This window comes from Glycine soja, chromosome 1, assembly GCF_004193775.1.
Source record: "Glycine soja cultivar W05 chromosome 1, ASM419377v2, whole genome shotgun sequence".
Taxonomy (NCBI): Eukaryota; Viridiplantae; Streptophyta; class Magnoliopsida; order Fabales; family Fabaceae; genus Glycine; species Glycine soja.
In genome coordinates this window covers 45681733-45751359 of record NC_041002.1, presented here as the reverse complement: position 1 = coordinate 45751359, position 69627 = coordinate 45681733, and the positions used below count along the sequence as shown (strand labels likewise).

At 33.6% G+C, this 69627-nt stretch overlaps 6 protein-coding genes across 7 annotated transcripts; 3 read left to right on the top strand and 3 right to left on the bottom strand.

Annotated features, from left to right (window-relative positions):
* The first annotated feature begins 9935 nt into the window (after positions 1–9935).
* LOC114416916 (pentatricopeptide repeat-containing protein At3g42630-like) lies at positions 9936–12657 on the top strand. The gene is made up of 2 exons (XM_028381957.1): positions 9936–10302; positions 11088–12657. Exons 1-2 carry the CDS (start codon positions 10213–10215, stop codon positions 12243–12245), a joined length of 1248 nt encoding a protein of 415 aa, XP_028237758.1. The 5' UTR covers positions 9936–10212; the 3' UTR covers positions 12246–12657.
* Positions 12658–15189: 2532 nt separating this feature from the next.
* On the bottom strand, positions 15190–19306 carry LOC114384083. The gene is made up of 5 exons (XM_028343776.1): positions 18939–19306; positions 18749–18834; positions 17177–17388; positions 15848–16863; positions 15190–15763 (listed from the first exon to the last, which is right to left on the bottom strand). Exons 1-5 carry the CDS (start codon positions 19304–19306, stop codon positions 15190–15192), a joined length of 2256 nt encoding a protein of 751 aa, XP_028199577.1.
* Positions 19307–21244: 1938 nt separating this feature from the next.
* On the top strand, positions 21245–25502 carry LOC114416902 (protein MAIN-LIKE 1-like). Of its 2 annotated transcripts, XM_028381952.1 has the most exons (7): positions 21245–21419; positions 21509–22095; positions 23130–23244; positions 23577–23705; positions 23902–24102; positions 24205–24701; positions 24814–25502. In XM_028381952.1, exons 1-5 carry the CDS (start codon positions 21357–21359, stop codon positions 23920–23922), a joined length of 915 nt encoding a protein of 304 aa, XP_028237753.1. In that variant the 5' UTR covers positions 21245–21356; the 3' UTR covers positions 23923–24102; positions 24205–24701; positions 24814–25502. The 2 variants fall into 2 exon arrangements, with proteins under 2 accessions (XP_028237753.1, XP_028237744.1); XM_028381943.1 differs by lacking the exon at positions 23902–24102.
* A 3453-nt stretch (positions 25503–28955) lies between these two features.
* LOC114416891 (non-specific lipid-transfer protein 1-like) lies at positions 28956–30565 on the bottom strand. Its single transcript, XM_028381937.1, has 2 exons — positions 30091–30565; positions 28956–29263 (listed from the first exon to the last, which is right to left on the bottom strand). Exons 1-2 carry the CDS (start codon positions 30447–30449, stop codon positions 29254–29256), a joined length of 369 nt encoding a protein of 122 aa, XP_028237738.1. The 5' UTR covers positions 30450–30565; the 3' UTR covers positions 28956–29253.
* A 3842-nt stretch (positions 30566–34407) lies between these two features.
* Positions 34408–35862, top strand: LOC114384011. The gene is made up of 4 exons (XM_028343720.1): positions 34408–34423; positions 34576–34718; positions 34796–35152; positions 35524–35862. Exons 1-4 carry the CDS (start codon positions 34408–34410, stop codon positions 35860–35862), a joined length of 855 nt encoding a protein of 284 aa, XP_028199521.1.
* Positions 35863–57632: 21770 nt separating this feature from the next.
* Positions 57633–59121, bottom strand: LOC114416881 (non-specific lipid-transfer protein 1-like). The gene is made up of 2 exons (XM_028381925.1): positions 58667–59121; positions 57633–57865 (listed from the first exon to the last, which is right to left on the bottom strand). The coding sequence occupies exons 1-2, from the start codon at positions 59008–59010 to the stop codon at positions 57853–57855; spliced, it is 357 nt and encodes a 118-aa protein (XP_028237726.1). The 5' UTR covers positions 59011–59121; the 3' UTR covers positions 57633–57852.
* Positions 59122–69627: the final 10506 nt, after the last annotated feature.

Sequence of the window (69627 nt, the reverse complement as noted above, 5' to 3'; positions counted from 1 at the left end):
CATCGAGTTATCAATAGTTTTAAGTTAAATATTCATTTTGGTAGCCGAAAATGTAAGGTGTTGACGAATTGATTTTTGAAAAATGAAAAATTAAAATTTAGTTTATAAATATACAAAAAGTGATAGATTGGTCACTCAAATTTGTGAGATTATTATGTATTTAATAATAAATTATATTTTTTGAAGACTAATTTAACATTAAGTTGCAAAGTTTATGGACTAATTTTTCATTAAATTGTTTGTAGAATCAAATTGACACATTTTGTAACATTTAAAGATAAAATTTGATTTTCTATCTTTTAAGGATTAATCTATCATGCCTTACACTTTTAGAGACCACAAAGAGTATTTCCTCATAATTTTATAAAACTTATAGAGCCTCCAATTTGCTTACACGTGTTGATACATATTTTTTAATATATTTTACTGTTTTGTACTTTCTCTCTCTTTTCAAAGCACAAATTCAATTTTTTTTTCCTTCCATTGACTGTGAAAGAATTGCTCTAGTTATTGTTAACAATAAACTCTTATTTATTTATTTTATTATAAGATTTCATTTAATCTCTTTTGTATATTAATTATTTTTTACTAAAATACTCTTATTTATTTTAATTTATAATTAAATACAATTTTGAATTATCACTTTCTCTCTCCTATTAAGATTGGAGAAGATGAATAGTCCCCCATTAATGTTAAGGAAAAATTTAGAAAAATATTATAGTTAAAAACAAGTTTAATGTTAATACCTAAATTAACTAATTTTATTAATAAGTATAATTTAGTCAATTATGCATATGTGACTCTATATTTCAAATGTTAATACCTAAATTTAGCACAAATCGAATCTATATTTCAAATGCCATGCAAGTATGCATATGTGACTCTCTTAATGCTTATATCTGGGTATTCTTTTCTTAATTTTATGTTTTGCCTAATCATGCATGAATTGATGGTATATAGAACTTTAATCCCATGGTCTAGACTTTTAAAAGATAATATGTTAAGGACCAGAGAACTACCTAGCATTCGAGGCCTAGGTGCCTCCTAAGAAAGAGGTGAGGAAAGGATACTGTATTATTGCTTAACCATTTTGAGTACATTGTTAGTATTTATAGAACATTCCAGCTAGTATTCATCTAACAATTCCCTAATGGTCTAGTGGCATATTTCCTTGGAGGAATGAAAATTGCAAAGCTGCAAAAAGCAAGGGTAATCCTAACGGATTTGTACTCTCAGTCGACAGGGTAATTCCAGGGCGCCACCACCATCAGGAGTACTGCTGCCAGCTCACCCTCTGCTCCACTACTTGCTCACAAAGTCCCTGAGGTACTAAGGTTTGTGAATTTCCCTCTTTAGCCTTTGTCCTTCTCCTTTCTTTGCTTTCCCATGTTGCTTCCTTGCTGCTTGTTGTTCTGTGTCTGCCTCTTCTGCTTGTGTGTTTCTGCTCTTAACATCCCCTTGCGCTTCCAAAATAACCTTGTCCTCAAGGTTATAGTCTGACTTTAATTGTGCCCAAGGTTCCCATGATGTATCTTCCGACAGTAAGCCATCCCATTGCACGAGGACAAGTAGGTCCTTATCCTCCCCTGATTGAGTCCACTTGGTGTCCAGGATGAACAAAGGGGTAATGAGGGGTTGGTGCTCTTCCAATAAGGGTGGCAGACTTAGAGGTGCCTCCGGCTGAGTAGTGGATTGTCGATATGGCTTGAGTAGAGAGCAATGAAATATAGGGTGAATGCGTGAAGACTCCGACAAGTCTAGCTTATAAGCCACGGGTCCTATCCTTTGCACAATTTGAAAGGGACCGTAAAACCTTTTAGCCAATTTGGAATATTGACTTCCAGTGGCCGTTGACTGACGTCGAGGTCGTAGTTTGAACAAGACCTGAGCTGTTAGACAAATGGTCTCAGTTATCTTAAGAAGTGGGGGTTGAATTAAGATACAAAGACTATTCCCCAATTAAAATTTCACTCTTTCTTTTTGAATTAACAATGCACCCTTAATCATGAATTACTCAAAAGACAATTCAAAATAAACTTCTTTCAAGCCAAAGATAAATAGCAATAAATAAAAAAGTTTAAGGGAAGAGAGAAATGCAAACTTGATTTATACTGGTTCAGCCACTTCCCGTGCCTACGTCCAGTCCTCAAACAACCCACTTGAGATTTTCCACTCTCTTTGTAAAACTCCTTTTACAAAGTCTGAATCACATAGGGACAACCCTTCCCTTGTGTTCAGGAATCCTTTACAACAAGAGACCCTCGGTCTCTTAATCCCTTTTCAGATGTAAGAAGAAGAGAAGAAGAAATCTCTCTTGAAAGAGATAGATTGTACAATGAAGATCAATCAAAATTCCTTATTGAATATGCAAGTGTTTGACCAAGGAATCTTTTTGAGAGGATGAGACATTTCAGTTCAGAAAAAACTCTTTTAATCTTTTGAGAGGATAAAACTTTTTGGGCAATGAAAAACTCTCTTTAAATTCGTGTTTCCAAGTCACATATAAATAAACCTTTGATGGCCATTCATAAATCATTTGAATAGATGTGACTCTTGGAAGTTATTTTCTGAAAATCTTCTCTGGTAATCGATTATAGGTTTTAAAATTGAATTAAAACATTTATTAACTGTTGGTAATCGATTACCAATATTATGTAATCGATTACACAATCTAAAATTTGAATTCAAATATTTAGTAGCTGTTGTAAACCATTTTTGGCCACTGGTAATCGATTACATCCTCTGGTAATCGATTACCAGAGAGTAAATCTCTTGAAAAACACTTTTTAACTTAAATTACTTGGCCAAACCTTTTGCTATATCAATTAGGAATTCCCTTCCTAAATACTAGTGATCATCTTGATGTTGTGTCTTGTATTCTTGAATCATTGTCTTGAATTTAAACTTGAAAAGCGCATTTGCATCATTTGCATCAAATCATCATGATCATCATCAAAACATCAAAGTCATTTGCTTCTACATGAGCTCCTACTTCAAATTGGACATCGCGTCTTTGCTTATTCGCGTTCTCCTTCATTCGTTGTTGGGCCTTGATTAACTTCTTTGTCAAACTAGATAGTAAGGCATCACGCTCAGTTAGCCATTCATCAACTGCCGCCACGTTGGAGTCTCCGGCGAGGTAATGGGGAATGTTAGGGGGCTTTTTGCCAAAAGTGATTTCATACGGCGACATATCGGTAGCAGAGTGTATGGACGTGTTGTACGACCATTCGGCCCATAATAAGAAGTGCCCCCAGGTTGTCGATTTCCGGTGGACAAATGCCCTGAGATATTGCTCTATCACATGATTCATCACCTCTGTCTGGCCGTCTGTCTGAGGATGATAGGTTGTGCTCATTTTGAGCTTAGTGCCACTAAGCTTGAAAAGTTCTTGCCAAAATCGACTCATGAACAGGGGATCGCGATCGAAGACGAGGCTGCGGGGCATGCCGTGAATCTTTCCGGTGGTCTCCATGAATATCTTAGCCACTGTAGTAGCAGTGTAGTGCACCGGAAGTATCCCCATATGCACCCCTTTGGAGAAACGGTCCACCACGACCAGGACCGCCAAGGGCGGCAAGCCAACTATAAAGTTGAGGGAGAGGTCCTCCCAAGGTCTCGTCGGAATTGGTAGCGGACATAGTAATCTCGGGCTCCTACGGTGGTCATTCTTGGTCTGTTGGCACACGATGCACGTGGAGATGAACAACTGGACATCCTGCTTCATAGATGGCCAGACGAAATTTGCACTGATGCGAGCCAAGGTCTTTGTAATTCTCATGTGGCCGCCAGTGGGAGTGTTGTGGAATTCTGCGAGGATGGTGGAGATGGCCTGAAGACCTTTGGGAAGCCATATACAACCCTTTTGAAGGATGAAGTCATGACGTATGGAGCAGTCGGGGTAGAAGGATCGTCTTGAATGTGGCGGCGAAAGTCCACGAAGGAGGAATTGCTGAGAAGCTCTTGTTTAAGTTCCTGCAAAAGAAAGGAAGTTTGGAACAGTTAGCAGAAAAAATTGGAGAGGGGTGGCTTTTCGTCGCTGTGAGAGGGCATCGGCTGCTGCATTGGATCTCCTGGCACGATAGTGAATTGTGTAGTCATTGCCTAGTAATCGTGTCGGGTAGCATTGCTGTTCAGGTGTTTGGATGACCTAACCAATTAATTCTTTGAGGCTGCGGTGGTCCGTGAGAATAGTGAAGGGATTGCCTAGTAAGTATTGTCTCCATTTTTTTACGGCAGTGGTAATGGCGGCGAGCTCCCTTACGTACGTGGAGGCACAAAAGAGCTTAGAACAGAAGGGTTTGCTGAAGAAGACGATTGGGTGGTTATTTTGAGATAGAACCGCACCCATTCCTACGCTGGAGGCATCTGTTTCCACGCAGAAGGGAAGAGAAAAGTCCGGTAGGCTTAGGACTGGGGCACCACACAGAGCTTCCTTCAGACTGAGGAAGGCTGCGCTAGCATCAGCGTTCTAGTGGAAGGAGTCCTTAGCGAGGAGAGTCGTGAGGGGAGTTGTGATTGAAGAGTAGCCTCGGATGAACCTTCTGTGAAATCCTGACAAGCCCAGAAAGCCTCTCAGGGTTCGAGGGGATTGAGGAGTTGGCCAATTCTGGACAACTTCGATCTTTGTCGGCACCGGTGCCACTCCTTGGCACGACACGATATGCCCGAGATATTCCTCCTGAGAAGTTGCAAAGGAGCACTTCGAAAGCTTCAGAAAAAATTGGTGTAAGCTCAGGACTTCGAAGGCCTTGCGGAGGTGCTCCAGATGCTCTGTGAATGTTTTGTTGTAAATTAGTATATCATCAAAGAAGATGATAATGAATTTACGTAGATAGGGGCCAAAAGTCCTGTTCATTGTTGCTTGGAAGGTTGACGGGGCGTTGCAGAGCCCAAACGACATAACGAGGAATTCGTAGTGGCCGTGGTGCGTCCAAAAGGCTGTTTTGGCGATGTCGGGTTCTGCCATTAAAATCTGGTGATAGCCTTGCATGAGGTCGAGCTTTGAAAACCAGGTAGTGCCACCAAGCTCGTCGAGGAGCTCATCAATTGTTGGGATCGGGAATCGATCCTTGATCATGACGGCGTTCAGGGCCCTGTAGTCTACACCAAACCTCCAGGAGCTGTCCTTCTTCTTAACCAGGAGCACAGGTGATGAGAAGGGGCTCGTGCTTGGGCGGATGATGCCAGACTTAAGCATTTGGGATACTTGGGTCTCAATTTCGTGTTTTTGGAAGTAAGGGTAGCGGTATGGTCGGACGGTGATTGGAGATGTGTGGGGTTGAAGGAGGATGGAGTGATTAGTAGGCCGAGGAGGGGGAAGGGTGTTTGGTTGTTGGAACAAGGGTGCGAATTGGGTGAGCAGGGCGGAGATATTAGGGTGGGTGGTTGTGGGGGTAGTGGGGGAAGGAGAGACCCGTATGTGAAAGAATTCACTGGCACCATTGGTCTGGATCAGTCGTCGGAGTTGCGATGTGGAGATGGCTTCCAGGTCCTGGGTAGTATCACCCTTGAGTTGAATGATCGTGCCGCCATGGACAAATTTCATGGTCAAGGAGTTATAGTCTGTCAATACTGGACCAAGGGACTTCAGCCAATGCACACCGAGGACCACATCGGCTCCGCTAATTGGTAAAACATGCAGGTCAGTGGTGAAGGTGTGGCCTTGGATGTGAATGGTGGTGGATGGGCAGATGTTGTGGCACTCAATTTCGTTGCCATTGCCGACGAGGACACGGAGGGCCGCGTGGGAGTGGTGGTGAGGTTCAGGTGGCTGACCAGTCGGGCCTGCACAAAGTTGTGCGTGCTCCTGCCGTCGATGAGGATCATGACAGACTGGTTGGAGATGCGGCCCAACAGGCGGAGCGTTTCTGGAGCGGACTGACCCGACAACGTGCAAAAACTAATTTGGGCCTGGGGCGGGTCTTGCGTGTTGGGTTCATCGGGGCTGGGGTCAAGGCTTAATAAATTAGGGTCTAAGGCTTCTTCTTGCTACTCTTCATCTGCGATGAGGAGAAAGAAATGAGAGGCGCAGCGGTGCCCGCGGGTAAACCTCTCATTGCAGTTGAAGCAAAGGCTGCGCTCCTGCCGGTATGCCATCTTGGCGGGGGTCAGGCACTTCAAAGGTAAGGGAGGTGGGGGTTTGGGGGGGTGAGGGTAATAATGGTGGAAGGGACGGGGGTAGCGAAGTGGGTGGTGAGAGAGGCAGGGGGGAAGAGGGTGATGGGGTTGAGAGGGCGGAGCCATGGGTGTTGCGACCGTGGAATGGGCGACGTTGTTCCGCAAGTTTGTCCTCCTGAAGGCGTGCCAAACCGAAAGCTTGAATGAGGGTTAGGGGTTGGAGTGCCTGGACTTCGTGGCGGATGTCGGGGACCAAGCCCGAGATGAAGCAGCTTAAGAGGAGCGACGGGGGAAGGCCGACAATCCTATTCGCCAGAGCTTCAAACTGATGCAGGTATTTATTAATTGAACCTCATTGTGTTAGCTTGAAGAGGATTCCAATTGGGTCCTCGTAAGGTGAGTGAGTGAAGCGGGTGTCAATGGCCTGCAAAAATCCCGCCCAAGTGGGAAACTGGTGGTTGCGGGTCATCCATTGGAACTAAGCCAGGGCGGTTCCTTCCATGGTGAAGGAAGTAATGGTTAAGCATTCGAGTTCAAGAGTGGAGTGATACGCAAAAAACTGAGTGATTTTGAACACCCACCCCGAAGGGTCAGTGCCATCAAATTTAGGAACATCAAGTTTCATTTTGGGGGTATTGATAATGGTTGTTTTGGGTACAGGGTTAGGTGAGGAAGATGAAGGCGAAGCTGTGGAGTGGCTCGGGTTTTCGAGATTAGCGACTCGAAGGAGGAGATCCTCCAACTTTTCAGTAACGAAAATTTGGCTCGAGGCAAGCTGGGAGATTGCTTCCTTAATGTGTTCCAATGGAGACTTAGCTCGAGGGGAGTCCGCCATGGAAGCAAGAAATGAAAGCACCAGATTTGTTAAGGACCAGAGAACTACCTAGCATTCGAGGCCTAGGTGCCTCCTAAGAAAGAGGTGAGGAAAGGATACTGTATTATTGCTTAACCATTTTGAGTACATTGTTAGTATTTATGGAACATTCCAGCTAGTATTCATCTAACAATTCCCTAATGGTCTGTTGGCATATTGCCTTGGAGGAATGAAAATTGCAAAGCTGCAAAAAGCAAGGGTAATCCTAACGGATTTGTACTCTCAGCCAACAGGGTAATTCCAGGGCACCATCACCATCAGGAGTACTGTTGCCAGCTCACCCTCTGCTCCACTACTTGCTCACAAAGTCCCTGTGGTACTGAGGTTTGTGAGTTTCCCTCTTTAGCCTTTGTCCTTCTCCTTTCTTTGCATTCCCCTGTTGCTTCCTTGTTGCTTGTTGTTCTGTGTCTGCCTCTTATGCTTGTGTGTTTCTGCTTTTAACATAATACCATACAATTTGGGTCGTCAGATGCATTAACTCATGGTACTGGATCAATAGTATCATCATTCATATGGTGTTTTGGGATTTACCCACTTACGTACGAATTTATTGGCTTCCTAGTTTTATAATAATATTATTAATTGTGATTGGTATATGAAGGCTATGGTGTTCAGGTTTTGTGATACAATGATATTTTTAGGAGGATACTATTTTATTATATCCCTTTGTTAAAATGCATCACACATCAATGCCTTGTAGTAAATGAGATTCGCAATTGAAGAGAAAGGACTAGGTTCAATAAAAGTACAAGATATCCCTTATCGACTGAATGGTTAATGGGAGATGAGGTTACAATTTTGTAATGAAGTAGACCAGGTCAACACAAAATGATACAATGTTGCTTCAAGCAAGTACAAGGAAAAATTTCAAAAATGGTATCTTGTTGCAAACTATGTGTTTGTCACGAGTCTTTTCAAATACTAGTGGGATGACATAGTTTTGGCGAGTATTTCTTGCCTAACTTTAATTTTTTTCGTTATTATTATTATTATTATTATAAGCTTTCCGGCTTGCGTCAATTTTGTAGCAGGTAATAGGCATGGAGATATGCGTGAAGAGAGTATAGCTGAGAGAAAGTAAGCCAATAGATATATCATATGGTGTAAAAGTCTTTGGTAGGGCTTAGAGCTTGGGACATGTTCATCCTAAATTGACGAAAAAAGGTGTAAGAGTTTTCGGTAGGGCCATGAGCCTAGGTCAAGTCCATCCTAAATTGACACGAAAAGGTGTAAGAGTCTTTGACAGGGCCATGAGCCTGGGTCGGGTCCATCCTCAATCCACACGAACATATGTAAGATTCTTTGGCAGGACCATGAGTCTGGGTCGGGTCCATCCTAAATTGACACAAAAAGGTGTACAAGTCTTCGACAGGGCCATGAGCCTGGGTTGGATCCATCCTAAATCAATGTGAAAAGGTGTAAGAGTCTTTAGTAGAGCCATGAGCTTGGGTCGGGTCCATCCTAAATCGACACGACTAAAACCTTCCATGGTACCGAGATCATAGATGGTCAACATTGACATGACTAAAACTGTTCGTGATATCAAGAGTACACATGGTTGGCCTCGACACAATTAAATTCGTCGATGATACAAACATTACTTTTGAACAATGATCAGTTACCAAATTAACAATGAACTTACAACTTGAAAAATTTTAAGCAAGTCCTATTTCTTCTAATAGGAATGCATGGAAGTATATTTCGATTTGATCGGACTTAACTTATATTTTTCAAAGCTCGAAAATCAACCAAACATTTATTAACTCAATCAATTTATCATATTTGTCTAAGCTCGGAAATCAACTGAATGTTCGTTTGAGAATTTATTTGTCTAGTAAGTTTCATATTCTCGTGATGGACGATTGGATATAGAAAGATTGAACCCTATGATTCTAACTTAATCAATTTTACATTCCTTTTGACGAATAATCAGTCACAATACAAGTTAATACATGTGGTTTTAACTCAGCCAATTTTGTATTCTATTCATGTAGGATTGACTTAAGTACGAGCAAATAGTTGTTATCTTAACTTAGTCAATTTTATATTCTATTCCCGCCTACTACTTCAAGCCCCTTCATGATTACACACTTAACGCGGAGGTGCTATGTACCTCTTCGATCAAATGCTAACCGATCTTACTACTTCAAGTCTTTTTGTGCTTACGCACTCGAGGTTGAAGGACTAAGTACCTCTTTGGTTGAATGTTGACCGTCCTCACTACTTCAAGCCTCTTCACATTTACGCTCTTGAGATTGAGTGGTTGTATACGCTCCCGATTATTATTGGGTCAATCGACCTAAGGCCCATTAACTCAAATGCTAAACGACTTGCCTAAAAATGATGTTAGAAAATAATCCATATTAGACCTAGGTAGAAAGGAGGACAACTTTGACTCTTATACTTGAATGCTTTTGGGCTAAGTCTCATAGATCCTAGGTGAGACTTAGTTACAGGAATAATAACTAATGAGTCTTACTCATGTTTTTCTAGTTTCTAATAAATTTTAACTAATAATAAAAAGTGTGTTAGAAGAAAAATGTTAAAGAATGTTTTGATAACATTTATATTAATATATACTAGTATTTTAACTTGTGTAATGCATATAATAAATTTTTATTTTATATGACTAAAATTTATAAAGAATAACATTTTTGAATATATAAATTATGTTACTATTAAGATTTGTAATAATAAATATATTTTAATATATAAATTATATTTTAGATTCTATGATAAACAATTTATATCGTAATATAAGATATTTTTAACTATTATTAATTTCAGTTTAAAACAAATTTAATTTATAAATAAAGATGAAAAATAATAGCTTATAAAAGATAAGATGTTAATTTTGTAAAATCAACACAATTAAATTTAACTTAAAAAACAAATTAAGGATGAACATAAAGTTAAGTCCTTTATCTCTCCCTCTCTTCACTCCACCATAAAAACTGAAAACAATGTTAGCTACTGAGAGGAAAGGCTTAATTTAGCCTTTCATTTATCTCCAAAAAATCCAATGATAACGATGACTTTCCCCAATCTGAATTGGTATCCGAACTGCATGAACTGACCGTGAAAGGAAAGAACAGATAAGGGTCAGTTTCGTCTTTCCAGTTATTGGACGGCGCGGACAATAACAGAACCAAGGTTTCCCCGAAAAAAAGAAAAAAGAAAATCTTCGGTTTTTTCTTCCTCGAACATCCTCGGTGTCAATGGAAATCAATTCTCTATCACTCCCCTCTTGCCGTATGCCTATTCTGCTAAAGGACTCTCACAGCGGTTCCCCTCAGCAACAAAACAAGGTTTTCAATTTTTCATCATTCATCACTTCTTTGAATTACTATTATTTTTTTATATTTTTTTATTATTATTATTTTGTATATTTTTGGTTATCATATTATTGATACGAAATATCACCCGCTTTGCTTATGACTTATGACTAATTTCGATCGAGAAACCTGACATACCACCTTTGGGTTCTCCTCTCACAATTATGTTTTTTTTTTTTTTCATCAACAAGAATCAAGAACTTTCTTAAGGGAATCAAGTCCACTGCCACTCGGATCAATGATATTATTATTATTATTATTATTATTATTATTATTATTATGTGTATAACAGCGGAAACGAGATTTTAATCTAGGATGGCAGGTAAATTACCAAAATTCTAGAACATTAGGTATATCCTAATGAGTTTTATTATTTTAGTTAAACACAGTCAATGCTTTATTTTCAAAAGTAATTTGACCCAAAAATGCTATTAGTTACTCATATTTAGCACAAGCCCATTTAATTGTCTTACATTTGATCATAATTTTCCTTTTTCTCTGATGTACATGTCCAGGAGAATGCTATCACTTGGGACCAAATTGTAGAAAACCATTTATGCCAACTACTATTTGAATTTTTGTAATGTTGTATGAGTTTAGTTTTGTTATATGTTCAATATAAAGATTTTTACACCATCAACTAATTATAAATCATCTTAGATATGACTTTTAAGATAATTATTACAAAAATCAACGAATTTTAATTGTACGATGACAACCTGTGATTCTTTTTTATCTTTGTGATGTGCTTTGAACAGTTAATCTGGTGGCAGAATGAAAAAGGAGTAATTGGTGGTAAGGACAACAGTGTAGATTGCTCTTCATTGGCTCAAAACTCTAGTAGGAAAAGAATGATTCATCAATCTGATGGGAGTCTTCATGATATAAAAGTTGAAGGTTATATGCCAAAACAGACCTCATTGTGTGTTTCGATGCTATATTACACGGAGAATGGCTTCTTTCCTCAAGCACAGACTTTATGGGAGCAGCTCGTAAATAGCTCTTTTGTTCCTTCTGTTCAGTTCATTTCAAGATTATTTGATGCTTATGCAAAGCATAGGAAATTCGATGTGGTGATCGATATTCTACGTTATGTGGATATGAGGAATTTCAGTATTTTACCAGATGTCTACTGGTTGGCTATATCTTGTTTTGGAAGAGAAGGACAGCTTGAATTGATGGAGGATATGGCTAATGAAATGGCTTCAAGTGGTGTCCATATCTATTCTAGAACTGCCAATGCTTTCCTTTTGTATTATAGTCTTTTTGGTACTTTGGAAGAGATGGAGAACACGTATGGCCGCCTTAAGAAATCTAGATTTCTAATAGAGAAGGAAGTGATTCGGGCCGTGGCCTCTGCGTATATAAAGGAGAGAAAATTCTATGAATTGGGTGAGTTCCTAAGAGATGTGGGTCTACGTAGAAAAAATGTGGGAAACCTTTTATGGAACCTTATGTTACTTTCTTATGCTGCCAATTTCAAGATGAAAAGCTTGCAACGAGAATTTATTGGAATGGTTGAATCCGGGTTCCGTCCTGATATTACGACCTTTAATATCCGTGCTCTGGCCTTCTCAAGGATGGCTTTGTTCTGGGACCTCCACCTTAGCATTGAACATATGGAACATACGAAGATCATTCCTGATCTAGTGACTTTTGGGTGTGTAGTTGATGCATACTTGGATAGAAGGCTTGGAAGAAACCTGGACTTTGCTCTAAACAAAATGAATTTGGATGATTCTCCGCGATTATTAACAGATCCTTTTGTGTATGAGGCCTTAGGTAAAGGGGGCTTTCAAATGAGTTCCGAAGCATTTTTTGAGTACAAGACGCAAAGGAAATGGACTTACCGTTCTTTGATACAAAAGTATCTCAAGAAACATTATCGAAAGAACCAGATATTTTGGAACTACTAACTAATTGTGGGGTATTTAGGTCCATTCAAATTCTTACCAGGTAGTTAATTGGAATACTCTTTTACTGAATTGCTAGCAAAACGGTGCTGCAATTGAGGATTTGAATCTTACATGTAGACCTTGGTTCCATACAGACATTCACTCTGTAGTTAACTTGAAACAGACTTCTACTTATGGAGTTATGGTGGATGCACTTGAGGGTTAAGTGCCAAGGTAGAAACTTCCTAAACATTGTGTTAAAAAGAATATTATGATGCATATTTGATGTTGAATACTTGAATGGAACATCAGATGCATCCTTTCTTGCTCAGAGAAACCGAAACTTGGTATGAAATATTCATTGCTTAACCATATGTACATTTTCAATGTAAGCAACTCTTATCAATACAAGCTTGCTTAGTTCGCCCATGAATTTGTCCAGGCATGCATAGTTTCTTTCTTAGTAGATTTTGTATTTCACATCTTATTATTAATTGATATATAAAGGTACATGAACAATTCAGAATGTTCTTTTAACATGTCTAAATTGTTCATGTACCTTTATGTGATGAATAATGAACTATTGAGCATTAATTTCATTAATTTTGATTATTTCTTCCATGTTGTCTGTACTGAAGGACTTCAAAAGGTTAGAGAACTAATTGATATGGGCACATCATTTGATCATGCAAAAATTGGTAACTAGCATCTAATGAGGGAGGGTCATTCGCATCATAGAAATGTGTGTTGCTTATATGCCAAAAAAGGGATTAAACAAACTCTGCCATTTAGAATATTGCGTGGACTCAAGAGTGATCGTACATTTAGTTGCTGAGAGGTAATAGTTATTTTAGGTTTGTTCACAATTTAAAACTTTCTTTTTCTTTTTGTTTGTATTAAAAAATCCCTATATGTTTATTGCTTTTTAAGTTGCTACAATTTATGCTGGCTGTATTCACTACATTTGCTTAAGAAGATTCAGCATAAAAACTTATATGATTCTAAGAATTATATTAGTAGAGTGGACATATCATATTAGTGATTAAGGTTTAATTTTGAGATATTGCTTCCTTCTCGGCATAAAAGTCTAAATAGATCTTATACCGACATTTCATAGATCCAAGGACCGGAAGTTAAAAAGTTTCTACTAATGGTCCATTCTGTTATTCAGGAAAGGCAGAGAAATGTGTGAAAATTTTTAAAATTTTGGTATGGTTCTCAGACTTTCATTGTACTACTTTAATTTAAATATTTCTTTTTAATTTAAATATTTCTTTTCATTCCATTCCACTCTATCAAACGGTACATAAGGACTACTTTGAGAGCAAACTTGATAGTATCTCAATCTCAATACAGTCATGCAAATAGACATTTTGTATATAAGCTAATTAAAGTATAATGTGTTGGTTTAATTTATAGTTTCAGCTTAGTTCATCTAAAGATTTAATTCATGATATTAGTTCTTTATATGTTTATTTGTATGATCTATTTTACAAAGTATATCACCTATGAAGTTTTCCATGAGCATCATCTTCATCAAGTGTATGGGTCTATGATCATAGAGATAAAAAAGAACAGAACAGTGGGAGGAGAGTGACAAGTGATGTTTTTCCTAAGTAAGTGAAGATCTTTTTTGACAATTGATACTGCGTGCGATGTTTAGTATGTGAGAAAATTCGTGCAGAGTGAATAATCATTGGTATAAAGGTTATGGGTGAAGTTGCATGTATAATTTCTTTCTTGTTAGATTCTGTATTTCACATCTTATTATTAATTGATATATAATCTAATTATTCACCTAATGGGATAAGATTTTGTTAGTTATGATATGTAATTCGATCCTTCCATTAGGGTTACCCACTATCTTGTAATGGCGGGCCTTAAATCTTAAAATGTTCAAACAAATTTAATGGGAACATAATTAACATAGATTTTGCCAACCTGTAATTTTCGTATAGAATTTTGAATCATGTTTTTGTAACTTATGCGCGTAATATTTTCTTGAAGACCAATTACGGAAGTTGAAATTGAGGGTTGATAACTGCCGCACACATTAACTATGTGTTTGGATGAGAAAATTAAACAAGGTAAAGTATTTTTAACAAGGATATTAAAATGTCTTCCAACAATTTAATTTGTTTGGATAGGATATTTTAAAAGTAATTTAAATGATATCATTTTTATAAAGCATTTTAATCTATTAAAATCACAAAATTTCAAATTCTCACCAAAAGAAAAGGAATTAAAATTCCTCTGTCTGAAGCGCTCTCTCCCGCTTAGCACACCACTAGCTCAACACAACACATAGTTGCTTTAAAATTTTTGCATTGGAATGCAATTTCTCCGTTCAACAAACACAGAGCATTAGAAAGTGAGAGACATGAACCGTTATGTAAGGGAGGGAGTGAAGAGTTTCGGAGACGACAAGGAAGAGGAGGCCATAGCCGAGGAAGGCGGCGGGGGAGCCGACGACGAGGAGGAGCCAAGGGGGGAACTTGTTGCAGGCGAGGCCGGGGAGGAGGTCGAGGTTTTTGCCGATGTCAACGGCGACGCCGAGGAGCGTGACGTGGCGCTGGTCGAAGCCGAGAACTGATTTCAAAGAGTGAGAGTCTATGAAGCACCGACACGGACACCGGACACGACACAGACACCTGTAATGTTGAAAATGTAGGACACGGACACGGCTATATATATATATATATATATATATATATATATATATATATAATTAAATAAAATAAAATTACATAAAATTAAATATGAGCGATATGCATAAAAGATCTAAATTGAAAATCAAGATTTATATATTCATCATCATCTCAAAAGAACTTTTCCTATGATAATGAGTCACAAAAAATACTAAGAGACCTCATTATACAATTTGTACGCTTTGTTTTTTTACAAAAAATAAATTATAAAGCAAGATGATGAATTAGCAACTTCAAGTCTTCAAGAATTCCACAAACTAGCAATCATCATTGAAAAAGACACCCTCTAACTCTGGTTCATCTAAAGACAAACTAGCAATTTCAAGAATACCACAATCATCAAGTGACCCAAAATCATCTCCAGCTACATCCCACATTTTAGTTTCCTCTTGATGATATTGTGGAGTATTCCTTGAGAGAAGTCGTAGGTTGCTATGAACAAATACTAAATCTTCAGCTCTATGTGGTGTCATCTTGTTTCTCTTTAAAGAATGGATAAATGAATATGTACTCCAATTCCTTTCACAACAAGAAGATGAACAAGGTTGCGCAAGTAGCTTAAGGGCAATCTTTTGAAGTATTGGAGCATTAATGTCATAAACTAGCCACCAAGCTTTTGGATCCATTTGACCTCTATCATTTAAAGAATCAAGATCATCAAAACCTTCTCTTCCATCCAAGAAGTTGGCAAACTCAATATTCACTTTCCTCCTTACATCCACATCAAGAAAGAACCTCTTGAAGCATTTTAATCTTTCACGAGTGAGTTCCATGTCTTGATGTGGAGGAACTCGATTAGAATCTTCACTTAACCATTCATGACTATAATATCTACAATTAAAAAGAAATATATACATGATTAAAATTTATGTAATTCTAAAAAAAATGTAAGTAAAAAAGTATAGAGTCAATTACCTAGGATTTAAAGAATGAGCTAAACAATGGAGAGGAGTGCTACTCTTAGTCCAATGGTCAATTAATATGGCGTGCACTACCACATAAAAGGTTGATCTTTCACTCTCCTCCTTTCTCTCATATTGATATATGGCATTCTTCACCTTTTCAATCATTGAATCCCACATCTCATATACTAGATGGAGAGATGAAGCTTCTGTATCCGTTCTTCTAAGAACATCATAGATAGGGCTAGTGAAAGAAAGAATATAATCAACCTTATCCCACCATTTATCATCCAACAAAGTATCTTTCACAAATTTAGCCTTTGCAACATCATCTTCCTTATAAGAAGACCATTGGTCACTAATGATCATCTCTTGGAGTCCTTTCTTCAATTGTTTGAATCTCTTGAGCATTACAATAGTGGAGGCAAATTTTGTTGGAGCAATGGAAAGCAATTTCAATGAATTGAATGAATTGAAAATTGATAGTCTCATAGAGTGACTCATGACAAAGTTTTTCACAAATATTGCATCATCCGCAATTTGGGTGATCCAAGAACATTCTTCATAAGCAACATTATTTTTTTCTGTATTCTTGGCTGCACATATGTTCTTCAAAGCAAGATTTAATGTATGGACAACACATGGAGTCCAATAGATGGAAGGAAATTCAGCCTCAATTATTAAACCTGCTGCTTTACAAACGGCTGCATTATCCGTCACTATTTGCACAACATTTGAGTGCCCAACCTCCATAATTACCTCCCTCATATGTTTGGCAATGAAATCCTTGTCTTTGATCTCATTTGAACAATCAATGACCTTTAAAAACATAGGTCCACTCTCCGTGACAGCCATGAAATTAATAAGAGATCTTCTTTGCGGGTCACTCCATCCATCACTAACAATGCTCACACCCTTCTGGCTCCATGCATTTTTAATTGGTTGTAACAAATTCTCCACATGTCTTTTCTCGTTTTGAAGTAATGTTGTCCTTAATTTATTATAACCTGGAGGTTGGTAACCACTGATCTAATTGTTGGCAGCATAGGCAAATGCCTTCCTATAATGAGGATTTCTTGCTAAATGAAAAGGCAGCCCCGAAGAGTAAAACATCCTAGCAATTTCATGATCAAGTGTCTCTCTAGCTTGTAAATTAAAGGCATTTTCTACAGATGATGTCTTTCTCTTTTTTGGATCAACACCAAGAGTGTTTGTATCCATTTGGTGTTGAGTAGAAATCGGAGACAATGAGACAATGACACAAATTTTGTTTTTGACCTCTCCACCCTCAATTAGTCTCATTGTCTATCTTTTTTAAATCTATAAGTTTGACAACTGTTACCTTTTGACAAACTCTAACTCCCTTTCCTGTCATCTTCAACAAGTGTGCCCTCACTCTAGTGTAAGATCCATTAAAGGTAAAATTACAAATATTATATTTTATCTCATAATTTCCACCACCAGGTACACTTTTTATCTTTGTAACATAGGTCAATAAAGGTTTGGTATCATCATCTTGTTCTTTAGCTTGACTAGGACTAGAAGCACTCATCCCTACAACAATTTAAAAAAATAAAAAATTAATGTAAACAGTTTCTAAGTAAAAAAACAAACAACAAAAAACAATTTCTAATCAATGTTGTTCTTGTCTTATTGGTCATGTTGTTGCTTAATTTTATTCAAAACATGACTATTCAAAATAATTTTAGTTTTTGTAAATTATTTGTTTTATTTTTAAAACAAATTGATACCTTTTTTAGCAAATAATTTTTTTAAGAATAAATAAGAAAATAAAGAAACATTCAAATTCATAGGCATGTGTGAAATGTTTATGAACCGAAACATTCAAAATTTGAATTTATAAAAAAAAGTTAATGTAAAAGTGATCTATTATAATTTTTCCCTCTGTAATATGTATGTTGTTATTTCTTTAATTACTTAGCAAATAATTTTTTTAAGAATAAATAAGAAAATAAAAAAAATTACAAGAAAGGTAATTTTTTAATGGCATCTGCTAAAAAATATTATCATAAGATTTACAATAAAATAAAGAAAAAAATTACTTTTTATATTTTTTAGCTCTTGACACAATGCTGCATATTTTCCAACTTCCTAGAATAGTAACATGACCAACACACTCTGCTTCCCTTCTTGAGAAATCTAGTTACATAATACACTCATTGGCGATGCATGCAACATTGAAGCCTCATTTTTGGTCATTTAGGTGGCAACCCTTAAATTGCAAATAAATCATATTTTGTGCAGCCTGATTAACAAGGCACACAAAATTGACAAGTATTTAAACTTTCTGCTATTCATTTATTCTCTCTTACATGGCTCTTAAAATATGTAGCATAGTTTAGACATCTAGAAAAGAATAATTAGGAATAGAATAAGCCTATGCAATTATAGGGGCATTTGATTTGGTAGAGCTTCTAGAGAGCTTTGTTGAGCTTATAAATATGCCTTATGATATGAATGTCTTATAAATTCAATTTATCTTTATTTGAATAATCTCATTTTATTAAATAAGTGTTTAATCAATTTTTTTTATTAATTTAAACGTCTCCTAAAATCAGTTAATATGGTGTGAGTTTATGTTGATGATGAAGTGAACACAAAAACTATTGAAATTTGCTTTTTACAATAAAATAAAGAAGCAGCAGAAAAAGAAAGAAAGAGAGAGAAACTTGTTTTTACAATAAAATAAAGAAGTGGGGTACATGCAACATCCAACACCCAGCCGATAACACCCAATGGATAACAACAAGAAAGAGAGAGAATGTGTAAAACATTTAAAGAACAAAGTGGAACCACATAGTTCACACTAAACACGGAAGGAAAACCAGAGGCAGCAAGAAAAACCAGAGGCAACGAGAAAAAACTAGAGAAGAAATAGGAAGCAAGGACCTACCTGCGCGGGGAAGGAAACGAACGCGGCATTGTGCAGCAATGGAGGCGCTTGCGGGAACAACAAGGAGAAGACGCAGAAGAACTATTCTTTTGGTAAACATTTTTAAATAAATAATAAAAAAGCCTAAGGCTTAATGGGCCGCGACGCGCGTGTCTACGTGGTGGGCCGCATCCAACCGCGCGTGTCTTACTGTTCAACCGTGTCCGGTGACGACGAAGGCGACGGACACCGCGTCGCACCGGAGTTGTACCCGCATGCGTGTCTGGTGCGAGTTCGACCCGGGACACGCCGGTGATGAGTCGCGTCCATGCTTCTTAGGTGAGAGTAGAGTGGGAAGGTGAATATGTTCCCCGACACGATCTGGACCCAAACGGCGATGCCGAGCCCCACCCACGACTGCCTGCTCCCTCCCTTCACTCTCAACATTGATGATACTTTTGGAGAATTCAAATTCACAGTTAGCAACTTATAGCGGCAGAGAACCTCTGTGGAGTTTTGTTTTGTATTGTTGGGTGCATTGCTTAGTGGTTTGGGAGGTGTGGGGAGTGAAGTGGACATGATGAAATTTTAAATTTAATATTTTGAATCTTGTTTAACAACAACAATGAATTACATATCATTTATCTTCAATTTTGCAGTATTGTTTAATTCAATTTTTTTTGTGTTACTACAAGAATATTATGTAAGATTCAAAATTGTTTAGCATTAAAATTATTTTTATTATTTAATTATTAAATATTAAAAAAATTAATTATTAAATATTGTATAGCATTAAATTTATTTTAAATATTTAACTATTTAAAAAGTGATTCATTCATTTTCATTCAATATTGAAATTTTAATTTTTAAATACATATTAAAAAATGAAAATTTGAATTTGAATTTCAATGAAATTAAATTACTTTATCCAAACAAGGAAATTAAAATACAAGAAATTGAATTGCCTCATACAAACAAAACATTTAAAAAATAAAAAGAATTTAAATAAAGACAATCAAAATGTTGGGTATTTGAATTTCCTAGAAATTTTTAAATCCCCCATCTAAACACATGGTAAAGGATTATATTTTTTAGTAGGTCGCTTTTTCAGCCTTGTTATGTGCAAAAAAAAAATAATTATAATTAATAAACTAATAATTAATATTATTAGTAAAAAAATATATTATGCAGTTATTTATGTATGTTTGCATTTTGTGTTTCTTGTGCTATTCGCTCATTTTGAAGGGACCTTATTTGAAGTTCCAATCAACCGTTGAAATTGTTGCAATTTGAAGCCTATGGACAAGGCTATTGCATTTCCTTTCTTTGATATTTGTCCTTTTTCTATGATAAAATTGCTAATATCTTGTTATTCTGATTATTTTAAAAATAAATATTTACAATATTATGTTTTAATTTTTAAATAATAAAATTGATGTCAAAATAAAGATAGAAGGAATTAAATAAGTAATTATTTTTTCTAAATAAATATAATACTTATTTACTATAATTGTTAATAATTTGAAAAACATTAATTTATTATTATCATTAATAAATTTTAAATGATTCATGAAAGAAGAAGAAAATATACTCATACGATGTATTGCTACAAAACTAGTAGTAATAATAATAAGTAAATTAAATAGTGTGATATGACGGATAAATAATTATGATTTTTTAAGCATGTGATTGAAGTTTCCTCCTTGAGTTTGTGCATTTGAAAGAATAATTGTTAAAAAATATTAGTCTCTTAAATGAATTTTTTATATCTCAAAAAATTAATCTATGCATAGGACTTAAATAATAATATATTATTCTAATAATAATGATAATAATTGAAGTGTATGTTTATATAGAACTTAAATAATAATCTATTATTCTAAAGTATAGAAATATTTATGAAGATTTTTTTAAATTACAATTTAATTTTATGATCTGAAACGAGTATTGGATCTAATAAATAATTAGCGGGCTAGTCTTGCAACATAAAGAATCAAGTTCAATTTTTCCCCAAAAAATTACTTGTATTTTTTTTATCATTAAATTACTTGTATTTACTATTTGATTGCATTTTAAATAAGAAAATACTTGTGAGAAATCTAAAAAAATGATAGGATCTAATAGATATATAAAGTGATAAGTCTTCTTGTAATTTTTCTGAATATTTTATATAAAAAGTATTGAATAAAATATAAACACATTTAATGTTTTAAAAAATTTTAAAAACATTCACATTCAACACTTTCTTTATAAAACATGTAATAGAAATATAAGATTTCATAGAAAAAATTAAAATTTATTTAATCATAAATAAATTTTAAATTATTTTAAAATTAATAAACTTATCACACATAATAAAAAATATTATAATCAGATAATTATATAAAATTCTTTTTGGTGGATAATCTTTTTTTTTTGTGGAGCCGTTGATTGAGACAAACTAAAAAAGAGAAATATTAATAATTATTATTAATTTTTATATTTATTTATTTTGGCGCCTCATCCAATTTTGAAGCTTCTCCTCTGTTCCCTTCGTTCGCTGCTATTCACATCTCTATGCATTCTTTTTCAATTTCATTTATTTGTTCTCAGCACTTCTTCTCTCCGTCGCCGGAATATCCTTTCTCCGATGAGAAAATCCACCAGAATCTCCGCCATCGGCCTCTCAAATCCTCCAGAAGGACCAGAACCGGTAAGAAAAAACCAAAATTCCACTTTCAATTTCATTCGAATTTCAATTTAGGTCTCAATTTCGCGCTTTTTTTTCTTTCTTTCTTTCAGACGAAGCCTTTCAGCACTCGATTTTCCCTGCGGTCGTACGCGAGGCGCGTGCAGCTGCTCACACCGCAGCAGAGATCCGCGGTTTCGCGAACGGGCTTCGGGAACCTTCTCCTCGTTCCGAACCACACGCTGCTGAACAAGGTGTTCCTCACGGAGCTCATGGACGCGTGGAGCCGCGAGCGGCGCCCGTTTGTGCTACGCTCCGGCGAAGAAATTCGGATGACTCTGCTCGACGCCGCTCTTATACTTGGCCTGCCGGTTGCCGGTAGCCCCGTGAGTTTCACCGAAGAGGAACCGTTCTCTGATTTAGAAGAGTCGTACGGAGCAACGAAAGCAAAAAGGAAGGTGGCGATGAGTTTTCTGGAAAATAGGTTGGATTGGATTGGGGAAGATGTGAGTGAGGATTTTGTGAGGTGCTTCTTGCTCTACACGATAGGGACGTTTCTCGCTTCGAACGATGGGAAGGTGGATTCGCGTTTCTTGCGGTTTTTTGAGGATTTGGATGAGGTCTCGGGTTTTGCTTGGGGAGCTGCTGTTGTTGATGATTTGTGTCAGTGGCTGGATAAGAGGAAGGAGCATAATGTGCGGTATGTGGGAGGCTGTCTTATTTTTCTCCAAGTAAGCGTGTTTCACTATGTCTAGTTTGATGTGAAGAATGTTAGCTACAAGGCCTTTAGTAAAAGTTGGTACTTGATATATTTATGGACAATCAAATTGGCTTTTCAAAAATTGAAGCAATGCGTGTTTGAAAACGTTTGGAGAACGTCTGTGATGTAGAAGCTATAGCCTATAACTACTAGCTTCTTAGTAAACATGAAAAATTACTTATCGGATGTTGAAGCTATAACTATTAGCTTCTTAGTAAGCAAGAAAAATCACGTCTGGGATGTAGAGGCTATAACTACTAGCTTCTTAGAAATGTGAAAAACCATATATGAGATGTGGAACTAAGCATGCTACTAATAATCAAGGTTTAAGAGAAGATGGTCCGTAACCGTAATTGTGGCTACAATATCAAAGGTTGGGGAGTTTGCGATTCCAGCCGTATTTGTCACATTTGTTTGTAATTTTTTGCAATATCAAGAATTGTACTGAAACTATAATCACAACCACAATTTAAAACCTTGCTAATAATAAAGAGGGTCTTAAATAATGATTTGTGAATGTTGTTCTTTTGATCATATATATGAGATGTGTGGCTTATTTTTATTTTTAGTTTATTGCGTAAATTGATATTTTGCTCGTCTATAAAGATTGTGCTTATTTACAAATTTGACTCCTGTAAGAAGGAAGTTAGTCCTCCATTTCCATGTATTTAGTAATTTAGCACATGTTTGGATCTCTGGTAGAGAGGGGCTCAACATACGTTCATGGAAATAACTCCTTTGTTACTTTTCCATTGAATGTACTTTTGGGGGTTAGGGAATGGACTTCCAAATATAGCTTTAGTTAGTATCTATTTAACTGGATTATAGTTGAAGGTTAGTATGATCAATTTGATGTAAATAAATTCTCAAAGACTAAATTGATGTTGATTTGATTTATTTTAGTGTTTTTTTTCCTCTCTTTTCTTTTCATATTTAGATTAATTGTAAAAGCTATATGCATTGTCTTATTTTAGGTTAGTACGGCCACAATTGCAAGATCATGATTTGACCTTTCCTCGTGTGTGTCGATGGGATAATACAAAATCTAAGCGGGGTACTTCATGGTTTAAAGACTTGGATGATGACCAGGTAACTTAGAAACTTGCTTACAAATCATTTGAATGTTGAGTTTATATTCACTAACTCATATAACATGGAAGGTGGAGAGAACATATGTCTGTCTTGACGTACTGCCATTTTTATGCTATATTCAGTCCTTATTTGATGATTGGATGGTTGAAGTAGCAAAGCATTTCTCTTCTCCAGTCTTTTAGGCTTTAGTATGAATCTGCAGATAATAAATTTGGTGTTTGAATTGATGACAGTTACCTTGGTTTTATGTCACGTTGAAGTCCTAATAAAAAAATGGAGGAAGGAAAAGTGGGTTATAATTCCTTTTGTTTATATGTATTTGTGTGCAGGTGATTTGGAAACTCGAACCTACTTCTGGAGAGTTACAGATAGAGGTAATCAAAGAAGCACTTGATTTGCTAGGTGACAACAAAGAGCTTCAAAGTGTAGAAAGCAGTTCAATTAGCACACCATCTAGTGTGAGTTATATATATATATATATATATTATTTATTTTTAAATTTCTGGTGCATATAAGTTTGGATTGTGGTGGTTGCAGTAGAATTTTCAAACGCAGAAAATGCTCACAAGAAAAAATGATTTATTTGCATTAAATAATGATTCAAAATGTTACTTCAAAATTTTTGGACCCCTTTGATTTAAGTTTTAACTGCAGGAGCCTGCAGTTTCTGCTTGAACTGCAGGTGATCCTGCTCCTAAAAGTTTATAGGAGGAGTTGCTCCATTCTAAGGTTAGTGCATGCCACCAGCCACAGCAAACTTGAGAGTCAAGACAATCTTATCCTTTGAGCCAAACCTTATTTGACACGATTTTAATGTTGGACTGTTGGTATTCAATCCAAGTCATCAATTCAAATGTATGAATTGTTAAGATGGTTATCTTTAGTTTGAAGTTTAAATATTAATAAATTTTTTATAGTTGAATTTCTTTTATTACAATGCTCCTGATGTAAATTCAGGGTTACAGCTTAGTATCGAGAAAGAAGTACATAGAGTGGACGAGGATGATTTGGAGAATCAGGTAGTGGAGGACACCCCCACAAAGTTGAGCACTTGTGATGAAGAATATAGAGAGCAAATCAATCCCGAAAACCTGATGGTGTTGGACACTCCCCCGGATTTAACCATTTGTGACAAAGTAGGTAGAGAGCAAGAAATGAATCTTGAAAACCTGGCAGTGGTAGTTGAGGATACCCCTACAACTACCAGTATTGCTGACAAAGTAGGCGGAGATCAAGAGGTCAACAGTGAAAAACTCATAGTGGAGGATACTCCCCTGAATTACATTTGTGACAAAGTATGTCGAGAGCAAGAAATGAATCTTGAAAACCTGGAAGTGCTAGTTGATGATGCCCCCACAACTATCAGTATTGCTAATGAAGGAGGCGGAGATCAGGAGTTCAATGGTGAAAAACTCATAGTGGAGGATACTCCCCCTGAGTTGAGCTTTTATGATGTGAGATTTTATTCTACCTCAATCTTTTGGGTCTTGTCATAGATTATTGATTTTTATCTTTTCTTCTCCACATTAAGTCATTACATATAAAATTAGCTTCTTTGATTAGCAGGATGATATAACAAAGAAGAATGTCATGTTAGAAGTGGAAAACACTGAATTGAAGATGAAAATAGACCAAGTAATGGAGGAAAATGAACTTCTCTATACACAGATTTTATCAAATACCCGATTTGAAGAGCAGAACAATGAGTTAAAGAAAGAGCTGGACTTGTTGAGAGAAGAAAACAGAATTTTAAGACTGTCAATAAGTAGTTTTGCAGACCGGATTGATAGACATATTTTGGATTTCGAATCTAATGCAACTAAGTAAACATGCTATCCTTGAATTTCACCCCATAACTTAACTAGCTGCTTATAAAGCTAGAGCTGTGATACCCAAACAAACCCTAAATTTCAGACCTTGATGCAGTCGCAACCCTGATCAATCCCAGTTCTTCCGCAAAGTATGGAATTTTGGGTAACCAAGTGTGTATATATATTGTTAAGGTAAACAGACATCATTCATTCTAATTTAGGAGTGGTTAGTATTAGGAGGTTTCTTTTTAAGTGAAACCATGAAATTCATGCGAGGCAAACAGAACTATTTGTTTTCTTTGTTGTATATTATGTAGCAGATGTAGCAGATAGCACATGTACTTCTCCAAACACAAGTTGTTGGAGTTCAAATGGCATATAGTTATCCTTTACTTTTCATGAGCATTATGAGGCCTAACAACGAGTCACTGTAAACTTTCTTTAGTTCATTCTGTCTTTTTGATCAGTAAGTCCATCTACTACTACTACTGGCCCTTGCAACTTTAGCTTGATGCTATGTAATTCAATGGCCTTTGGTCGGTGTCTTGGTTGTGGGAGGGCACGTCTTTTTGGTGTGGTGTTTTTCGTGGCTGGGCAGAGGCTTCAGTTTTGTTATGTCGGCAAAGGTATGCTAAATTTGGGTTTTCCGAAATGATGAGATTGAGGGTTCGTGTGTTTAGTTTTTAAAGTGGTTGTGCATGAAGAAGGGTAGTGAAATTTTTGTGTTTTGGTGTAGGGACATAGGGTCATGGAAATTGCTCTGTTTGCGTTTATGGTTTCGGTGGTTCAATTCTGAGGTTTGTTTGAAGTGTACGTACTTATTTGTTAGGGATGTATTTCGTTGTTTTTGGTGAGGATCAGGTGAAGTTTGTAAAGGTTGCGTGTGACAGGAATTTGTGATGGGTTCAGCTATTTGTGGATGTGTTGAGATGGGTAGGAAGCCTCGGTTCATAAACGATATTGGTATTGATGATATATTGATAAACGGTCCTCCCTCCAAATTCGAATATAAGAAGAAAAACATCGGTTTTACGCCAACTTAGTTGGTTCCTTCCTCCGCAAAAAAATAAAAAATAAAAGAGAATAATTTTATAAAATTAATCTTATATCATTAATTTATTTATAAATTTTGTTATTCACCTTTAATATTATAAAAAATATAAGCGAAAAATAATTAATATTAAATTAAAAAGCTAAAATGATTATTTTTTTCTCTTACATACGATAATTATAATGAAATGAAGGAAACAATTAATTTCACAATCCCAGTTAAAAAATAAGTTATTTTTTGAAGTGTTCTTTATTAAAATATAATATCAAGGAAAATAAGTCGTTTGAAATTAAAATTCATATTAAATAAATGATATTTTAGTAATAAACTCATTAAATGAAATAAAATTAATTAAAAGAGACAACAAGGCTATGATGATTGATAAACGTGGTTTTGAAATAAGAATCAGCTGCAATGCATTGAATTAGTAACATTGAAAAGTAGAAAAATCTAAAAAAAAAAATCTTTAATAAGTAAAATTAAATTAGTAGAGCAAACTCAACACATATAAGTTCATATTATCTTTTTGATATTTTAGCATAAATGACTATATTTGAAAATGAAAAGTAATATAATTAAGGGTAAATAACTACTTTTGTCCTTCAATGTGTAATTCGCTGATAAATGCGTCACTGAAAGATGAAAATACAAAATTTAGTCCCTGAAAGTGTAAAAAGTATGACAAATATATCCGGATGTTAATTTTCGTCCGTCACCATTAATAAGACAGTCTACGTGCTACGAAGAGATAAATTTGTCACTAAAATGATTGTCAACGTGGATTGACAGTATAAAGACATATTTGTCATAGTATTTTTTTTATTTTTCGTTTTCCCACTCTGCTGACAAATGCGTCCCTAAAAAATGAAAATGCAAAATTTAATCCTTAAAAGTATAAAAAATGTGACAAATATATCCGAGCGTTAATAATAAATTCTATAGGAGAGAAGTTAGGGAAAAATGGATTAAAAAAACAATAAAATACAGCTTAAGATTTGAACTCTTATACTTTGATTATCTATCTATTTATCCATCTATCAAATTGTTAATTAATTTTTTAATTAATCAATACAACTACTTATTTTTCAAAATAAAATAAAATTCTTTAGTTTTATGATATAAAAAAATTGAGTTACCATTTTAAAAATGAAAGCATTTTATTTCTTGAATTTTTTTGTTTCTTTAATTAATTATTAATCTTTATTACGTACTCTGTCACAGTATGTCAAATGGAATGCATGGTTGCTGCAGTCCCTAAATTAGCGAGAGATACAACTCAACGTCCCAAAGGTAAAAAATAAATGTATATATTAGTTTTTTTTTTTTTTTTGTTTTGAAGTTAACCTTTGTATTAGTTTGAGCATTATTGTATTTTTTTATTTAAATTTAATTGGGTTCTCTGTTTTCATTTCATTCATATTATGTATAATAAGTATTATCTCGAGTAGTAGCATATAAGGTTTATCGAAGGGATTCTTTCATATTTGAGGTATATATATATATATATATATATATACACACACACACATTTTATTGATTAAGGAAAAAACATATATTTCCACTTTAGTTTTATCTAGTTTAAATTTTGTGAGACGTTTTTTTTTTTATAAAAAAATAGTTGATTAAGTTATTTTTTTTAAAAATAGTAAATAAATAAATATGATCCCACGACCGATTGTGTTTTTTCTACTCAAAACTCTAAACATATTATTTTCAATCTAAATATAAGGGTATTTAAGTTGGAATTGAGATATGAAATAATTTTAAAGATTAAAAGTGAGAAATTTAGAAGAAATTTGATAAAATTATAAGATATAAGATAAAGTTTTTTTTAACAGTGAATATTAAGGTTTGGCAAGGAAATATATATATATATATATATATATATATATATATATATATATATATATATAAAGAAAAATTTAAAAATATTGCATAAGTACTAAATGAATAGGAACAGTAAATTACAAACACATAATAATAATAATAATAATAATAATAATAATAATAATAATAATTAGTCACAATATAAACGTCCGAATATATTTGTCACACTTTTTATACTTTCGGGAACTAAATTTTATATTTTCATTTTTCAGAACACATTTCAAAATGGGAGTGGGAAGATGAAAAGAAAAAAAAATATTATGACAAATATGTCTCTATGTTAACAACTCACGTTGACCATCATTTTAATGATAAATTTATCCCTCCGTATCACGTAGGTCATTTTATTAATGGTGACGGACATAAGTTAACGACTAGATATATTTGTCGCACTTTTTATACTTTCAGGGATTAAATTTTGTATTTTCATATTTCAGGAACGTATTTTTTGGTGAATTACACGTTGAGAGATAAAAGTGACTATTTATACTCTAATTAATGATTAAACTAGGTTTCAATTTATGAAGAGATAAAATTGATTGAGATCAGAGATTCTCGATGCCGTATTTTGTGCGTTTTGCCAAAGGTGATGAGAACCATTGATTTTCCCTCAAACTTACATCGCCATGTCACAATCGATTTAGAAACCACATACAAACTAATGGGAAAGTCCTTGATTCAATCTTGGTCTAGTTCAAAGTCGAACCGATTTGACCAGCCAGTTGTACATCTCAACTTCCTGATAGTAAAGTGAGTCATTATGATTTAAATGCTTAATTTCCTCAATTAGCTGAGATCAGTACTCCCCAAATTTTGATCCAAAGTTTTTCATCAAATGTTATGCCGATAGTTTTGGAAACCTCACTTTCCCCTATAATAGCACTTTAAAGTCAAGGAACAAAGAAATAGACGTACGTATCACTCATGAGGTACGATAATTATTAAATCATGTCTAATAAAGCTCTGAAATTATAAATTATATTTCCCAAACTGCTCATATCATTAAATAAGTGACAACAACAGCTTACACAACCATATGTTTCTTCCCATAGCTTCCTATGATCTTATACTAATGCCTACATATGCATGCTACACAAGCAGCACCATAACCTCAGTTACACACTATATAATATATATAACCACAGACATAATACAAGAGCACTAGTACATTAAAGAAGCAATTTCTAGCCATTCCCTTGTCATGTCACGTGGCCTCTTATTCTAACACTGCTAACATAAACATCATATGCACCAACCTCACTGCACCCTGCATCACAACAAAAAAGAATCATCACACACATTGAAAAAAGATGCACAACAAAAAATAATTGGTTAATTAATTCAGTACTTATTGTCTTTACAGTGGTCTTCGTTTTAAATTTTAATAATCTTATACTACTATAATCTTAGTCCCTACATGAAAAAATTGTAAACTTGAGTTTTTTCACATAGATAACAGTTAAATTTTGATCATTTTTTAATACCAGAAAACTTTCTGGTGGTGTAAAACTGCTATAAAAATTTCTGACAATGATAATCTGTCGCAAAAAACTGCATAGAAACTAACATTTATGGTTTTCTAGTATAGAAACTAAAAATATAAAAGTTAATTAAGTTTTGGTTCTTGATGTTAACACCAAAAAAATCCTTTTAGTTGAGCAAAATCACTATAGAAACTTTCTACCAGTGATAAACAGAAACTATCACAAAAATTACATAAGATTTAATGGTTTTCTCACATAGAAACTAAATCTTGAAACGAGGAGCACACATCTATAGGAACAAATGAATAGTCCAAGCAAAATATATAGTTTGAAAATATTATAACATTAAATATAAGAGTTGAGTTTTGACCTCTGTTGTTAACACCAGAGAAACTTTTTGTTGGTATAAAACCGCTATAAAAACTTTCTGCAAGCCATAAACTGTCTTAAAATTTTTGTAGAAACTAAAACTTACAGTTTTTCCTTGTAGCAGCTAAAACTTAGAATGAGGAGCACAACTATAAGCATAAATAAATAATAGTTTAAGCAAATTAAGTACTAATTTGAACATATATATATATATTAATTATAACAACATTGTAACAAATACCTAGTGCAGTCTGTGTTGGGGCTGATCTGGTAGGGAATGTTGACCCCACATTTCTTGGGAAGGTTAGCAGCAAGGTTGAGGTTGAAGTCAGAGTAGTTGAAGCCACTGTTCCTAACACCGTTCTTGATGCAGTTGCAAACAGCTTGGCGGTCTGGTTTGGTCTGAGCCATGCCATAGAGATTTCTTATCCCATTGCAGCACTGTTCAGGAACATTGGTTCCACCATACACCACATAGGAGATGCATGGGGTCAGGTTGCTCACAACCTGGCCACATGTCATTTCCCCTTGTGCCATTGGACCGAGAGCCAGGCACACAAGGGACATGATGAAGAAAATCCTAGTTGACAAACTAGCCATGAGAAAAAGAAAAACCCTAGATGGTGGTGGTTGTGGTTTTTTTCTTCTTCTAGGGTTAGGGTTTGAAGGTGTGGTGTGTTTTGAGACACTGTGGTGGGTTTGGGTTTATATATGGGAGAAGGGGGGCTATGTGTCTATGGGGTGCAGTGCAATTGCAGAAGGGGCATGTGGTGGTGCTTATTATTGGGTAGTTGAGATGAATTCAGTGTAATAATGGATTGTGGTTGGGTTAGTTAAATGCAACAATTACTCTACTCTGAGGCAAGAGGTGAAGGGTAACCATAACCATGTCTAGTGTCTAGATTTCAAAAGGAAGGTATAGTAAGTAATTAATTGAAGCAGCATTAATTTACATATATATATATATATACTGTACCCATTTTCCATGCAGCCCCTGGTTTATCTATCTTCCAGACTCTACATTCTAATGAACAAGAAGTCGGTAACATATTTCATTTTGAGCACCGGCGGATTGAGAAATTTTTTAGTAGGACAAAAATAGTCCAATATTTTTCAAACAAAAAAATATATAAGATTTATTAAAAATGGTAATAAAAAAAAATTAAAAACAGTAAGATTTAAAAGAATAAAGTGATAAAATTAATATTAATTTATTTTCTCTTTTATCTTTTACAACTATTTACATTCATCTTATTAAAAAATTATCTTATGAAGACAAAATCTATTTTTTTTATGATGACAACAAAATATTTATTTAATATATTTAAGTAAAAAAATTAGTTTGTAAGAACAATTACCCCATTAATTTCCATGTAAATCCGTTAGTGACGTTGAGACTTTGAGAGAAATGGTAGTAAAATTATTCTTTGTAACCTCTACTTTCTTTTTAATATACACTCTCTATTTTATTATTAGTTAAAATTTATTAAAAATTATAAATTTTAATAGGTCTCATTCTTGCTTAATGACTATATGTCCCTCTTGATTTAAAAGTAAGATTTTAAAACATGTGTAATTTATAATAAATTTTAGTCAATAAAAAAAATGTTAGAAAAAAAGTGTTGTTAAAACCATCCTTCCATAGTCGATATTTTTTTTCTTCCTTTCTATCATTCTCTTCCATCAATTTTATCTGCCCATAAATAAAATTTTCTTCCTTGCTTGTCTTTCTATAATTCTCTTGCATCCATTTTATCTACCCAAAAATGAACTGCAGACCAGGAGTATCGTTATCCTTTATAAAATTTATTTTCTCTATTAACTTTAAAAAGAAACTCAGTAAAAAGTGGGGAGAGAGAGAGAGAGAGTAAGGAGATAGAAAAAAAAAAGAGAAAGTGCAGAGACAAAAGAAAGATCAGTGTGGGGAACAGAGTGAGGGAAAAAGTTTTTATCCTCTAGCTAACTTCACTTCATCTAGTTTCTCCTTAAAATTATTTTTAATCTGTAATTTTTTTTAGTGTTTTCAAGATAATGTATTTAATCAAACTTCTTTTCAAAGTAAGAAAAATTAAAATAATTACATCAAATACTACTTTAACTCATCTATAATATAATAATACTTAAACTTACAAATTTGTCTTAGATGCAAACTTTTAGCTCGCAGACTCCATCACTTTTGCTTTATTGAAGGCAAACTAATTTTATTGAATTAGGAGATGCAAAACCCAACACATGATGTGCTGAAATTCGGTACAATACAATAAATATTACAACCCCATATACTAATTGATTGTAATCAGTAAACAACCAGCATGCTTCAGTCATGAATTGTCACCAGTCTCATCTTTCCCGCAAACTTCTTTCAAGATTGTATTGTGTAGATGAATAACATAATCTGTTTTGTACTTGATTTATGAAACTTTCTATCAGTTTTGCTTTTTTTTTTTTAATTAATTCAACAAAAAAAATAAGAGTAATGAAAAGGTCTAGCTCGGTTGGTTCAACAGTGTGTGTGCGTGAAATATTAAAACCTATTCATATGTGAGTTTGATTTATACGGATGAATGAAAAAATAAGAATTTAACATACATAAATAAGAATGAAATCAGAGGAAATATAGGAAGAAAATACTATATTTTTAATATTTATTTAAAAAATGAGATAGAGAAAAATGTGGTGGAAGAATTTTTCTTCGTCTTGTATTAGTTTTCTTAAAAGTTAAATAATTTTATTAACATATAAATAAATAATTTTGTTAAGAAAAATAATTTAATAAAATTTTAATGTAAGTTAAATTTAATATTTGAATTAGTATATATTTTTAAATAATTTATTTTTATCTATTTAAATAGCACACTTTTACTCTATATTCTTCTATACATTTTTATTCTTTTTCTTTATGTGATCTAAAAAGGATAAATCACAATAATTAAAATATTGTTATTGTACAAGTGTGAGATGAAGTCTCATATTGAATAAGAATGAAAAAGTTAAACACCATATAAGTGAAGAGAACACCCATAAATCTATCTTTAAGGTTTTAAGTTAAAGTGTGATGTTAGACTCACTTATATGATTTGCTTATGGCCCCATTGGAGAAAGTCTCGTCTCTGTATATCCTTCGATTGCCCCAATGCCGATACTTATTTCTTTCTTTTCAAATTTTTATCACATTTTTTTAATATTGTTTTATCATATTAATAATTGCATCTTTTATTTTATTTTTGTATATTTTTATCTATCTTCTAGTCTTACGCATGCACTCAAAATTGGGATTAACATTATTCATTTTCCTTTTAAAAAAATACCCATTTAGGTTTAGCGTGAATAAAATAAGGCTTGATAATTGTTCTACAAATATTTTATTACGAAGGAACTAAATAAATATTAAGAATCGAAGAGTTTAGATTAGTTGTTGTGTAATGGGGGCTTGCATGCGTGACATGGGCGATAGGGTTGAGTTACAGGAGATTAATGACGGTTTGAGATTGACAATGACATTATCCAAGAGGTTCAAAGACAACAAATATCATTCATATAACTTTATTATATATTCATTATTTTTTCTCACATTTTATCCTCATATTTTCAAAATATTGTACATTTTGATCAATATTTTTATAATGTTGTATATATTGCTTCCATATTTTTATCATATTGCACAACAATTTACATTGGTTAAAGTTTGGCCCAACAATTTAGTTTTCTCCTTGGCTAGTGCTTCTTGCACCCAACAGAAATGCTGGTGCACTTAGCAAAAATAATGTGAAGTAGCAAAAATGTTTTTAACATTAATTTTAAAAACCCTTTTCCTCTCACTCTCCTTCTCCCTCGGGTTGTCCGTACAGGTTGCGCCGCTATCTCCTTCATTCATTGTGTCTTCTTCTCTCGTCGTTGCCACCGCCATTGGTGCCGTCGGTCACTCCATCACAATCATCGTCATATTCTCCTTTCGCGGCGTAAGTAGCTCTTCGTCTTTGTGGTTGTTTGTGTGCTGTCATTGCCATTGTTGAGTGTGGTTGGGGATCCATATAAGTGATATGGATTGTCAATCCATATGGCTTATACACGGATTAATCATTCATATAATTTACATAATTAATTATTTAATTAATTTTAGTTAATTAATTAATAATTTAATAATTTATAATTAACAATTTAATAATTTAGTTGTTATAATATTTATGTAATAAATAAAAAATAAATATTGTTGTATATTTTTAATATGTATTTAATTAATTAATTAAATTTCTTTTTTAAGTTGGTTAGTAATAATTATTTAATTTAATAAATTATTATTTTTTGTTATTTGTTTATGCAAGTTAATTATATTTGAAATTTGAAATAGTTACTTGTATGATTTTTATCATATATTTAAGTTTACTAGAATTAGTGGTGTGTAGTCTATAAATATTTTTTTTAAAAATTGTATATTGATTTATGAATATATAAAAGTATCAAAAAAGTTAAATAATAAATTGGTAAATATATATTAATGAAAGTGAAATATTATTTGAAGAATGACATTAATTGTTATGGCTGTTTTAATGTGCAAATTATGGTTAAGACCAGAGGTTTGGGTCGGGCTTTAGGTAGAATTATATGAAGAGCCTTAGAGAGTCGTGATGCGGATGAAGCCCCCAGTGACAAAGGCCCACAACATCTGCACGTAGGCAACATGAAGTTGCACCTATTGCTGAGGATGTCGAGCATGTGTATCATGTAGCTGATGAGGTGCATGAAGAGCCTGTAGAGACAGCTGTTGATGATGTAGTTACTGATGTCGAGGGTTTTCCAGGCGGACCCCACGATAAATCAGTTTTGATGGACTATGTTTATCATATGACAGTGACAATTTGGAATAGAGGGGTATTTATATTTTGATAAATAATATTTTCATAACTATTTGTTATTATTGTTATAATGATTAAAATTTTTATTGTTAGGAACGTCCTGAGTTGAAGTTGTCCTCCTATGAAAGGAAGGTAGAGAAATTTGGCAGGCTTGCTCCAGATATTGAAGGCTTAGTGGCTGCCACAGGATTAAGTCCTCTAATCGCATGTTTGCTGGACACTGGTGATCAAGGACTTATCTCTACTTTTGCGGAGAGGTGGCATAAGAAAACTAGTAATTTCCATTTGCCGATAGGAGATGAGACTATCACCCTGGATGATGTAGCATCATTGCTACTTCTGCCCATTACAGGCACCTTCCATAGCTTTGAGGCTCTTCATGTGGATGATGTCGTCTTCCTTTTAGTTGAATTGCTTGAAATGAGTTTTGAAGAGGCAAGAGCTGAGACAGTACAATGCCATGGGGCATATGTTCGACTATCCTAGCTGCGAGACATATATCAATGCAAATGTGACGCAACACAATGGACTGTAGCAGCTCGAGCATATTTGTTGCATCTGGTAGGTTGCACACTTTTTGCTAACAAGAGTGTCACACACGTTCATGTGGTATTCTTGGACGCATTTCGTGACCTAACGTAGAGTGGAATCTATGCATGGAAAGCTGCTGCACTGGTCCATATGTATGAGAATTTGAATGATGTGTCAAAGAGTAGCGCCAGAAAACTTGCAGGATATATCACACTTTTACAAGTACTTTTAATTTTTTTAGTTCTTTAGTTTATATTGAGTATTGTTTTGTTGTTTTTAAATATGTGCAGTGTTGGATCTACGAGCATTTTCCTTTTGTTGCTTCTTTTATTTCTGCTAAAGATTATGATGAGAGGAAACCACGTGCTTGTCGTTGGAAGTCAGGAAGGGCATTGCCAGTGTCGATGTATCGTAAGCGTCTAGATAGATTGACGTTTGATTCTGTGTGCTGGATTCCTTACTCTGACCACCGTGCATTAAGAGAATTTGAGCTGATCTCTTTATTTTCCAAACATATCCATTGGGGTCCATCTATTGTTGTACATCGATCAGAGAGGGTTGTGCGACAGTTTGGGTATGTGCAGACCATTCCACCGCACCCTACTGCTCCATGTCTATATGTAGAATAGATTGATGATAGATGGATTCAGTTTTCTGAATAGCTTGCACCGGTGGGTCAGATATGTGTTGCGCTCGGATAGTGTGCAACAGACTACACGGAGTGGTTTTACATGATATCTCATCCCTTCATGACTCCCGCACAGCCTGGGGATCCTCCTAGACATCTACCCGTGATGCACGACGACACATTTGTTGAACCAGATCTTCCTCAGTAGTCGATGGCGGTAATGGCTATGGACGAAGCTCTTGCAGATGCACATGCTGATGTAGAGCAGCCTTGACATGTAGTGGTAAAATTTATTTTAAGTTGTCACTGTTACTCATTTTATCTGAACATGCATTAACCCTAAAAAAATTTCCTTGTTGTCAATGTCCTAGGAGGCTTGCCAAGCAATAGATAAAAGGTTGGAAATGTTGCTCAACCTAAGATAGTGATTGAAGGAACAGAAATATACACTGTCGCTGAAGGCTGCCTAAGGATCACAAAAGGTGTGATTGAGCAACGAAATGTATATGTTCAATTGAGACGAAGGCGACGTATGGAAGACACATGAAGACTTTTATTATTTTTTAGGTTTTATATCAATTATGTATGCAATATGATTGAATAATGTCTATTATTTAATGTTATTTGATACGCTTTTTAATTATTATCATTTATGTTGTATGTGAATTTTAAATTAATCACCAATTTATAACGCGATGTTAAACCTTTAATAACCCTAATCAATGAAACCACCCTAATTAGTCACGTAATAGTAAACCCTAAGTACTGACTTAACCATAAACCCTAATTGATCAGGTAACGATACACCCTAATTAGCGACATAACCCTAGACCCTAGGTAGTCAAGTAACCCTAAAACATAAATAATTATATATCATTTGAAGCTTAACTAAAATAGATAATTATATGAACGTCCAATGAAATACACATATATTATCGTATTACATGACCACTGCATAAGTAACTAAATGTTCAATCTTCACCTAAATCAACAAAGTCTATTTTCAACCTTGACAAATTTGTATACTACTGCATTCTACCAATATATGGTGTAGGCCACTGCTTTGCTTAATGATGACAATGTGTAGACCATAACAAAGTTATTGGCGGTAAGGGACAACGGTCTCTTAGAAATACTTGTATCATAAGGACATACATATTCAAATTATTAGGATGATGATGTTTTTACCTTAACCAAATGATTGCCATACACATGAACGATACATATAACCCGATGCACAGAACAATTTGTTGGTGGTGGACTTCTAAGAGGAAAAATCGTCATGCTTTGTTGGAGAGAAAGAGAAACAAGGATGACATTATACTTTGATGCAATCACATATCCCGTGTCAGTTATATTCATCCACTTATCCATGGTAACTTGCATGTAATAGTTATAATTACATTTATTTAAAGAAAATTTAATCCATTGAAACGTAACAAAAAACTTATATACCATGGATAATCCATCAACAAGTAGGAACCACTTTAATTTCTCAAATCTGTTAGTGCCACCAAGCAAGTTGATATACTCATTAGACCATTTTGCAAGTTCTTTAAGTAAATGGTTGCGAACCAAAACCATGAATCTTCACCCATACCTAATAAGGAAACAATTGCACGATATCCACAGTTACCATCAGCTTTGACATCAACAATATTTTCAATGGAATCATGAATGCGTGGATGAAATTGATCCAACATCGGCATGATCCTTCTTGGTTTTGCTTGATCAGATGATGATGCACTACGTTTGACTGAAGAATTACTATTTTGCACAGAATGTAATGCATCAACATACTCCCAGTAAGATGGATCACACTTTGTTGATCTTTGATGTTTGGTCATCGGTTGCTTTTGAGCACCTTTTGTTTTCACCTTTTTTGGAGGAGCACACAAAGAGTTTAGATCAGGGTAGGAAATTTCCCGAAGTTTAATCTTTAGAGTAACTTTTCCATAAACATCAAGCTCTTTAAACCGCTTGGTTATGGTTTCCATCTCTTTAGTTATGCTGACTTCAAGCTTAGATAACCTTTGGTCTGAAAATCTTAGCCTTCATCAAAACATATGGATTGTGTCAAGTGGTATGGTACCATAAACATATATAGCTAGCTCACATGCACATGGAAGACCGTGAGTAGTTCTCATTATATATCCATAATGAGAAGGGTTTTTGCCAACATAATATACTCACTCAAACTCAACAACAATTTAGTTTAAAGCATACCTTGATACCATGCCAAGTAGTTTCTTGTATAAGGTAACTTTAAAAACATGTTCAACGACATGTGTACTTGTCTCAAAAGATGCTTTAATTTTAGTGTGTCGCAACGTGATCATGTTGTTCATGGCTTCCCAAACAGTACACAGGTCTCCAAGGCTATTCTACAGTAGTCTCTTTAAGGCCCAATAAGCAGACTCAACCTTGCATTTGAAATACACAAACAAGTAAACAAAAACAATTATTTTTATCCATTAGACCCTGAACCCTAATACCAAAATATATTTAATTTTTCATACCTGTTAGTTGTTGTATTTCCTAAATGCATCACCTTATTCGTCCAGGCTTTAACAAATCTTTCTTTATGAGGAATTAACCATGTTTGCTTCACATAGTCAACAAACATTGGCCATGGTGAGCAAACAATTTCAAACTTCATAAGGAAGTTATCGAACTCTTGCTCAGAAGGACAATCCACCAAACTCCCCCAGGCTTCCATGACATAATCCCATGCATTTTTTTTACCAACTAGGGAATGTGAAACCGACACAACAAATTGGTATCTTCAGGGAATACAATTTTCACTGCATTCATCAATGCTAGATCTCTGTCGGTAACAATAATTTTAGGGAGTGCATCATGTCTGAAGAAAAAAATCTCAAAATCGTTGTAGAGCCCAACAAATAGGCAAAAGCAGCCGAGAATGTCATCCTTGTTGGTGTCACACCAACAATATCAAGTAATGACATCCTGTACCTGTTTGTTTTATAGGTACTATCTATCAAAAATACCAAATTATAGGCATTGGTTAATTTGACTGCATCAGGGTGACTTCAAAATATATCATGTGCAACATCTTCATCCTTCAATCTATGCCAATGAATATATTGATCCCATTCAAGAAGCTTCATTGGTTGTTGCATTTTAGTATTACTACCTCTTATGGAAGAATGATACACATTTCTTGCATTGTATATTTGCTTGATTGTTGTATAACTATTGGCATTGTGCTCCTTCAACGTTAGAAGAATATTTCTTGTTACCATTGACTTTGTCATATCAGAAACAATGATCTTCTCATCCTTAGTCAGTCGACAACATATGGATGTCCAACAAATAACTTGACCAATTCATGATTGTGACTCCCACACATTAACTTCACCATCCATCCTTCGCCTCCCACCACTGGTTTCGCATGTAGCTTAAAGGGACACCCACATTTTCTACTACTAGTAATTGTTCTTACCAAATCTTTCTTCTTGGTCCTATACTGACCACTCCTTTCACAATCAATTAAAACAAATGAGGTCCTTCCTCTAATACCAATATTTGTGTTTGATCTCATAATCACCGCCATAAAACCAATTTCATAAGCAACAGATCGAGTCCAATCTAGAACATCATCATGGGTAGCAAACACCTACAATACAATCCATACAAGTTTAGTCTTCAAGAGACATTCATTTACTTACTTTAATAATAATAAATCATATTAATACCTAAAAAGTATTGAACGTATCAGAACAATTAACATGTTCTTCATTCACACCAGCTTCGTGTTCATTTTGTTCATTCATATCAACTTCTTCAGATATTATACTGTCATGCATCCATTGATCTTCGTCCATATTATTAGAACATTCAAAAATTTCAATGACAAAAAAAAATCCCTAACCAAATCATAATTATACTATCACATAATTTTCTCATTTTTTTATTGCATTTAATGATATTACATTAAATTAAAAAGGACAATTTTTTTTATGTTAAAACGACTAAATTAAATTAAAAGTATAAATTCTTTTAAGATTAATATCACTTTCAAACTACAACTTTCGAATGGATATTGAAACTATATCTATTTATAAGTTTTTTAATTAATAATTCTAATTTTATTTAATTAAACAATAAAAAATTATAAAAATAAAAAAGGAACTTACGAATTGCCAATTCGTAAGTAACATACGGATTGTCAATCCGTAAGTTTCTTACGGATTACCAATTCGTAAGTTATATAAAATTTACGGATTATCAATCAATAAATTTTATATAATATACTAATTATCAATCCATAAGTTTTACTCGAAATAAACCAAATCGAAGACCATACCTCCGTCGTTAATGGCCAAATCAATCACCAACACAACCATCACTTGTCGATGAACCACCATAAACAATACATCTCCACCAAAATGACACAACAACGAATGAGCACCTCTCATGGAAGACCTCTCACGAGAACAAATCTTCGGTTTGGAAGGAAAGAATGAAGAATAAGAAGAAGGAAAGAAAAGAAGAAGTTATAAGGGAGGGGTATCATGGGAAATTTAAAAACATGCTGGGTGTACCAGAAATTCTGCTGGTGCACAAAGCAACATTTTATGCTGTTCATTCTATTGGGCCACATTAAGTCCATTTTCCCAATAAAATAACACACAAACATAACAAAAACAATAAAAAAAAAAAGAATATTTCTAAACGCACTAGCTCTATAATTATCTTACTACCCCAATCCCAATCCCAATCCCAATCCCACCCCCTTTTTTCTGATTTTAGTAACCCCACTTGTACCCACTCTCCCCTCACCTTCTCCTCTTCATTTCTCTTCTATTAATTCTCTTTCCCCTTCATTTTTTTTATTTCATTGTTTTAAATGTTGTATGCTAATACTGGAACGTGTTTCCGTGGGATGTATTGGGAATACACCCCCAATACAAATTTAAGCATGTTTCTATTTTGCATTGGTGATCAACGGAGACGTGCTTCCATGAGAGGTATTTTTATCCAAAAAATTAAACAAAAGCAAGGGGTGCACTTAGCAAAGAGGGGTGCATTTAAATAATAATAGCTCATGTAAGCCCAATTTCAATCAACCGAATAAATAATAATGCAAAAAATAAAATTTGTAAAATACTGAAATATAAACTATAGAATGTCAAGTTGAATAGTAAAGATAGAAAGATAAAATAAATGGTAGCTGAAGGTTAGAGGCCATTTTTCTATATCATTTTATCTTTTTTATAAAATAATTGAAATTATTATTTTATTTTGTCTCTTTTTTTTTCAAATTAAAATAATATGACACATCTGAATAAAATGTATCACTCAATTAGTTGTTAAGTTTTTATGTGTTACATTAGTAAATCCACATCCAATAAATTTTGAGAGCCACAGTGATATATCAACATGTAATGGATTAAAATATTTTCATTTTAACAAGATAAGAAACAAAAATAAAAACTCAAATTATAAAGAAAATATATTTAAAATTAGTATGACAATAAACAACAAAAATATATGTAAGATTTAATATAAAATTATATTATGACGATGATAGAGATAACAATAGAATTAGATCATTTTCTTTGAGGACCCGAATAAAAAAATTAAACTAAATTATAAATATAAAATTAATATTAATTTGAAAAACAAACAAGTAAATTACAATTGTAAAAAAATGTGATGTGTTCCCTTCCGTTTTACCAAATAAGGATGGAGATGTGTTTAAAAAATATAAAAATGTCTCTTTTAAATCCAAACACATCTTGCTTATGTTATACATAGATATATTTATGTGTATGTGATATTTTTTGCAAGACTTAAATTTAATGATAGACTATAATATAAGAGCAAAATTGAAGAAAAAGTGTGATATATCTTTTTGAGATTTATTAAAATTATGTCATTTGCTTAATGTAATAAAATATATCATTTTAATGAAGTTATGGGTTTATTATTTTTTATTCAAATACTTAAATATTGACCCACAAGACAAAATGGATTGGGCTAGCCTATTAGCCTGCCGGGTTAGGCCAAGATGGACTGAGAAAATGTTGACCTTAATAGATCAAACCTATTTGTGTCGACTTGATGGGCCCGTTGGGTCTGATTGGACTTAAGAAATATAGACTCGAATTCAATCCATCTTTTTTTGGCTCGATATTTTGTTATTTTTTTCTTTTGAATTTGTATAAATTTAGACAAAAAAGAAAAAAATGGCCAACCTATCTTCTTTGCCAACATGTTGAATACTTCAGCAAGAAACCACTTCTTTTTGCGTAAAAGTAGGTTTGTGCAACAAAACAATTCTTTTGATGGCAATTGATGAATTTTAGAGCTTGAGCTTAATTTATTCTTCATAGGATTCGACAAATTCTAGGAGAATATCTCTGCTAAACAAATCTTAGACACAAAGCATTAAGTGAAATCTTTAAATGCCAAGTTTAGTGTCCTAAAAAATCATGATCTTAGCTTGCTATCGTCTGGAAAATTAGACGCAAACTCACAAAACATGTTCTGATGATGCATAAGATACAACTTTTGACCTTTGTATTTGTTTACATGTAATCAAAATAATTAAGGGTCTTTATTCACCTTAAGATACAAATGTCTTTTAACTTAATAGACCACCTTGAGAATGGAGGAAAATGATATTGACTAGTTGAGAAGAAGTTGGGTGGCTAGGATGAGCAATAATATCAACACAACAAGGCTAAAAGAGTTTTTCATTTTGGAAGACATGGAGGCAATCAAAGTGAAAAGCCTGGGAGACAATTTGGCATTGTTGTCTATAAAGGGAGATATAAAAATAGAGATGGCTTTGAAGAACAATGCTGAATGGTGGAAAAAGATATTTGGACACATGTACTCATGGTCAGATTTTGTGGGAGCAGGAAGTTGAGTGGTTTGGGTGAACTGTTACGACGTTCCATTTAAGTTTTGGAATCAGGGATGTTTTTGCAAACTCATAGCATATGTTGGCTCTATAGTTATGGTTGATGAAAGGACCATGTTTTTCTCGATGCTAGACAAAGCAAGAATACTTGTGAGAACCTCAGTAACGAGGATGATCAACAAACATCAATAGGTCAAAACCACAACACTATTTGTGCGATCTTCATGTTGGAAGAAAACAAAAGTCAGAAGAAAAGCTTATGTTGATGCAAGATGCAGAAGGGGGGTGAATCTGAATCAAATGAAGAATCATTTGTATTCAGGTTGGATGGGGAATGTAGGATTTCTAGTGAATCAGAATGCTCAAGCTTTGATGAAGAAATAAAAGATGAAAGGGTTCTAGGGAGGTGTCGCAAAAGGAAGCGGAGCCAAAGGCGCACCACAATCGTTGGCCAGGGAGAAAGTACTGGTGGAGAAAAATTCAAATGGGCAAAGTAGAGTAGAGGACATTATAACATGCCTAGGTTGTACAAAAAGAAAATATAGTAGAGGAGTAGACACACAAAAGGAAACTTTGGGCAAAGGGACATAAGCAAAATGGATGAACAAAAGGAAAATACCCTCTATGAGGAGATCAATAACTTGTAGAAGGAGAGACAAAATTAAATCAGGAAAAAAAAGGAATAAAAAAGGGAATGAGGGGACAATTGAGGAAAGGGAAACAATAGGTGTAGAAAAGGAGGAGAAGGGGTCAGAAGGTGAAGGGACGCAGACAAAGGAAGTTTGAAATGGTGGGGCCCAGATGGAGGTAGGTAACTTACTCTATGGGATGGGGAAATATGTGGTAGAAACTCAAAAGGAGTTGGCAGTTGCGGGTATACACAATGAGGTTAATAAGTGTAAGCCCGAGGCTACGAGGGAGGAAGATGTGGGCTAGGTCTTAGAGGCCAAAAAAATTTAAAGATTATGGATCTGCGAAACCTAAGTATAATTATAGGAAAAAGATGTTGGACATAAGTTCACCTTCAACCCATAACATGACTTTGGGCATAAACGTGGTTACACAGAAGCAAGAAGGAATATTAGAAAAAGGGAGCAAAAAACATTGAAGGCATGAGACCCTCGAAGCAACTAGGGGAAACTTGTGGCACAAAGCAATTGGGGATGGACAGTAAGCTAAAGCCTATAAGCATATCTGGAAACAAAGTTGGAAAACAAGTTTCAAAGGGGGGAGGGAGAAATGATAGGAATGTATGGTGTAATTAAAACTTACAGAGCTTTGATTGCCAAAATATCCACATATGGAAAAATGACAAGGGACAAAAGGAATAGACTTGGAGAGGAGGTAAAGGAAGGTGCAACCATGGTTGAATTATGTAGATACTAAGCTATAATATAAGAGGAATGAGAGGGAGAATAAAAAAGAAAGAGTTGAGAAAAATAATAGAGGAGGGAGGAATAGATGTGGTGTTTGTACAGGAAACCAAAATAACAAATGTGGACAAAAGCTTCTTTCACTCATTGTGGGGTGTTGATGAAGTTGCATGGTTGGAAAGGGAAACAATTAATGTTGTAGGATGTCTATTTATTGCATGGAAAAAGGAGCTATTCCAAATGAAAAATTCTTTTTTTGGAAGTGGATTTATTGGGGTGCAAGGGGTATGGAGGAAAGGGAAGATCCAAGCATGATCATGTACGTGTATTCACTATGCACTATGCTTGAGAAGAGGAAGCTTTCAGAGGATTTACATCAAGTAAAAAAATCAATTGGGAAGTGGGATATGGTGTGTGTTAGGAGATTTTAATGCAATAAGGAAAATGGATGAAAGAAGAGGAAGACTTAAGATAGAGGTAGGAGGAACTGAAATGAATGAGTTTAATAACTTCATTCAAAATATGGAACCAGAGGATGCACCACTAGTGAGGAGGAGGTTCACATGGTATAAACCCAATAGTCATTGCAAGAATAGACTTGATAGATACCTTGTATCTAAAGAGTGGCTTGAAAAATGGTTGGGAAGTATAACCTTTGTTTCAAAGAGAAGTGTACCAGATCATTGCCCCTTGGTGCTAAAAAAATTCCAATGTTGATCGGGGTCTTAAATCCTATAGGGTGCTAAGTTGTTGGCTACAAGATGGGAAGTTTAAAGAGTTGGTTGAGGATTCATGGAAAGGAATGAATATGAGAGGCTGGGCGGGCTATGTGTCAAAGGAAAGGCTCACATTACTTAAGGGGGAGTTGAAAAGGTGGAATAAAGATCAACTTGGAAAATTTCAACAAAAGAAAAGGGAATTGGTGGAAAAAATTCATGAGATTGATTTATAAGATGAGGTGAAGGATGTGAGTGAGGAATCAGTGCTGGGAAGGAAGGACTTATTTGATGAATTTTGGAAAGTATCTCTTATGCTTGAATCGTTGATGCATCAAAAGACTAGGTGCAAGTGGTTGAAGGAAAAGGATGGTAACACAAAATTGTTTCATGCTATGATTAACGGTAGGAGGAAAATGAATATGTTGAGGGGACTTCATGATCAAGTGAATGATAGGTTGGAAGATGATTTATAAAAATGAAAAACAAATGAAGAAATTCTTTCAACAAACATTCTTAGAGGAAGAGTGGAGGAGACCGAAATTTGATGAAGTGCATTTTAAATTGCTTGGTGAAAAGGACAACACTTTGCTCATTGCTTTATTTGACGATGAAGAAATAAAGCAAGCGGTATGGGATTGTGATGGAGACAAAAGCCCTGGTCGGGACAAATATAACTTCTCCTTCATAAAAAAAGTTTTGGCATATTCTAAATGTGGATTTCATTAAGGCTTGAAGGAGTTCCACTCCAATAAGGTGATCCTCAAGGGAGGGAATGCGCCTTTTATTGCCCTAATTCCTAAGAGGGACAATCCTTAGGGACTAAGGGAATTTAGGCTTATTTCTCTTGTAGGATGCATGAGTTTTTACTTTATTTTTTGTAAGAAAAATCAACATACAAAAAAGTGTTTGTCTTATTACCCATGGAATAGGATAAAGAGCATACATGCCATTAATTATAAGATGGAAAAGAATTCTTTAAGATATTTTTATTTATAAAGTGCTTATATAAAATTAAGTACATTTATTTTTAAATTAGTGATTTACTTAAAGCAACATTGTTGGCTATGCGTCTTGGAAGGGTGTTAGGCAAAGTAATCGATGAACGACAAAGCACTTTTGTTGGTGGGAGATTCATGCTTGATGGGGTGATGGTGGCTAATGAAGTTGTTGATGAGGTAAAAAAAAGGGAAGAAACTGTTGGATCAAGTGGCCTCGGAATAATTAAGAAGGGGGGGAGGGGTTGAATTAATTATTAATGAACCTTTACTAATTAAAAATTTGTCCTTCTTAATGTTACTAGATTCAATTAGGCTTTTACTATAATGTTAAGAAAGTAAAGAACAGAAATAGAAACTTAAACAAAAGTAAAAGCGATAATTGAAGTGCATAGCGGAAATTAAAGAGTGTAGGGAAGAAGAAGACAAACACAAGAGTTTTATACTGGTTCGGCAACAACCCGTGCCTACATCTACTCCCCAAGCGACCTGCGGTCCTTGAGATTTCTTTTCAACCTTGTAAAAACCTTTACAAGCAAAGATCCACAAGGGATGTACCCTCCCTTGTTCTCTTTGAACAACTAAGTGGATGTACCCTCCACTTGAACTGATTCATAAGAGATGTACCCTTTCTTGTTCTCAGTTACAAAAACCCAAGTAGATGTACCCTCTACTTGTACCACAAAGGATGTATCCTCCAATGTGTTAAGACAAAGTTCTCAGACAGTTAGTCCTTTAAAACTTTGTGAAGGGGAAACAAAAGATATCTCAGACGATTAGTCCTTTGAAATCTTTTGTTTAAGGGAAAGGGAAGAATCAAAAGAATTCTCAGACTGTATCCTTTTGAATTCTTTGAAAAGGGAGAAGGGAGACACAAAAGAATTCAGGTGGTTAGTCCTTCGTTCTTTTGGAAAAGGAAGAAGAGAGACACAAAAAGAATTAAGGCGGTTAGTCCTTGTCGAATTCTTTTTGGCAAATGGAGAAGGGAATAAAAAAAGATATAGCACACTTTTGTTTTCTGTGAAAGAACAAGGTTTGGAAACCAGAAAACTTAGAAAGCTTTTGGCAAAGTAAGAAGAAGAAGAAGAAGTTCAAAAAGATGTTCAAAGGTATTCAAAGGTTGTAAAAGTATATATGAAAAAAGTTATTCAAATGCAAGTCAAGGTCTTGCTTTTATAGACTCTTCATGTCTGGTCAAGAAAACCATTAGAAGAGTTATAACCTTGAGAAAAACCTGAAAACCATTGGAAGAGTTACATTTCTTGACTTTTTATTCAAAACTTGTCACTGATAATCGATTACCAAAACCATGTAATCGATTACACAAAGCATTTTATGAAAAGATGTGACTCTTCACAATTGAATTTGAATTTCAATGTTCAGATACACTGGTAATCGATTACCAATATATTGTAATCGATTACACCATTTAAAAATCAATTGGAACGTTGCAAGTTCAGTTAAAAGCTTTTGAAATCAAACTTTGCCTCTGGTAATCGATTACAGGTAATTGGTAATCGATTACCAGAGAGTAAAAACTCTGGTAACTTAGAAAATTTTGAGAAACACTCTTTTGAAAAACAAAACTGTACTATGTTTGTTTTTTTGAAAAATCTTTTCAATACTTCCCTTGTGAAGTCTTCTTGATTTCTTCTCTTGAATCTTGAATTCATCTTCTCTTGAATCTTGAAACCAAACTTCTCTTGAATGTTGAATCTTCTTGATTTCTTCTCATGAAACTTGAAATTAATCTTGATCTTGAACTTGTTGACTCAATCTTGAAATCATTATCTTAGGATTTTTGTCATCATCTTTGTCATCATCAAAACTACTTGAATCAACTTGATTCATCATCATGAAGCTTGCTTCTACAGAAACAACCATGCTTGATCTTCAAAGTTGATTTTTAAAAAGCACATGATTTCGTTTCTTGCAAATTTCTTTTTTATATGCTTAGAAGATTGGATTTTTGTGAGATATGGATTAAATGAATGAAAGCATGCATTGAATCAGGTTTCTTATTAGTGCTTGTGAATGGTAGCCCAGCCGAGGAGTTTAGGATGCATAGAGGCTTATGGCTAGGTTATCCATTAGCACCTTTCATTTTCCTTTGTATGGCTGAGGGACTAGCGGGATTGATGAGGGAAGTGGTAGATAAAAACCTGTTCTTGAGTATGAAGATAAGGAGAAATCACATGGAGGTTGATCTACTTCAATTTGTGGACGACACTCTATTTTTTGCCAAGCCTTCTATGGAGCACGTTATGACCCTAAAGACTATCCTTAGATGTTTTGAGCTTGTATTGGGCCTAAAGATAAACTTCTTCAAGAGCAAACTGGCAGGAGTAGCTGTTGAGAGTGCCACCAATGAGATTTATGCTTCTCTTTTGAATTGCAAGGTAATGTATCTTCCTTTTGAGTATTTGGGCATCCCTATTAGTGCAAATCCAGCCAAAGAAAGCACATGGGAGCCTATTATACAAAAGATGAATAGGAAACATAATAGATGGAAACATAGGAATGCACCCTTTGGGGGAAGAATTTGCTTACTTAACTTTGTGCTCAAATCGTTATCTCTTTTTTTCCTTTCTTTTTCCAAAATTCCTATTGTGGTGGTTAAAAAAGTGGTGAGGTTACAAATAGAGTTTTTGTGGGGTAAGAGGGAAGAGGGAGGGAAAATAGCTTGGGTGAAATGGAATAGGATTTGTTGGCCTAAGGAGGAAGAAGGGTTGGGTGTAAAAGATATCCATCTCTTCAATTTAGCTCTTCTTTCTAAATGGAAATGGAGATTATTTTCTAATGAGGAGGCTCTTCGAGAAAGGATAATCATGTCTAAGTATGGTGAGGGTATAAAGAAGGGAAAGGGGGGAGGGGTTTTCTAAACCATCGTATTGGTGGAAAGGTGTGGAAAGGGCATGCGGTAATCGGAAAAATGGGAAATCGTTTGATGAGAACACTGTGAGTTATGCCATAAAAAATAGGGGGAATGGAGACTTTGGCTATAAGATACCCGAGATTATATGCTTTATCTAAACAAAGACAATGCCTTATAGCTTAAATGAAGTTGTGGATGGAAAATGTGGTGTTGGGAGTGGAAATGGAGGAAAAGGTGTTTTGAATAGGAATATGAGTTAATGGGGGAGTTTTTGGATGAGGTGAACTTGTTAGCTATGAAGCATGGACTCGAACATAGGACACGACACAAACACAAATATTGGGACACGACTAAAATCTAAACCATAAGATACGGGGACTTGACACACACACACACACACATATGATCAACATGACAAGAATATAAATTAATAATTAAGATTTATATCAAGACGAACAAAGGGTGTATAAAAAATGCATGAAAGGAGAGGAAAGTCAATGAACTAGAAAAGAAAAATAAGATGAAGTGACAAATAGAAAGACCATGAACGCGAAGTCAGCCAAACATGACGAATAGAGGCACCGATGAGGCAATGATGAATGGAAAATAATCAGTGACACCTGCGTACTCGAGAATGTGAACGGATGGTGTTGTGCAAAAGAGACAAATCACAAACGTGAATAAAAGAGAAGAAGACAAAATGTTACGTGAAAGAGGTTATCAAAATATGCTAATTTTAAAAATAAATTTTTATAATATAATCTTTTGGGCTGGTTTGTAAATTTTTTGTTAAAAAACATAACCAGAGAAGTATCCATTGTGTGTCTAGAGAAGTATTTTTTGTGTATCCAACTTTTTGGAGAAGTGTCTGTGGCATGTCCAAGCCAAAAAAAAAAATTAAAAGAATTGTGCGCTGGAAAAACGTGTTCGACACAATGTCTATCGCAAGTCCGAAGAGTGTCGGTGTCAGACACATGGACATGGAATTCATTGGAAGTGTCCATGCTTCCTAGCTCTCGGAAGTGAAAGATCATGTTAGGGACAACTAGAGATGGAAGCAAAGTGAGTCAGGATTATACTCAGTAAGCAAAGGGTACAGAGTTTTGCAGCAACAAAGTTTTGTGGGGGAGGTTGGTATGTGTGCTGCTTCAATCTGGAAGGTGGCTGCCCTATCAAATGTGAAGAGATTCACGTGGAGAGCTTTGCTAGATAGAATTGAATCAAAGACGAATTTGATTAGGAGAAATGTTTTTATGGACAATAGTGGTCAACTTTGTTCCTTTTGTTCTTAGTAGATGGAAACAATAAACCACCTTCTTCTCAACTGTGGTTTTGCATCTCTAGTATGGAATTCCAATTACGATTGGTTTAGCCTAAAGGAGTGCGCTCTCCATTACAAGTTATGTAATCACTTTCAGCAACATGTTATGATTAAGGGAAACATTGCCTTAAAATAAGATAGGGAAGGTAATTTGGCAAGCACTGGTGTGAAGTTTGTGGCTTCATAGGAACTTGATAGTTGATAGTGTTCAAGGAGGAAGAAAGGGATATTCAAAAATTCATCGAGCTAATCAAAGTGACATCATGGTTGTGGCTTTACTACTGGACAAAGCGTTTTCTAAGTCAGTTAAAAGACACATTCGACGTCGATTATTAACCATCATCATAGGCAACATCGTAGAAAGACGGTTCCATAAAAACCATCATAGAAAAAGGTATCCTTCTAAGACGGTTCTTAACTAAAAATCGTCTTAGAAGGATACCTTCTAAGATGGTTCTTGTTAAAAATCGTATTAGAAGGGTAGACTTTCTAAGAGGGTTTTTCAGAGAACCGTCATATAATGTATTTTTTTAAAAAAAATTAAAATATATTGAGGATTCTAAGATGATTTTTTCTTTAGAGAATAGTCTTAGAATATATTTTTTTTAAAAAATTTTAACATTTTGAGGATTCTAAGACGGTTTCCCCAAAAAAACGCCTTAAAATGTAAGCATTCCCTCTTAGAATATGTGTTTTTTAAAAAAAATTAAAAATTTTAAAAAAATTTAACCATAATAATGAATATAACATGGCAAGTTGAACACGCAATCCATCCCTCACATGCTCCTGCAATAACATCAAGTAAGAAATCAACTTAGGCAAAAGGACTAGTAAGCTATAAATCAATAATGAAATGTTGTACACCAATCATTCTCTTAACTACAGCCTGCATGATATCACAGTTAAACCAAGAAACGCATTAAAAAAATATGTTGTGATAATCAACCATTGCATCAGTTAGTATTTGACTATGTTATTACACCAAAGGAAGTCTTTGAAAATAAAAGGACCATTCTCTAATTATGAGTTATGGTTGTCCTCACATTAGTAGCAATGTAGCATATCAACTAGTTGTTAGAATAGTTAATATCTCAAATTAGTCTAGTGAAATTTGGGTGCAAAGCAATTTGTCTAGAGGTAAATTAATTAAATACCCTATAATTAAAACTAACAAGATTATATTACTATATGTGATTTCCGGTTACAAAGTATATAACTATCCATTTCTGTCAATGGTAGTCCACTAACCATTAATAGCACATAATCTTTCCTAGTAGAAAAATTAAGCAAATCAAATTCCCGACTTAATTAGACCAACTTGTCCCCGTTTTCATAGGAGAAATTGCACGCCGCACCATTTGGAAGTTTGCACAAGATATATTTGTAATAACTAATAATTAATCATAGAGCTTAACCATTACTGGATGCCATAACTCAATTCTCGTAGCACCAGCCATTTCCAAACGTTCTCCATGCACATAACCCTCGCACATTCTCCTCCCACCAAATCCATACCCATCTTTAATTCAAACCATATGAGACTTCTAAAAAATACAAAACTTGATCGCACTACTTTCTCCCCCTCCCACATCTCCATGCATATTTGATCCATGAAGGTGAAGTATCTAACAATTACCTTTGAGGCTAGGACCATATAAACATATCATCATTATCTACCAATACTAGCAATCAATAAGATACTCACAACTTTAGCAACACAAATTATCCAAAAGATCAGTTCAAACAATACCTTGATTGGAGTTGCATGTATCCGACCCAATATTTCTTACTACTTTCCCAAATGAAACAACCCAACTACATGCATTTCAGCTTCCCACATGACAGGTATAAATGAAACAAACCAAAGAACCATCTAAAGAAATATATTGAATATGCAAAACCTTTGTTAATAGATTGGCAAGTGTACCAATTTTTATCACAAGTAGTAAAGATTAAAATGGAAGACCGAGTGTCGAGTCCACAAGGACTTTGTTTGTACTTACGTTGGTAAATACTCAATTTGTAAGAAAGAGAAGTAGAAGAGAAAGGGAATTGTAAGTGTGAAATTTGGGAATAAAAGGAAAAGAAAAAGATAACAAAAATAAACAGTAATTTAAATGCAAAAAGATGAGTTCATAATGTAATAATGTTGGGGCCTAACATGCCTAACTATCCTTGATGCAATATTAATGTTTTTCTCTATTAACTGTTTTTCCAATTTCCACCCACATCTACTAATATGCTCAACCCTGATCCCTCATGATGAAAAACCTAATTTATGTATTCTTTCTCCCAAATCTCTTTACAAAGATTGAATCATAAACAACATTAAATATAAAGATGTATGCAGAGGCACAACAAAGTCACTCTATCCCTAGTAATGCAATATTGAGATGCCCCTTCCAGTTCTTTAGAAATTATCATTTCCCAATGTATAACCCCTAAAAACAGATGCATGGATGGCTAAACCACACAATAAAGATGAAAAATAGAAAAGAAACAATAGAAAATGAAATTGCATTAATAGATAAGAAGAACAGTTATATTACAAAGGCATTGGCTACTAGGCTCCCAACATAAGGGTTTAGCCTCTCATAGCCATGAGAGGATTTACACTTCAGAGACTAATGGAAGAAAGGGCTGGATGACTAGTAGTAAGAAAATGGGGCATGGATAAGAAAAGAGGATTTCCCTTAAGGGAGAGACTCAGACTTTGGATTTTTTCACTGGAGAGCTTCGAGACTCGATGTGTCTTTCCCTTTTTCTTTCTCCTCCTTATATAGGCTCCTGGTAGCTTAATTTTTACGCTGAAATCGTGCTTAGTGTGAGATTTCACGCTAAGCACACATTTGGGCTTCGCTGTAGGCTTTTTGCTCGCTAAGCCTTCAACGCGTGCTAAGTTTGCAGCACGCGCTAAGCGAGCTGTCCAATTATTCCAACTTTTCTTCAAGGCTTTTTCTTCCAGTTTTTGCATCAATTTTTCCTCTAAAACACTTGAAATCTTCTTCTTTTGAATTTTGCTAATAAAAAATTGCAAAGATGTTAATTTTTTCATTATTTCCTTAAAAACAATAATAAAGTAAAGAAATTACACATATTTATTAGCCACAATTAACTATCAAATTAGCTCATATTTCACAGTTATCAACCTTTCTTTTTCAAGATAAAATATTTTGACTTGGATTCTCCAACCCTTAAATTTTCCGTATAATACTATTAACTTGTAGAAATATCATTGCTTAAGTACTAGAGGTGATTCCATTTGAGATATATTCCCACTAAATTGGTTTATAAATACCTGTTGAGGAAGAATTGTGTTGTTCTTCTAATAACAGTCATATCTCCAGTAGGGACATGAACTCCCATTTGAATCATTGCTTGTAGAACCTAATACTAGAACACAAGTTGCATTTGATAAGTATTTGAGTCAAGAATGAGATAATATGGTACAATATTCATATTATTATTCTACATAATTCATGAAAAACATTTACCTTGTCTGGATCTTTCTCACAAACCCCATAAAATGTTTCGAGCTAACCTTCTCAAATGTTTGGACTGATACTGTAAGACGCAATACCAAACATTGTTAGACAAGTGGCCTTAGTATCTTATGAAGGGGGGTTGAATTGAGATACCAAACTATCCCCAATTAAAATTTAACTCTCTTTTTAATTAATAATGAAACCCTAATTATGAATTATTTCAAGAACAATTCAAAATAAACTTCTTTAAAGCGAAATATAAACTGCAATAAAATAAAAGAAGTTCAAGGGAAAAGAGAATGCAAACTCAGTTTTTATACTGGTTCGACCACGCCTTGTGCCTACATCCAGTTCCCAAGCAGCTCGCTTGAGATTTCCACTATCTTGTAAAATGTCTTTTACAAAGTCTGAACCACACAGGGACAAGCCTTCCCTTGCGTTCAGAAATTCTTACAACATAAGAGACCCTCGGTCCCTTAATCAATTTATTTGAATAAGAAGAAAAAGAAGAATTCTCTCTTTAAGAGAAATATATTACAAATGAAGATCACTTAAGATTCCTTATTGAATTTGCAAGTGTTTTGCCCAAGGAATTCTTTTTGAGAGTTATAAGACAATTTGGTATTGAGAGGATAAGACAATTTGTTCAGGAAAACTCTGAGGAATTTCGTGTCCCAAGTCACCTATTTATAGGTCTTTGATGGTTATTCAAAAACTTCTTGAACAACTGTGACTTTTGGGAGTTATTTTCAAAAATTCCTTACTGGTAATCGATTACATAACTGTTGTAATCGATTACACAATTAGTTTTTGAAGAGTTGTGACTCTTCAGATTTGAAATTTGAATTTTCATGTCTGGTAATCGATTACAGGCTTTAAAATTTAAATTCAAATTTCTAAAGGCTGTTACAAAACGTTTAAAACTTCTGGTAATCGATTACAAGCCTTGTGTAATCGGTTATAGGCTTAAAATTTAAATTCAAATTTTGTAAGAGCATTTCAGAAATTATTTTGGCCACTGGTAATCGATTACAGCCTCTGGTAATCGATTATCAGAGAGTAAATATCATATTTATGAAATCTCAAAAATTTTTGGAAAATATCCTTTGGCGAAACCTGTGCATCATCATTTAAGAAACTCTTCCTTAGATTCTAGGAACTAAGTTCATCAATTATCTTGAATTTTTGGATTCTTGACTTGGATCAAACGTGAGAAGCGCTTATCTTTGACATTATCAAAACTTCATAAAACTTCATATCATATTTTCTTCTACAAACATAATAATGAATTAGACCCTAATAATAAATTAAATTTGAAACAAGAATAAGGTTATCATAGGGCTTGGGAGGGGAACCGGTAAGGAGTAAGATGCGAGGTTTACCTTTGAGGAAATTAGGGTACTCGGGGTTTTGGTGAAGCCAATTTTTTGGGTGAAGGGTGAAGGTGTCGTTAGGGTTGAAGAATTGTTGGTCGTTGGGATCGAAAGGGTCAGCGTCATATTGAATCTTGACGAGGATGCGGTTGGTCTCCTCAATGAGATTTTGGTTGATGACCTCGTTGTACAAAGTCGTAGACAATGGTGATCTTGATGTTGTTGAAGGTCTTCTGGATCTGGAGGCTATAGGGAAGCGCAACAAATCCCCAACAAATCCTCGTGTGCCGTTAGGTCAAGTCTCGAAACTTCCACAACCCGTGCGACCTGAACTCCAAAGGTCACCTTTGGCTGTTGTTATGAAAGTAGTTAGGGTCTACCTAGGTTTATGGATGAATTTAATCTCAGCGAAAAGTCTCTCATCCTTTGATGATAGTTTTCGCGAAACCGTTTTAGAAAAATGTCATTTTAAGATGGTTTTTGCAAAACCATCTTAAAAAGCTACCTGTCTAAGACGGTTTTTGTAAAATCGTCTTTGTTGAAAAACTTTATATTTACAAAATTGCCACTATTTTATATACTAAGACTGTTTTGTGGGAACTAGTGTCGAAGGTGCATTGTAAAAAAGTATTTTTTTAGTAGTGCTTTCTTCCAAAGATGAGGCCTTTAGCTCTTCATGGTAGGTCTGGTTGAGTAATCCAAACACTTGCATTAAGGAAGATTGGGTTTTTGTGAGGTATGGATTAAGTGGATGCTCCCTTTCTATGTTGTAACTCTAGTTGCAGTTGTTCTGTTGTTTTAACGGTACCACTTGTACCGTGTTGTTCCGTTTTCTACCTATCTATAAATATATTTTGCTGATAAAAAAAAACTGAGGTGAAATATCTAAGGCATGATAACTTGGTCCTGGCTTGATAATTTCATAGTTACAAATGCCCAACTCTCAAAACTTGCAATAGGTGGATTTAAAATCTAAATAGAAATTGAAAAATACTGTTTAGCACGAAAAGCAACCGTGAAAGTTTACGAAAAACACAACCTTGCGCCGCTGCTAGTACTCCCCGCGTAAATAATCAATAATGTATGTATTGTGTGGAAGATCTATTTCGTGGAGATGATCTTAATTTGTTCTTAGTTTTATAAGTGCCTCCTAATTCTACAAGGTAATTTACTTACAATTTTGATATTCTACACAATATATATGCTGAGGTTGTTCACCATGCTTGTTTACTCGTGGATGAACCAGTTAATTAGTGGAGATATTCATATAATAATCAATTAAATAGAAGAATGCAATGATGTGATTCTTAGAAGAACAATTTAATCGATTACCATATACATATATAATGTCTTTTTGGTTTAGCGTCCAACATCATTGACCCAGGTCAAGCTTGAAGCAGCAAAATGAAGCTTCTGCGTTGTTTTTTATATTTTGACGATAAAAAAGGCTCTAAACATGCAAACAAACACATGCATAATAAATTAAATTGGTACGAGCAATTATTTTAGATGGTAAGGATAAAATGGTATATTTTTTTTATTTACTCTAATTTCTCTTCTTTCCATTTATTCAAATCAAACTATCTCAAAATATTATTTTTCTTAAATTTATTTTTTATAATATTTCTCAAACCAATCAATTCAAAATTCCACCTTATCTCTTTCTTCTCTATTTTTAGCTGATTTTGTAATGCGTTGCGGGGTGGTCTGGGCCTTTACAAGTATGTGTTTTTTTAACGTGTGTGGAGTGGTATGGCTAGGAACTAGGGAGGTTGAAAATTTGGTCTGTTTTGGTCCTTATTGAATGATTTTCGTCTGTTTCTGTCTTGGACTTTTGCGATCAGTTCTGGCACTTTTTGTGTGAATTTTGACTACCTATTAGGCTTTTATCAATAAAATTCATTTTTCTTTTAACAAAAGATAGAGAAGTTTACGTTTTTCAATAGTCAGGCCATTCGATTTAGTTTGAATGCAGAAAAAGAAAATATTAAATTTATTTATTTTTTAAAGGTTTTTATTTAGTTAAAGAAAGAAAAAAAGAAAAATAGAATCTTAATTTGCTTTATTCTCATAAAAGAATAGTTTATGTTATATTGAGATCATAGCTTGACTTCTTAAAACTAAGATTTAACCTCTTACAAATATGCGGAGTTTATAGACAAATAGATAAGGAAAATGTTTTTTAATCATAAATTTCTGACTGGATCAAACAATATTTGTGACTGGCAAAAAATTGTACGTTTAATTATATATACAATATCACCTATAATATATTTTTTTGACGTTTAAATAATGGAAGTGATTAAGTTAGCAAGGTTTGGTAAAAAAAAAAGTTAGCAAGGTATGTATGTAATCTAGTACTTTCGACTTTTCATTTATGATATGTTTGACATACAATTCCAATAGGTTCATAATGAATATCTGAGAAAGACCTTCAACCACCGTACCTTATCACCATTAAAATTTGAAAGCGAGACATTTCTAATCATTATATAACCTTTAGGACTCGTTATTCACATGATGATTTTTGTGACATTTTAACACTGCTATTTTAAATAAGAGACATTTATAATTCACTTATAATGTAAAACTGTTATTTTTTATCAACAAACTAATCAAATTAAATTGATCCAAATATTAGTACCAATTACTAATCGTTGTTTTTTTATCAGCTAATTATAGAGATGTGATGAGTGATATCGATGATAAATCCAAAAAAGAGCAACGAGACAAAGTAGGGAGAACCCAATATTAAAGTAGATATAACTATGTGTAACTCATACAGAGAAATAACAACGCAACACAATTTAAAGCTATCCAATACAAATCTCTCATACAAGAGGAGAGGGGCATATAAGTGGAGCCCTCATCACCCTCGATCTTATTCTTAATATTAATAATGCTACTCATATACTAGTGAGTAGTTTCCGGTTTCCTGCGTCCATGACTTTCTCTTCAAACCTTGATGCTGCAAAGTGTAACCAACAAATGAATCAAGGTAATGAACACGGTCAAATCAAAATAGATTACTCTATATTTAGTATAGTTTGCATAGTGAGCTGAAGTAGAAGTATATTAATGAAAGAATAGGGGCGGAAGTGTACAATATACTAGTATCTTGTTTCATTTGGTTTTGCTATCATTAATCTTTAGAGTTACTTTTAAATCATTAAAAATGAAAAAAAATATATAATTTTTATGCAATAGTTTTTTTAAAAAAAAATTATTTATAGTTACTTAAAATTAACATGAAAATTATAATTTATTTTATTATGACATATTTCATTCTCCCTATGATGAGATATCAGTAACATGAATTTAAAAATTTAAGGTATGGTTTGCAATCGTCCTTTATCTACAGTTTCAATTGATCTCTACATTTACGAGAAAAAAAAATCAATAAAGTGCAACTAAGTATCAAATAGAAATTAATCTAAATTATTATCCTAGACAAGGCTTACCCAAGATCTTGAGTCAGAGAGGACTGATTATAAAAACTGGAATTACGTGGGTTTAAATATACAAAAATAAAAGAGATAACATTCAAAATATAAGATTTTGCTTGTTTCATGATATATTAGTTCAAAACATGTTAGGTGAAAATTAATTAGTTAGTTGTTAGGCTTTCTAATGAATTTTTTTATACTTGTAAAAAGGCCATCCTTTTGTCACTTTAGACTATAGAATAATTTCATCAGCAAAAAGAGAGTATAGTGAGAGTGGGAAAAAAATATGATGATAATTAAAATGAAGTTATATATATTCTTACGTAGCGCAGTTGGTGGAGGTGCTGATCTTGTAGGGGATGGAGACTCCGCATTTGCCGGGGAGCGAGGCGGCGTTGTTGGCTTTGAAGCCGGAGATTTGGCTGGCGGCCGACTTGAGGCAGTTGCACGCCGTCTGGCGGTCGGCGGTGGTCTTGGCGGCGGCATTGAGGCTCTTCACTCCGTTGCAGCATCCCGACGGCGGCGTTCCTCCGTTCTGGAGGTAACCGATGCAATTGATCAGGCTATTCGTCACCTGCCCGCACGTGATAGCTGCATGTGCCATGGGTGCACTCACCACAACCATGCAGAGCACTGCAGCCAAAAATGCAACCTTGAGGCTAGCCATGGAAACTGAATCAAATGGGTGTGTGTTAGGGTTTGGTTGTATAGGGCTTGGGCTATATTGGTTCACTTGGTGAGTATGAGCGGTGCTGGGTGTAGGGTTTATATAGAGGGGGAAGTGAATGTGAACGTGAATGTGATTAATTTTCTCTAGTTAATATCACTTCAATATTAATGGAAAAATAAATAAACACTTCTTTTCACTATTTTCCTCAATGATTTTGTTAAGTGTCCCGTGATATGACAAAAAAAAGTAGTGTAAAGTGAAGAGCTTAAACTCAAGTGGTTTGTGGATGTTGTTTTCAACTCTTATAATTATATATGTATTTTTTTCGTTTTATTTTATATTATGTCAATTAGCATATTTATTAATTTTTTCTTTTTTTTTCATTTCTCTTTCTTCTGCTCCAATATATACACCCCAAAATAAAATGTATATTTACATTTACTTTGTTTGCGACAATGTAGGAAGAGGGAAATTTATTTAAAAGAGGATAAAGTAAGAGGAGTGGTAAACATACTTTTTTTTTTGGTGAATGGTAAACATACTTAATAAGAAGGTTGGGAGAGAAAGAGTACAAGAGTTAATGATGTGGGGGGAGTGAATGTGAATGTGAATGTCTCTCTAGTTAATCACTTCGATCTGCAATTACTTCTAATTACATTTATGGAAATAATAAAAACCTCTTTTCACCCTTTTTTTTTGTGTTTTTGTTGTGTGTCAAGTGGTGTGACATAAAAAGGGATAAAACATATTATGTTAAACTTTGTTTGTTTCATTTCAAAAGCGAGTCAACTACTCAATTTATTTAATTCGTTAAAATGAGTTCATTTGTGTTATGCAGTTAAATCTTTTAATTATTCACATAACTGAATTCGTATAATATGTCGTTTTTTTATTCTTTAGAAGAGGAAAAAGAGAGATGGAAAGAAATTAAAAAATGATAATTAAGACTAGAAAGAATAATTTCCCTTGATGGAGAAAATATTTTGTTCAGAGAAGCGTAATTTTTTTTATCTTTCTTATATTACTATTCACAAAATTGATATTTATTTTCGAATAAATAAAAATTGACATTTTTTTTTATCTGAAACCCTAATAAACAAAATAGATATTCCTCTATTGTCTCTGTAGCCAAAAATAATAAAAGGAAAAAGAAAGAAGAAGAAAAAATGCATACAGTAGAAATATAAAGAAAGTTAGAGAGATCGAGATAGAGAGGCTGTAGAAGGAATGTAGAGGACTCATGTCCCTCTAACAAAGGAAGCTAGTAGATTTTTTTAAAAAAATTCTTCTACTTTTCATAATCCAAATTACTTAAAATGTTATTATTATTTTTCTTCTTTTTTACATTATTACACAGGTGTACTCATTTTTCAAATCTTTCCAATCTTTTTATTTAAAAATAAAAATGCTTTAAAATATGTCAATTTTGAGAAATAATATATTTAAAAAAAATGTGCTGTATATTTTCAACTGAATTGATACAAAAGTCCTGTGCTGTGGCTGGCATGAGTTAGTTGGTAGTTGGGTTCAATTTAATGCTGCAAACAAAATGTTTCATCTTTTGTACACCTGGCTTAATATCATACATTTGATGTATACACGTATTTTAATTTGTAGGGTCTCGTGATCAACATTCAACTTGCTAGGGAAGGTACCACCATTTATGATTAATTCGATTAAAGTTAGATGACAAAGACAAGAGAAAATAACAAAACCACACAACTTGCTGCATTCTATCCGTACTAAACTGTTGATGAACACCTAAAAAAAAAAAAACTGTTTATGCACCGACTATCATTGATTAGGCGGCTTCGGGTGTAGTATCAAATTCGCAGTTGTATTGTTGGTTTAACTTTCACCCTTTTCTGATTTCCTTTTGTGTGTTTTTTTCGATTTTCTTTCATACCTCCATTTATTGCTTAATTTCCACGGAGAAAGAAAAGGTAATGATTTTCTTTTGGGGCAGGATGTTTTAAAATTATGTTTTTTTTTTACATGTAGGAATTGAAATGAGGTATGAAAACTTTATAATAATTCACACACCTCACCTGTTTAAACAATTGAACAAGAATATGTAAAAAAGGTGTTTAAAAAATATATATTACGGAATAAAAATATTTATTTTATATTTAAATTATACTATAAATATATGACATATTAAGAGTGTACCTATTAACGAGTTCTTGAAGCATAAACATTCATCGATAGTGTGAAGACGTTACGTGTATCCACACTGATACTAATCTCTATTAGTCAACAACTTTGATCAGTGAAAAGATAAGAATAGAGAAGTGATATTAGGATGATTTCAACGTGCAAACTAAGGCTCTATTTATAGTACGTTAAGGATACCAAATTTCTGATCAAATCCAAATCATTATTGATAGTATCTTTTTTAAGCTATATTATTTCTTGTTAGCTTTTATTGCTAACCATTTAGCAATTAAAATTGAAATAATAATTGACCAAGTTGTATCTAGCCTCCTTTTCAACCCAAATTCCAAATCAAAATCATACATGTTTGTTTCTCTTCTCTCACAAAATCTTTCATATTATTTATATTTTCAGTGCTAGCAAAAATATAATAATATTCCACCGTTTTGAAATCAATTAATCATTTGATTATATTAAATTCTCTAATTTAATTAATCATCAAATATTAAAATAATTTCTTTAACAGAGATTAGAACACTCGTCGTTTGTGTATGACCCTGTAGGTTCAATACTAAGCTGGTAATATATTAATCAAATTAATATACTAATCAAGGTAGACGTCTAGCAACGCTCCTTAACGTCCGGATAACATGAAGTATCATTTTACTTTCAAGAACCATTAGAAGAGTAGTGTAATAATTTCTTTCATCTTTACTGCTTTAGATTAACTCTAGAGTATGACATTACTGTCAAACCCTCTTGAGTTAACTCATAATGACTTAAGAAACTCATTTCTTCTTTCATTTAATTTTCCTGATCATGATATAATTTTATTCATAGAGCTCAAACTCATTACCAAGAGTTGATGAATTCCTTCTTGATTAATCATTAATTCTACAGGTATTTAATCATATCAAATATCCATTCAACAAGTGCTCTAAAGCATTAGGTATCTGGAATCAAAATACAACAAATAACCTGTTAATTACTATGACAATCTCATCATGTCAAAGAAAGCTATTATACCTCTTCTTGAGAATTTTCTGTTGACAGTTTATGATAAATTTTAACCATTAAAAAATTTCAATTGGATCAGTTCAATGATTACATCAATATGTGACTCATCTATATATACAAATTAATAAATGAGATCTATTAATATTTATCTAATAAATATTATCACATATATATTAATCTATCCGGATTATTGATATCTTATTTACAATAATCTTATGATCAAGAATGATTTAGATTAAAATTAAAACAAACTTGTTTCTCATTATCATAATCTCTATCATAATAACAAGTCTTTAATTTTAATTAACGACATTATCAAATGAATCATTTAATCAAATAGTGAAATATGACAATGAAAATAAATTAATATTTTATTTTTAAAATTAGAATTGATTACATGATGACTTAGATCGTAGTCATACAAATTTATTCCCAACAAAATCTTGAATTGAAATTAATGTGCAGGAGATGAATTTTAAACATTTATCAAGTAGAGTTTAAAATTTGTCATTTACTGATGTTCTTTTATATTTCCCATTGCAGTCGACATAGTAAAATGATGGCAACCAAACTGATCGAGTGGTGTATTCAGTCAATATGCTATCTTAACTAATTTAATTCGTGTCTGTAATGGAAACATATCATTCGCAAGTCTCTTTCAGGCGGTTAATGCTATCCTCTCAACTAATCGTTCTTAAATTATGTCTTCCTCTTTGCCAATGACCTTTTATATAGATCTCTAAAAATTGCAGTAATTGGACTATAGTTCATTTATAATAGGTGATAACGAGGTTTTTGGATTCGATCGGTTCAGTAAGACTATTATTTATTGTTGATGTTGATGATCTTGTTTAGTTTAATTATGATATCTTATTCGTTTACAAATATAATGAAAAGATTATTTATTACTTCTCTAAATTTATATATAAGTAAAAATAATTAATTGCTTATTAATTAAGAAAATTAGTTTATATTATTTAATTTATTTAATCTCAAGTAAAAAAATAAAATTATTTATAAAATATTTTTCATTAAAATTTGTTATCATGAATAAAAAAGAATCACAAAAAATAAAATTAAAATTAAATAAAAAAACATTTTAAAAATAATATAATTAAATAGAATAAAATTAGTTGGATTTTTTTATATTTAAACGTAACATGCAATATATATATATATATATATATATATATATATATATATATATATATATATATATATATTTACATATATATGAGTTCAGAAGTACCAAAACATACCATATGAATTGCATGAATTTCAATTAAGTGATACTTTATTAAAGTAAATATTAATGAAAAATAGTTAATTATATATATATATATATATATATATAATATAAAATTTGGGGGAAAAAATTAAAGTGATACTTTATTAAAGTAAATATTGCACGAAAATAAGTTTTGTATTAAATAACTTTTTCCAATATATATAACGTTGGAAAGACTATATTATATTTTTTTTACTGCGATATAAAAGTCAAGTGTAGATTTAATAGGATTGATAATGTGTTTAATTTTATATTGAGGAGACAAACTTAGTTGTAGATGTGGGAGTATAAAATCATACTTTAGTCCCACATCAAATAGCCGAGCAAGTAGTTAATGCTTAGTAGTTGTATATAATAAATCACTTAACAAGGTTGAAGCTTTGTTCATTTAAGTGTCACCTTTGATTTTTTGACATGTGGCAGATACAACTTTTTTTCTCCTTATATTCTATCATCTGGAATGACAAAAAAATTGATCTTTTTCATTATTAACAATGTGTTCCACAAATTTATCGGAGTGGGCCCCTCATTGCATGTGTCCTTCTAGACTAATTTTTTTAAAAACAAATGACGTGGCATGAAACTTGTTTGTCAAACTAATGTGTTGATCCAGTTAAAAGTCAAAACAATTTCTTGCTTATAATATGCTTTAGAACGACTCCCTTTTGGGGTTTAGTTTCTCAAAGTGACATAGTTTGGACAATCAACCTATTTTACTCATTATTTTATACAACTTAAATCAAAGAATTCCTTGCATTTTTTCATGTCAAACACACTAAAGAATTTAGAATATTCTTTTATTAGAAGAACTTTTATTACATTGGATTACTATAAGGTCATGTTTTGTTACCCTAATTATATATTGATTATCCAAAGTTAAACCTTATAAAAAAAATTACATAGAGACACTAAGTACCCACATGATCCAAATATATGTTATTACTCTACTAATCATCACATGTGTTTGATTGTCTTTATGAGCTTCTCTTATCATCGAGTGTCATCTTTAATCAAGAAGTCCAAGACTTAGACTCATTGTGAACTATCACTACTAAAAAATTGACATTTAACATTAGTTTTTTTTTTTTATATTTAATATTGGTTATGGACAGATGTTGAAATCACTATCATTAAAAGTAAGTCATTTTTAATATCGGTTATAAAAATTGATGTTAAAAACCACTATACAATATCGGTTCTACCCAAAACAGACGTGATATGATAGAAAATAGACAAAAAAGAAAAAATGACATTGTTTTGGTCAAAACCAATGTTGTATAGTACTTACAACATCGATTTTGGTGAAAACCAATATTGTATAGCACAATACAACATCAATTTTGATAGAACCGATGTTGTTTTTGCAATTTTTTTTATATTTTGTTAATTTGTTAAATGAACTCAAATCTACAAATTGAAAGCAGAACCAATCAAAGCCAAAACCAATCCAAGCAATATATATTATATTCAAATTATTATTGAATAAATATTATTAAATAAAGAAACACTAAAAGTACATGAAACAATAATCTCAATACATAAAATCATTTATAACCTAAGCTAAAACATAACTCTAACAATTCTAAAATTCCTTAAACACTTAGTGATTCATTTCTAACTCAGCTCTTAGTAAACATTTTTCCCACTGAATGTGAATGCTCTTTACTCTCTTTAGTTCTATCCATTTTGACAAGATTCAATACAACGATTAATCCACATTGTCCATATTAATCATTGCATTGTATATCGAACACAGTCATTAATCGCATAAACAATTCATAAAAACATTTGTAACAAAAAAAAGGGGCTCATAAGTGTATACAAGACATTTGTACCTAAAAAGATGGTCACTAACAATAGCAGTCAATATGGTGATGATGATGCAAAGAGGAAAAAAATAACCGTACATATTAAATCATATCAATTATGGTGCTGTATGTGAGGATACAAAATGTTTGAAGCCAACAATTGTTGATATTGGCACAAAAAAACATATGTAAGCTTTAGTTATGGCATGTTATAGTTCTTCGCCTTTTGACTCTCCGATTAAAATCCTCAAAGCAAAGAAGAAAAAAGAATTAAGGAAATTGTTTATAGTTTCGTACCCCTAAAGCTTGTTTACTGTTCTGTTGTGACATCTTGTTATTGAATTTGCCAATTTGGTAGTATTATGCTTTTCTCATTTAGATCATACATTTTGTAAGTAGTTATTTTTTTTATATTGTAAACTAATTGAGTGGTTCAGCTTGGTGGAATTCTACAGGGTTAATTAATGTTCTAATGATAGCGAATATGAAAGAGATCAATTGTCAAATAAAAGTTAGTTATTCTTCATTTCTTTCAATTCAAGAAAGTTTATGTCTATTCTTTAATTTCAGGCATGAGATTGTGAAAGAGGTAAAATGTAAAGGTCCAGAGGAGGATATGAATTCTGTCTCAACATATGATGACCAAAAACAAACTGTATCTGATCCTGTCGATGGTAGTAGAAATGAGAATATGACGACTTAACAATCAAGATGTATGGGTAAGTCAACTACAACAGGTTGTTCTGCTTTGTTGTACTTTGAAGCGATGCTTGAGACATTGACAAGGACAAAGGAAAGTATTGGTCGAGCAACACACATAGCTATTGACTATGCAAATTTTGCCATTGCAGATAAGGTAAAATGATTTTTTATAATTAAAAAATCCCCTCATCCTCTATTATGAAATTGTTTGTTGTGAACACTTGTTGATTTAGATTAGTTCTACACTTCTACTTTTACCTTGGTCATTGCATCTATTTAAAATACAAATTGAACTAACACAATATCAATTAATAAAGAAAACAACTCAATGGAAAATAAGATGTGTATTATTTTTGAAATGAAGGGATTATAGTGGAGTTAATTTTCCTATTGCCATGAAGCTAAACTCATATAGAGGTCTAATGCTCTTTGTCCATGAGGACCATAACAAACTCAATGATTCTCTTCCTTACCCTCATTCTCTCTCCATCCCAATATAACACAAACCTATCTCACAATTGGCTCTGTCCTCTCTCTCTACCACATAACTATTGTTTCCCTACCCATTCTTTTTGTTTTTAACATACACTTTCTCCAGACCAGGGGCTTGAGAAGCTTATGTGCTAACTGTCCATTTGTACCCATATTCTCATTTAGGTTCCTATTAATTTAGGATTTGATTTTTCAAGTTCTTTTGGACCATTGAGTTAACGCAATATGAATCTATCAAGTTAATGTATTATTGCCTAGAAGAAGAAAATATAGATTCAAACCTGTTATAAAAACAATTCTTGTTTATATGTTGTGTTATAATTCTTTTGGACATTAATGGGACTTAAATTCCTTCAATTGACTTTGCAGTTATTCCCTATTCAAAATTTTTGAATTTTACTTGCAAAAGCTTACATATTTATTGTCGATGCCATTTGCAATTTTTGGGGTCTTGGGATGTGTTCTAGGTCATGGAAATTCTTGCCCATTGTCTGGAAATGGAGTCTAGCATGCATCAAAGGGTGTATTTGTTTTTTCTTGTTGACTTTATTGCACAGTTTTCCCGTGGTTTAAAAGGTGACGTGTTTATTGCTTAGCAACACTTAAATGTTTCTAACTAAACAGAAGAGAGAAAATGCCAAGTCAGACGCTTGATTTATCTGTTAGTCTTATGGGTATTGAACAAAATTGAAAGGCACTTAGGTAGCAAATTTAAAATTACAAGAAAAAGGAATCGCCTAGGGAGCAAAGATATAAGCTAGAGTTCCAAAAAAATGCACCACCCAGAAGAAAGCCAGGAACAAAATCCCCACTTGCATGCAAATTGGTCAATATGTGTCACTCAACTCCTAAATGCTTGGGAACTTAGAAATGGTCAATTGTATAATAATGTGTCACAAGAAACAACAAAATAATGTAATAATCACTAAATCAACCCAAGGTTAAGTTCAGAAAGTGATTAACTCTGCCTTTCATGACACAGGTGATAGGCACTACATGCAATTCTGAGTAAGAAAGTTTACTAATCAAGGACTGTTGTTGCATTATTCATCTCTTCCAGGCTCCAAGTGCTGAATGTTTTTATTGAAGTATTAGTCAACATAAGTAGTAAATGGTGGAGAGAAAAATAGTTGCTATCAGTTGAACATAGGAATTTACATGAAATGAAAAACACACATACAAACACATATATAAATTCAAGTACTATTAGTCCAAGCCAATTTTAGTAACTAATCAACAATATACTTAATCAAATCTTACACCAAAATAGCATGGATAACAGTTATAAACTTGAAGCCAATAGGAAGCCTCCTCCATAAACCTTAGAATAAAGAAAAATAAATAAAATAACACTTGAAGCATAACCTGTCAAGTTATTCTTAAAAGTGCTAACCATTTAGAGTGTTAACCATATAGATCATTAACAATAAAATAGTGCAATCTCGTAAATAAGATAACAAAATCAAACAAGAAATTGATAGCAATTTTGATTGAGTGATACAAACAATGCAATTGAATCACTAGCTAATCAACCATATAACATATCATATCAATTTGAGCTTATAGGGTGTTGTCATTTTCTCTCATCTAATGTTTAGTCTAATCTGATCTGTTGACTCTTAGGACTACTATAATTATATTGAGCTTTAAGAGTAGTGACATATAAATAGACACACACACATGACACAACACAAACACAAACACAACCCTTTCCCTTCCTTATATTATGCTTCCCTAATTGTAAAATAAAAGAGGCACATATACACTACATGCACCATGAATGTGTGTGGTGTAGAATTGGCTAAGTAATGGCCAATGGTCACAAGTCACAATATATCCCAAATTTACTAAAGCAACCACGCCCATGAGCTTCTTAATCTTAAGAGCAACCAAGCCCAACTTTAGAATCGGAATGAAAAAAAAACAAAACACCAACTTAATTAATAATTTTTCTTCCCATAGTCTCTAATGAAGAAGTTGCACATTAATCCCTAATGGTGTACCTGCTGGAGATCAATAGGGTACATACAACTAGCTCATCCTTAAAAAATTAAGCAATTAATTACTTTAAAAGAAGGAAACAATTTTTTATCTAAACTAAACTACTTTCTTTCTGTTCGTTTTTATTTTTGTTCTTAACATTGTGTTTGATCCTCTACTAGACAATCATTAGCAAAGAACATTCGAATTTGCTTATTTCAAAACTATGCACATGACTCTATAGGAATTGGATCATTTCATGCCATGAGGAAAGACACAATCAATGTGGTCTCAAGTGGAAATGATGGACCATATATGGCAATTGTCTCAAATACTACGCAATGGATTGTAATAGTGGCAGCTAGTGGCATTGATAGGGATTTCCAGAGAATTTCTGGAGCAGCATAGCCATATGTTCCCATGATCCTCGTACTCACATGTGAATCTTCCCCAGAAGAGCCTAATTTGACCAAGCCAAAATCTGAAATTTTTGCATTGTAATCCTGCAAAAGATAAACATTTTGTTATGAGTGAGATTTGTGGAGTTATTGTTAGTATATAATTTCAATACCTTTTTTATATTAAAGAATTTTATCTTAATCTTTTCAATAACATTTGCTCTAATTAAATTGTTTATTGAATTAATTCTTTTTACCAAATATCTGTACTTATTATAATTTGCATTCAGCTGACACTTAGATATATAGCAAAAGTTTGGTTTATAAAACAAATAGGGTCAAAATTCATAAACTCATCAAATATAAAAGAGAGGAAGTAGGGAAAAATAACAAACCTCATCAAGTAGTATAGTGAAGATAACACGCTAGATTTGAAACTAAAATTGCAGGCTTAATGTCTTAAGAAGACATTATCATTGTTAATAACTATTAAGTTTAATCTTGCTACAAAATTTAGATTAAAGGATCAATAAACTACAAGGCTAAAAAATGATCTTTATGTAATATCTCATCAGGTTCAACAACACCTCAGCTAGTGTCTCGTATCACCTTAGCTACTACTTAAGTTTTAACCATTATTCAAGAAGTCCACTTTCAAAAAAATATAATAAAAAGAGAGCATACACTTTAATAGAAGAAGGACTAAACACACACATGAGTTTTCCTCCTTATAGAAGTTAATTGATATATTCCCACCATAGGACCATAATAACAA

Excerpts from the sequence above, each read along its gene's own strand:
- LOC114416916 (XM_028381957.1), top strand. The coding sequence starts at position 10,213 with ATGGAAATCAATTCTCTATCACTCCCCTCTTGCCGTATGCCTATTCTG. Across the intron at positions 10,303-11,087 it reads CCCCTCAGCAACAAAACAAG|TTAATCTGGTGGCAGAATGA; the intron begins GTTTTCAATTTT and ends TGCTTTGAACAG.
- LOC114384083 (XM_028343776.1), bottom strand. The coding sequence starts at position 19,306 with ATGTCCACTTCACTCCCCACACCTCCCAAACCACTAAGCAATGCACCC. Across the intron at positions 18,835-18,938 it reads TCACCGGACACGGTTGAACA|AATAGTTCTTCTGCGTCTTC; the intron begins GTAAGACACGCG and ends GTTTACCAAAAG. Across the intron at positions 15,764-15,847 it reads GCTCATTCTTTAAATCCTAG|ATATTATAGTCATGAATGGT; the intron begins GTAATTGACTCT and ends TTTTAATTGTAG.
- LOC114416902 (XM_028381943.1), top strand. The coding sequence starts at position 21,357 with ATGAGAAAATCCACCAGAATCTCCGCCATCGGCCTCTCAAATCCTCCA. Across the intron at positions 23,245-23,576 it reads AAGACTTGGATGATGACCAG|GTGATTTGGAAACTCGAACC; the intron begins GTAACTTAGAAA and ends ATTTGTGTGCAG. Across the intron at positions 23,706-24,204 it reads CAATTAGCACACCATCTAGT|GGTTACAGCTTAGTATCGAG; the intron begins GTGAGTTATATA and ends ATGTAAATTCAG.
- LOC114416891 (XM_028381937.1), bottom strand. The coding sequence starts at position 30,449 with ATGGCTAGTTTGTCAACTAGGATTTTCTTCATCATGTCCCTTGTGTGC.
- LOC114384011 (XM_028343720.1), top strand. Across the intron at positions 34,719-34,795 it reads TGACAATTTGGAATAGAGGG|GAACGTCCTGAGTTGAAGTT; the intron begins GTATTTATATTT and ends TTTTATTGTTAG. Across the intron at positions 35,153-35,523 it reads AAGAGGCAAGAGCTGAGACA|TGTTGGATCTACGAGCATTT; the intron begins GTACAATGCCAT and ends AAATATGTGCAG.
- LOC114416881 (XM_028381925.1), bottom strand. The coding sequence starts at position 59,010 with ATGGCTAGCCTCAAGGTTGCATTTTTGGCTGCAGTGCTCTGCATGGTT.